Source organism: Prionailurus bengalensis, chromosome C1 (genome assembly GCF_016509475.1).
Source record: "Prionailurus bengalensis isolate Pbe53 chromosome C1, Fcat_Pben_1.1_paternal_pri, whole genome shotgun sequence".
NCBI classification, from domain to species: Eukaryota; Metazoa; Chordata; class Mammalia; order Carnivora; family Felidae; genus Prionailurus; species Prionailurus bengalensis.
The window spans coordinates 179,554,293-179,626,381 of NC_057345.1; the positions used below are offsets into that span (position 1 = coordinate 179,554,293).

At 41.7% G+C, this 72,089-nt stretch overlaps 1 protein-coding gene across 1 annotated transcript; it reads right to left on the minus strand.

Moving 5' to 3' along the window:
* Positions 1–26,559: 26,559 nt before the first annotated feature.
* Positions 26,560–40,084, minus strand: CAVIN2 (caveolae associated protein 2). Its single transcript, XM_043577354.1, has 2 exons — positions 39,246–40,084; positions 26,560–28,988 (listed from the first exon to the last, which is right to left on the minus strand). The coding sequence occupies exons 1-2, from the start codon at positions 39,726–39,728 to the stop codon at positions 28,194–28,196; spliced, it is 1,278 nt and encodes a 425-aa protein (XP_043433289.1). The 5' UTR covers positions 39,729–40,084; the 3' UTR covers positions 26,560–28,193.
* Positions 40,085–72,089: the final 32,005 nt, after the last annotated feature.

Genomic DNA, 72,089 nt, shown 5'->3' on the forward strand with positions numbered 1-72,089 from the left:
GAGATCATGACCTGAGCCGAAGTCGGTCGCCTAACCAACTGAGCCACCCAGGCACCCTGCTCCTACACATTCTTATGTTCCAGTCGCAAGGCCAGTGTTCTGACTTAATGAATCCCTTCCTGGTTTGGGTTGAATTGAAAATTTTTATTTATTTTATTTGGATTTAAAATAGCCGTTTTCAAATAACAGTCCATACCAACCTGGAAGTACATAAGACATTGCGGAAGCTACAAGGTCAAGGAAACCTTTAAGGGAATCAATTTCCTGATCCTCAGTCTCCACATTGCCTCTTTCCTAAAACGAATCTCCCGGAGAGAATGGCTGTGGTAAGCCAGTTATCCTTCTTCACTGCCCTTCACGATCACTCTCCTTTATTCTATAAAGAAAAGCATGCGTCTGACCCATCTCTAATCTTATTGTACTGCAGAGCAGTGATATTTGAGACTGCCTGGCTCCTGAGGAAGGCTTCTGTAAGAGAGAAGCAGAGCAGACTTTGATAAGAATTACAGATGCATGCTGCAGCCTATTTCCACATTATTTCAGCAACAAACTCATGTCTTCCTGTCTCAGTTTACTTCACAATGAATTTGAATTTATAGGAGATGTAAGACATAGATGTGATTTCATGTGTTCATTAAAATAAGCAAGGAAATCAGACATTTTTTGTTAGAAAGTAAGTTTGATTTGGTAGATTGGTTTGACAGTGAGGACAACCTTTGCCAATTAGTTCTATGGCAGACATTTTCTATAAATTTAAGAAGTTAAATTTTGACTCCGTAGTTTTGACAAATATATGTTTAAAGCATGTGTCAATGTAAAATATGTAGGTAAATACGTCCTCTGCAATAAACTTACAGTAAAAGTTCTAGAAGTCAACTGAGAAATATAAGAAGGGATACACTTTCTCAAAAGCTCATGGATTGAAAACAATTAGCTGATAATAAGAAGAGAATGTGTGGCAGCGCAAGGAATGAAAGTTTTCCAGACTTCTCACTAGGAAGATGATTTAGCGCTAAGTACTTTAAACATTAAGTAAACAGGTTTCTTGGAGAATGATAATTGTGTGTGTGTGTGTGTGTGTGTGTGTGTGTGTGTGTGTGTATTTCTCACAGTTGTTCAGGGGACAAATGATGGATTCATTGAGTTGTTTTATTGACACTCTTCTCCTCTTTTAGGGGAACATAGGCTATCTTCTGCAAAGTTGTCTTCCAGGTGTTGAGAAACGTCTGTCATTTCAATTTTTAAACGCTCTGAAGTCTGACCAAGAGAATAGTGTTTTAACTCTGGATATACTACTCAAAGGCCTATTTTCTCCCTATAAAAGTGTTTGCGGTAGAAAAATTGGAAAATATCAAAAAGGATAAGGAAAATACAATTAGCAATGTATTTCCACTTAGTTGTATATCCTTCTATGCATTTCTCTATGTATAGAAATTACTTTCTTTTTTTTAACATTGGAATTTGACTATTACTGTTGATAACTATTTTTAAATTTCATCAATACATCTGATCATTTCCCCGTTTCATTAAATGTTATTCTACAACATTATTTCTAATGATTGAATAGTATTCCATTGGAGGGAGGTACCATAATTAATTATACATTTCTCAGACTTGAGTAAATATATGGATCCTTTTCAAAAGAAAAATAAATTCTCATGCTCCCCTCAGGGTTGACTTAGATTATTTTTATTATGTTGTTAGTCATCTATGAAGAAATATAAAACTAGGATTAATCCTTCATGATCCTCACTTGCGAACACCTATAAACCCAACACAAATTTATATTTAAATTTAGATATAAAATCAATATAATTAAAATGCCAACAGTCATTTAAGGGGATAGTTGATGTTTAATAGTAGGATGATAAATGTTTTATATTTTCTTTCTTGACATGGTTCATTTGATTTTGAGCCTGATGGACCATCATCTGAATCATCTTGATTATCATCATCGTTATTTTTCCTTCTAATAATAAACCTATTTTAAACTAGAGATCTATTATTATCATGGGCCAATCAATTTAATGGTGCACCTCAAAATATGATATCAACAAAAGTTTAAACAAAAATTCTTTGCTACTACACTTATTCCCGTTATACACAAAGAGAGCTCCTCACAGTGTGAGTGTAATAGTGACGGCTGTTTGCCAGGTGATAACCCAGCCCTCCCACCTTTCCTCTCGGAACTGCCCCGCCATCTTTGTTCTTAGAGTACTCCATGGAGTTAGCCTTCACTGTCACTACCAATGTGACTGTAAACCGAACACACACTTGGACACTGAAATCATAGCTTAGCTGTGAGTTACAAGTTAGTCTACCAGATGGTCCAGAATATCTTCACATTGACATTTTTTAGATTACCACCAAAATAAAAACACAAGATTAAAAAAAAAAACTTCTTTCATAACTCAGACCCTCGAATATAAAGCTTTTGGAAACCTAAGTTGGCCATATTCTCTATTGCTTGATATCTGGTATACTCTTTTTCTATTTGCTGCTATAACAAATTACTACAAACTTCGTGTTTTAAAAGAACACAATTTTTTAAATCTTGTAATATTAGACATCAGAAGTCTCAAAATTATGGTGTCAGCTCAGCTATGTTCCTTTTGCAAGCTATGGAGAAGAGTCTGTTTCCCAGGCTTTTCCAGCTTCTAGAGATCACCACTTTCCTCGGTTCATGGCTCCTTCCTCTATTTTCAAAGAGCATTACTTCCAACCCCTGCATTCATTACCCCATTACCTTCTATATTATTGGCTCAATTTGCCTCCCTTTTACAAGGTATCTCATGATTACACTGGGCTCATTCAGATAGTCCAGGAGAATCTCAAGATCCTTAGTCATATCTGCAAAATCTTTCTCACCATGTGCAGTAACATATTCAGAGGTTCTGGGAATAAAGACACGGACATCTTTGGGGAAGACATTATACAGCCTACCATATCTGAATACTAAAAACTGTCATCAGAAATGATTATTCTTTCAGGATAAGCTTATAGTGTTGTAATGTGTAAACCACAGAGTATGTATTTTTTTTAAGGGCTTTCCAATGCCAAGTTACCCTCTGGAACGGTTGTACCAAATTGCACTCATGAGAACAGTGTGTAGAGTAACTGTTCCTGTTCCTGGACCACAATGGGTATTATTATTTGTTAAAAATCCTTTGCTATTTAGTAAGAAAGAAATTTGTTAACAACAAAATTAAAATTTTATTTTAAGGCGATTTGAGGTGAAATATTTTGATGACATTGGACCTTTTAAAATATATTTCCTGGTCATGTGTACAAAGGAAAAACACTTCAGGGGATAATTTTGTTAAGGATATATTGCTTTTGGGCTTAACTTTGTTGTATAGAAACCACCTAACCTGTAAGTGGTACCTTTCTGAAATTGCAGCATCGGGAAGAAAACGTAGAATGCCTTTGAGTTGAAGTTTACATCTTAGAATGTTTAGGAGAGGGAGGTAACTGTTTAGATAAATTCAAGGATGATTATGTTCAAGAGGTACTTAATTCAGGCCAGTGTGGCTCATGTAGAGAGTCGTTATGGCCTTTTATCTGGGATAGCCTGGTCCTACGTGGGTGCATGTCAGAGCTGCAGGGGGTCACTTGTTGCTGCCGCACTAGGGTGTGGTCTCCTCTGCAGGAAAGCATCTTGTGGCTCTTTTGTCGGAGAACAATTATTGCATCATAATTAGAAAAATGAGAGCGTCGCAAAAACTTTGTAAGTAGACGGACATTTGAAGGATTTTTGTAAATGGTTATAATACACAACTCCTGCTTGCTTATTGAATAAAAATTTCAAATTCGGATAAGCCAAATAAAAGAAGACAGAGACAAGTCAGGATGAAGAAGCACTATTTCCTCAAGCCTTCTTTATTCTCAGGATGGTTGAGAAGTCAGAGGCCTGGGATGTTACATAACAGAGGGCCTGGAATGGTAAGACGGAACACGTTAGATAAAATGTGCAGGGTTTTAGAGCTTGTTAGATTCAAAAAAATTTTTTTGAATGTTTATTTATTTTTCAGAGAGAGAGAGAGAGAGAGAGAGACAGAGCATGAGCAGGGGAGGGGCAGAGAGAGAGGGAAACACAGAATCCGCAGCAGGCTGCAGGCTCCGAGCTGTCATCACAGCCTGAGCAGAGCCTCAAACTCGTGAACTGTGAGATCATGACCTAAGCCGAAGTCGGACATTTAACCGACTGAGCCACCCAGGCTCCCCAGAGCTTGCTAGATTTTATTCGCTTATACAGACTCTGTTCTTTCTCCCTCCAAACTTGTTGCTGAGTTAGGAAGATGCGCACAACACAGGCACGTAACCCTAAGGAAACCATGCTAAAAATAGTGCTCTCAGAGTCTTGGGAGCCAACGATATCCTTTCTTTCTTGCCGAGGCCCACTGGAGCTTTGCTTTCCTTAAAGAAGCCAAGTGTCAGTGGTTTTCTTCCTTTGAGATCTCCAGGAGGAGGCTGTTTTTAGCTGAGAGCTGCTGCTTTGCCTATCACTGCAGTGCTGTGTAGGATGCCTGGTAGAGAAGGCAGCTGGGGAGGAGGAAGTCAGAAAGTGAATGTGTGTCAGGAGGAAGCTCTGGAATAAAAAAGGAATGTGCTAGGACTTACGCACTCAGCAAATGCAGCTTTTAGGCGTAGCGGACCAGGATGCCTTTGGCAGTAACAAGCTTTCTGGGCTCTTTCATTTGTTTGGTGTGCTAGGAAGATCTGATTTATTTGTGCCATTGCAATGATATTGTTAGGTTAAAAAATATGTTTTCTGGTGCATAGTAATTAACAACAGTAGCTGCACACTAGAATATTCCAGGACTTAAGGAATGCTAGGCATTTTATCAGCTGCAGCCAGCAGATGGTGATAGCGTACCATGAAAAAGCAAAGAAATTGGGCTTGGTGATGCTGGGAGGTTCAGGTTTGTTTTGCTTTGTTATTTAAGCTTGACCATACCCATCTATATATTCTGTGGGCACAGAGTGTTTGAGCCCGGTCTAATCTTAAACTTGTTTTATGGTGATATCATTATTTTTTACTGCTACAAATTAACTGTCGGTTTCAATCTACCCCATGTTTCAGCTGCCTTCGGGGATCATCTTGTCAGTTATGCAGCTTTCCAATTTTATGGCTGAGATCAAGAATGATTCCTTAAAGGCACATGGGAAACAATATGTCTTTAGAATGAAATGTGGAAAAGTTGATGTGAGCTTTGCTACGTGGCCAGTACTGTAGGTATGCAGGAAAAATAGGTGAGGGCAAACCACTAAGGCCCCAATTCAGTTTGAAATGCGAGTGTCTTGACATTGACTCAGGTGCTATCATTCATGCAAGTATCGACAGTGACCTGTCAATGGAGTGAAATGGAGCTAGACTGAGTTCCAATATTATCATATGGAGTTACGTTCAAACACGTGAAAACGCAAAGAGGGACTTTTGGGCAACTCAAGCTCCAGGTCCATAGGAAATTCTTTCACTAGGACGTAAGGTATCACACAAAGTCATCTTTCTTTCTCCTTTGCATCTAAGGCTTATGGAGTGCCTACCAGATGCCTGCTCTTGTTCTAGGTGCTGTAAAGTTCTTGTGAACTTTCTGGGCAAAAACTTGATTGCTGCCTCATCTTTTCTTGAAGCGTAAGGGCAAAAAGGAATAAAGATCCTCTTTATAGGGCTGGCAGAGGACCATTGATTGATGTTAAACTTGAAGGAGAAAGGGGTCATATTCCATCTTGCCCCAGTCAAAGAATTCCATCAGCAGCACACTGTCATAAATCTGTCACTGGCTTCTGCTAGCAGCTAACACACTGTCCAAGGATGTACTAAGGGACAGGGAGAAACCCTAAAAGCCAGCAAAAAAGGCCAGTCTGTTTTTCACATGTTGGGTGGACAGAGTGAGCATGGGTGTAAGATCCCTGCCAAATTATCTGAGGTCTACTGAATGTTTGTTACTGTAGCTTCCTCAGTAATGTGATACCTGCTCCTAGAATTTGTTCCCTTTTATCAGAACTGGGTAACAATGACTCTGTCATAGTATACTCCGTATGAGCCAGGCTTTGGCCCGGTGTTCTTTCAACCTTTATAACATTTATTCAAGGTAGACATTTTGATACTCTTTCTACATATAAGATAACCGAGGCTTAAAGAGGTTGATTAACGTGCCTGGTAAATAGCCAAGCCTGGAGTTTAACAAAAGTCTGTCCGTGATCTTCCCACTTTGCTCTGCACCCTCTCTATTGAAGCATTGTTTGCTCTAACACTGTTCCACTGGCTAGAACAGAGATGGGAGAGAGAGAGAGGCAGAAATCCCACGATTTGTGCTGGGAGCATCACAGATGTAAAGGAGCCAGGCAGAAGGCATAATATATTAGGCCCTGAGGGGTCCCATCACATGGTCGGCAGAGCTTTGGAATGCTGGAAAACAAAATCAGCAGGCATGGCCTGAAGGTTTAGCCCACAGAAATGGGGTGGCTTGTTCTGAGCAAAGGCTTCAGGGCAGCAGACAGACCGTGGAGTTAAAGGCAGAGAAACAAAACGCAGTTAGTACTGCCATACTGGGAAGATCTTTGCTTGAATACAGGGTGTGGAGGATGGGTAGTGATGCATTGGTCTTTTCAGCTCCTCTCTCAGGCAAGGATAACAACACAACCCGCAGAAGCATCCTGAAACTCAGACAGCCACCGGCATTTATTTATAGAGAGAAAGTGCACAAGGTGGGATAAATGCACAGAAACACTTTGAACACTAAGCGCAGTACAAATGGGTTCACTATTGATTCTTAGTGGAAATGTGCATGTCTGCCTCATGAACAAATATCACTCCTGAGACCACCTTTAACAAAATATTTAGTCTGACCTCTCCAGGCTGCATTTACAAGCTCATTTCTCTTTTCATGTTTTAGGGTTTTGCGCTGAGATGTAAGTAGGCCCTGTGCAGCCGTCCCAGAAGACGTTCACGAGAAGAGTTTCAGACAATAGAAAATAATCTTAAGTGATTGTGCTGTGGGTTTCCATTGAAAGGTGTCATATAAAGGCTGTAGAAGAATGAGAAATTACAGAAAGTTAACATAAAGGGCCACAAAGGCGTATTAGGTATAACATCAGCTCACGGGGAATGCCAGGAAGCAAAATGATGGGGCCATTTCCACCCCCGACTTGACTCCTTTTCCATATGCACATGATTGAATCTGTTGTGACCGTAGAAATAGTCAAGTGTGGAGAACTACTTAGGGAAGTTTAAGAACCCATTAGAATCATTAGATCTCTTCTGAGCTAGCCAGAATAATCAAATTTATATCCAAGTGAAATCTAGTTTAACTGCAGCTCTTCCTTACCTTTCAGAAAAATTGAAAGGAAAATCTTCTGCAAGATTCGCTCACAAATGTCTTCTAATGGTTCTTTAAAAACATTCTACTCATCTCCAGTCAAAAATGGCTTCATATTTACATTACTGAAGGCCGTTGTTCAAAATGGATTGTGACTTCATTTTAATAGTCTGAACTAAGGCTGCTCGTGGGGTGGCTGGGAATTGAGCAGTGTGCGACTACAACGTGATGTAAAAAATAAAAAACAAACAAACATCCAGCTGCATATTTATTTGATTGTTCCAAGTTCTCAGTGCATTATCTGGATTGCCTGTCCATTTTTGTCTGCATTAATGTCAGAAGTCTTGAATTGCAAGTCCCTCCAGGATAGGTCTGATGTCATCTCCATCACTTTGAGAGCCCCAGGCTCCTCATCCAAGAAGCCTTTCTTGAGTGCCCATTATGAGACGGGAGGTCTCAACTGGTACATGGCCCTCTTCCATCTAGAGATGGCAGCCAAGACATTTTCCTTCCTGCATAAATAAATGTGTGTGGACAATCAAAACTATTTTTTTTTCTTTCTGCACTCTAGTCTTTCCCCTCTCCTGATCTTGAATGTTCGATTTGGAGCTAAGGCTGACGTCCGTACAGCTAGCTCTCTGCTAAGGTGATTGCTGTTGGGTGCTGTGCGGCAGACATTGGTTGTTTCATTTTTCTTCTCCTTTCTCTCTTCCTTTTTTTTTTTTTTTTCTTTTCCTTTAATCTCTTCATAGCCAAGAGAAAAAGAATGCGTTGTTTCTATTACCACACCTCCTACAACCACCGTCACTCTTTTATGCCTCATGGCGTCCCACCAAGAGCTTACAGGCACTTTCGGTCACTAAGGTGTCTTGATCCTGTAAACCACATGATTTCTGTGGTTGCTCTAGGAGAACGAGAGCCCAGAGATATCAGTCAATAGCTTTAGTTAGATCCCAAAGATCTACCAATCTTAGGAGACTCATACGTTCAAACCTCTGTCTCCACGGAAATGTTTTTGGTATGGCTGTACAGACATCTGAAGTATTTGCCTTGTGATAAAAATCATTTATATCTGTAGAAACAATTGTATATTTAGATCCTTTGGTCACATATTTGGGACAGTGTTGCCAAAATAGGGAAGGGGTACAGCAAAAAGCCCAGAGGGCGAGGCCCTTGGCACCTCTTAAAAACTTTCTGAGTGGAGAGAGTTACTCTTTACAAGTCTTAGTATTTCAATCAGTAAAGTGGGTATAGTAATGCCTTCCCTAGCTCTACGTTTCACAAAAGAAGCACAAGTCTTTTAAAATTCCAAAGCGCTCTACAAGTATGTGGTTAGAAAGAAAAATAACATTTCTTAAGCCTTTTGGCTGTGGGACAAGCCATGCTGAGGCAACACTATTGTATAAGGAGAGACCCTCGTTTATAACACTCCTTACTTGCAACTTTTAGACACAAACGGACCATCACAGAACAAGCAACAAAGCAGTGTCTGTTTCATGGTTAAAACACTAGGTTCTGGAGACAGGGTTCCAAATTCTAGGGCTGCCATTTTGTGACCTTGTCATTTAACCTCTCTATTTTTTCATCCATAAAACAAAGCTTATAATTTCTAACTCATGAAGTTTTGGCGGAGACTGAGTGAGATACGTTACGAGAAAGCGTCTAGCACAGTATGAATATGCAACGCATTTCCTAGTTTGGAACTTGCGTACCTTTCTACCACAGAAGGTAATTTCTATTCACTTTGGGTGAAACATTATGCCCTCACTGAGGCTATTAATTCATGATATATTTTACTTTCATGATAATGCTTGAATTTCATGAGAGAAATCTAGTTTCAGCCAACAAATTTTCCTGCATTGACCCTTCCTCCATTGAGGAATTAGCACTGCCTTCAAATTTGTGGTATTGTCCGCTTTGTAGTGACGAATAGCTCTATACTTAGACCCACGATCTGCCATAAGTTCTTGGCCAAAAGAATCCATCATCATCTTGTGGCTGTGTTGCTCTTGCCTTGTCAGAAAGGGCTGAGTTCAAATCACACTGGGTCCTGGGGAATATGCTTGTCAGGGAGGTGTGAAGGTTTATTATATAAACATGTGGACTTTGGGGATGGATCATCTGAATTCAAATCGGAGTTTTGCTCGTTATTCGCTCCGTGACCTTGAGACAGTTACTGAACCTTTAAACTTTCACTTTTTTTTGTCTTTAGTGATTGATCGTAATAGCCAACATTCATTTAAACTCTTTCCATGTGCCAGATTCTATGCCGAATGGTTTACATGTACTAACTCCTTTAACCTTATGACAACCTGTGACATGGGGATTATTTCCAACACCCATTTTACAAGTGAAAAACAAAACATGGAGAAAAACCCAAAAATACATTTTCTGGGGGCCCACTGCTAGTATATGTTCCAGCTGGGCTTTAATTCCACTGACTAGTTGTTGTTCTGGAAGTGATAACACTTCATACTAGCACTGAACTCTGAACATTGCCTGACACCTTTAAAAACGAAATAAATGTCAGTTCATTCTATTAGCAAAGAGGCAGTTCCTCTGGCTGTAGCACTTGTGTCCACCTAACTTGCATTTTCCCCAGTTGAATTTCTGAAGAGGTAAAATTTTCTGTTGTGAGACTGAGCTCTGGCTCATTAAAGAGGTAAATTTGTCTTAGTGCTAATTCAGAAAACTGGTCTAATCTTAGCCTCCTGTAAACTCTGCAAAATTTTAATGAGAAGTTTTTACTCCTTTACTTCTTCTTCTCCATATTCCTCTCCTTGTTACTTATTTTATGACTACATTTCATAAATGTAGTCACTGATCCCCCACGAAATAACAAATATTAAAAATAAAATCTTATTCTTGTGGTCCAATAATAAAGCCAAAGGCTGCCATTTACTCGTCAAGTCAGGATTCGAATCCCCAAACATCACATAGCAACTGGATAGGAGCAGGAGAAAACTATGCTGATCCTCAGTATTCCCCATCTAGAGAAGGTCAGAAAACACGATTGTGGCCACAAGAATGGCCACTGAGCGCTGATAAAAATAGCAGCGACTTGGTCGTGCTGACTGACCGCGTTTGTTGCTCCCAGGCTAAAAGATGTTTGAAGAAGGGTCAATGAAAGCTAATTATAATTTGAGGGTCTTGTCTTGATGGTATGAGGCCAGGGTTAGAAGCCCTTGTAAAGCTGGAATTTCATTTTACTTTTGGGAAATTATTTCTTTATGGATATGGGTGGAGCCGAGGAATGAGGGAGGGATGCCAGAGAGAGCCTTGCAATAGCTTACAGCTGTCCTTTAACCGGAAGTCAATCTGCCATTTTCCTCTTATCCTCTGATTCTCGGTTTGTGATTTTTTTTTCACCGCAGCAAGTATTCTGCCTCCTGCCACAGAAAATGTGACTTTCCTTATCTGTAAGGTGTCTTAATTTAGTGGAAAATAGAATTGAGTCCACTGCCCACTCCTTGTTCCAGGAATGTTTTTCTCAAAATAGGAAATATATAATGTGTAGGCTGGGTGGCTAGAATTAGGTTGGATCAGTATGAAACAGGGAGATTTGTTTGCTTCAGAAAAAAATTTCCCACTGACTTGGCTGGCTGCAGAATCCAGTACAAATATCCGGACTCAGAGGTACAGAAAGCAAACCATCCTGGATGGATTATTATACTGATGACCTTCCCCGTGAATTCCCACATGCCCTTTTAACAAAGACTTCTGTGGCCAAACCGGCATTTCTAGTTAAGATTTTGAAACTATTATATGTAATACCTTCTGTTATTGATTAGGTCAATAGAGAAAGAGATAGACTTTCCTATAGAGATAGGCAAATCTTTTCCTTTCTTTCTCTCTTTTTATAATGGACTCAAATATAAAGCCGTCTGTTCTCTAGACATCCAGATGAAATTAATCACTTCAAAACGGAGTGGAGAAAATTTGGAAGGACAAAATAATACATTTGAGGGTTTTTGTGTGTGTGTGTGTGTATGTGTGGTTTCAAAAACCCATCTGAGGAAAGATTGCCAAATGTGTTGCTATCCGGCCTTTGGATTCTTATTTCCTATCTGCTTGTTGGATAATAAAGACTTAGATTTGTTTTGACTGTTTCAATACACCGCAGAGCAACAATGAAAATGCAAGTCACTCCATCTCCAGCACAATGTCCAGGAAGAAAGAAGGTAAAAATGACTCACAGCATGTTTGGAATTTCTAGTGCCCGTAATTGAAAAATGGGGGGGGGGTCACAAACCACAGCAAAAGTGTACATTTCTTACTGGGTGAAGGAAGTCCATGTTAACAGGACTCATGGAATGCAAATAAAACTTATACCTGAGGGAAGGAAACATCTTTCTATTCCTCCCAAATCTCTCAATCGAAAACTTCATCCTTCCATTAAAAAAAGAATGGTGTTTTGTGATTTATAGAGTCTTATGGCTTTTTTCTTTGAGTCGAATGTTAACATTCTGCCTTGTGCCCTCAACTTAATGGATATTCTCAAAACTTGGCAGCTTTTCTTTCATGCGGGAAGAAGGAATAATTCTGAATTAAGAGCACCAAAACCGGTTAAGGATACATTATGTCAGAGGCTGTAGATTGTTAACAAGCAAAGGAAGCACAAGTCATAGGGTCTAATACAATTAAAGGGGCTGGGTAAGATTGCCAGCTGTTCCATCCCGATGACTTCACCTGTTGATACCAGAGGTGACCCTTTCCAGTCTGAGTATAATTTGCCAGAGTCCTAGGTATTTTTCTAACCTCGGAGTGGATCACAGTCAGTGAGTGTAGTAGACACCATGGGGGCCCCACCCGTATTCCTTTACCAGGCTCTTGCACCCTTCTCACTGTTGTGAGTTTTGGCAGCTAATGATCCATAGCTGTCACCCCCACCTCCTGAGAATTGCTGTTAGCAGCTGCATCTCCCAAAGGGTTATGATCTTCCAACCAGGAGCAGCCAATAAATGACAGAGATGGGCTGCAAATGGTTGGCCCCCTTGCATCAAAGAGAGAGTGCTGATCCACTTTGTGGTGTGATCCCATAAATCAGGTCAAGACTAGCCTGTATATGGGACCTCACCCTTGCTCAGCCCTCTCATCTTTCCTCTCCTGCTCATCATACCCTCGCCTGAAGAGTTTTTCTTGAAGAGCACCCCTTCAATAAACATGCACCGGAACTACTGTCTTAGGCCTTGATTGTAGGGCATCCAGACCTACAACACGGAGTTTGCCCATATGATTTAACTTATTTTGTCATGATAAATTAGCCAATCCAATATCATTATTAACCAGAATTCCTCTGAAAACAAACTATTGTCTCCAGATTGTTGAAGCCTGTTCTATTGATCCCTTAATAAGCCTTTGCAGCAGCAGAAGAAAAATTCCTTCAGTTTGGCACTGTTTTCTGCACGACCTTTATCCATTAGCTTACACGAAAGAAGCATGGTTGGCAGACCGTCAAAGCCACAGAGGTTGGAAATTTGAACTCAGTGACTTATTCCTACTCCTTTCTTCCCATTTTGGTAGGTTCATCTAATATTAACTCTGTTTATAGTGCTCCTTCTAAAAGCATGGCTTTTCATGTTGGAATCATGTGCTGCCCCAACAGGAATAGCCATTAGGGCCTTTGTGAATGGGTGTCATCTGGGTGACACAAGAAAAGATTTTCACTTGGAATCAGGTAGTCCATCCATGTCTGAAATGACAGGCATTTTCAGAGTTCTTTGTCATTAGAAATGTGATTGTGTAAATGTCTGAAAATCTGCACTGGTTTTAAAGAAGTTGGCCTAGAACCCATTCCAGTCAAGACAAAAGCCTTGCAAATTTGGAAGGTCTCCTTGTCATTTCTACCAGCCAGTGGTACCAGGACGGGCGGATTCAACAGCTGGAGGAATGGTGACTCTAGCTCACAGGCGCAGTCCTCCGGGAAATGCCAGGTTGACCCTGCTGCTTAGAAAAACAGAGCGTACATAGAGGTGACGAAAAAAGACCCAGGAACTGAAATATTTTCAAGGAATTCTTTCTGTTGGGTGGGGCAAAGATAGGTGACTCCACAGGGGAAGTTTCAATCCTTCACAGACCCCAAACATATGTTTGCTTTGAACCAAACATAATATCTAAAAAGGCTGACCGATGTACCCAATTGAATATTATTGATTCGCAACACAATATTTTGGTCTAAAGAAATTGGCTCTTTGTTTCCATGATGTTATTGCTTATTTATAATCAATATCTTCTCATTAAATCTAAAACAGTCTTTTAAAGCAAGCAGGTGCTTGCTGTTTTCTATGTAGACATTATTTTGGTTCAACTTCCTCATGGTCACAGGGGATTTTTGCTGGATTTGGAGGATGGAAAGTCATTAGCATTTAATCTTTGGGATGCATCCCCTTGCAGGTCAGGACCGAAAAGTCAGGTAATTGGTTTTAATACAAGACGACTTATGGTTTATTTGTGAAGATCACGGACTTTCACATTTTAAGCTATTTCCCAGGGATTCCGTTCCCCGAAATCCACTGCTTTTTAAGAAAATATAAACACATTTTGTTGTTTTTGAATTTCCAAACAAAAAAGCTTGGAACTTGCTGTTCATTACAAAGAAAGTAGATGGAATTATTGTGGCCGCTAATGTCCTTATTAAAAATTCTTTCCTCACTCACCATATGATTGTCATGCCGCTTGAAATGGATAGATAGAGCTCCAAAAGTTAGGTATTTTGTATCCTGTCTGATAGAAGGAGGGAGGCAAGACTTGGTGAGTCAAAAGAAAAAGAATTACTCCAGAAAATCTGAATTCTGCCCTACTATTTTCTCCACGGCCCTCATGCATTTTATAACCATCTCTATCTAAATGAAAAACCTGTTTAATTTTTGAAAACAAGAATGGTGGCACCGATAAAATGTCTTTAAGTTTTATACCAGACACAACTTTGGAATGTAAAAATGAACTTCAAATTTTACATTTTAAGGTGCTGAGTTCTTAGAATGGTTTATTCTTTTTATATATTTGTAAGACTCACTGAAAGGAAATTCAATGGAATTTTAAATTTTAAAATTCCATAAGAATAAAATGTTGACTTTGACTAACTAAAGCATTTCTAGTAGCATTTTTCTAAGTCAGAATACGGTGGGGTAAAACATTAGTAAGAGAAAAGACACATGTTTATGGAATGACTATGTCATCTCTTGAGTTGGTTTAGTATATCGGTTTAAAATTTAATATTGTCCTTTGATTTTCTCTTCCTAATTTTTTCTTGCCCATTTCTAGAAATAAACCATGATTTCTTCAACTCTAACTAGAAATTCCACTATCAACCTCTTTTAGTAGTTTGGCCAAATAATTGATCAGATTAACTGTTAATCACCTGTGAATACGTAATTTTTTTATAGGTACAAATATGAGGCATGTATGGGAAAACATACCATTGATATATAGTAGGCCTTAAAATGGTTAAACCTCAATTACAAATGTTCATTAAAAAGACAAAGATAATCCAAGTGATTGATATTTCAGAAATAATCTGATATGCTAGCATGCATTTATCTGATTGTTTGAGCAAATTTCCTTCCATAGTTAAAATGTTTAATTTACGTTCTCTGGGTTTCTACCAACTAATGATATAGTGAAGGCATCTAAAAGTACTCAAGGTTGGAGATCAGATAATCTAGAAATAAAGCGTTTATTTGATGTAGTTAATTTACTAAGTGAATAAGCCCAAACTGGGTAATTGAGAATTACCTTCCAACAGGAAAAATACAAAAGTATGTAGCTACAAAAAATTGCAAAAATCCCCAAGTCTTTGTAGTGCTTAATGGCAATGATCTCATTGTGTATATAAAATATTTGCTAAATTACAACATGCAGAATCCCAAACCATGTGATGTGAAACCTACTATATCCGTACTGAGAAAAAGATGAAATTGTATGTTGGTAAATTACTTCCTACCTTTCCTCAGGAATTTTCCTCAAGGCCATCTTTAGGATGTAAAAGGTCCCAGGCAAATCTTTTTTGTAGGGTCTCTGTCTATATAAAAAAAAAACTTGATTTAAAAAAGTGTTATAAAATTCATGGGCCTATGTAAATGACAGTAATTTTCAATAAACCTTCAGAATAATGGATGAAGTGGAGTTATTTACACACTTGTTTTTCTGTCTAATCGTTGTCTATAAATATTCTTCATTGTAGCTATGTGCTGTATCTTGTTTTTTATTGTCGAATGAATGATTCCTGGCTAATTTCATATCTTTCACCATTTGAGAAAAAGGTAGTAAAGCTGTTATTCACAATGCCATGACTCTTCAGATCCTGTCTGAATTGAAGCAATATAGATCTTCTTGCCTTTGTACTTTCTAATATCGTTTATTTAATGCTGGTTACATCATTACTCATGATTCTATATCATTCATCATGATATGAACACTGGTTTCCCCTGACTGTCTCAAAGGTTGTTATTGTGCTTTGTTGATGATGACCACAAATTCAAGTTTTATCTGGTTATATGTAGGAAAATGTGAATGATAAGTTGTTTTTTATGGTTATGTCAAATTTAGTGTTCAAGGGATGCCTGGGTGGCTCAGCTGGTTAAGCATCTGACTCTTGGTTTCAGCTCAGGTCATGACCCCATGGCTTGTGGGTCCGAGTCGCACAGGGGGCTCTGTGCTGACAGTGCAAAGCCTGCTTGCGATTCTCTGTCTCCCTCTCTCTCTGCCCCTCCCCTGCACTCTCACTATCTCTCAAAAATAAATAATAATAAGTAAACTTAAAAAATTTAGTGTTCAAAATTTTATAGCATAAATATAGAATGAAACATCTTCCAATTATGTCTTATCTTGAACTCTTAGGAGGTGACCACAGCTTTCCTAGAGTATGATCTCTTTCAGTTTTGTCTGTATTCTTGCCTTCTGTCACTTCCACCTCGTGGAGAGGAGAAGTGAGATCCATAGGGACAAGGAGAGTGGTCCCATTTGAACAGGAAATGTCCATCCTTCATTTAGCATGCCTTAAGACCAGCCTGGCAGGGAACAACACCAACACATGATATAAGGCAAGAGAGAACATGGCTCAGGGGAATCACTGAACACAGGGGAACAAAGGTCTCCAAAGGTCTTGGAGGAGACAAGTGAGACAACCCTGGGCAAACAGCCTGACACATGATGTGGAACCTGAGGAGGAAGTGGAATGATGACTCTGGGTAAAGGACACCTGCTGCCATCTTGGTTTCTTGGTGCTACAGTCTGGAGGTGGCATCTCTGTTTGAAGAACTCTTGTATCAGGTCACGCAGGTGGCTCAGGCCTAGGGATTGGCGGTATCATCCGTATTCCAGAGCCCTGAACTTGTCTGTATCCCTTAAAACGTGAATTTCCTTAAGTTAGCGTGTCAGCACTATTCCAGAGGACGAATCTCCAGAGGACGCTCCTGCCTTCATAAAATAAATGCTCTGCCAATTTCCTTCCTGAAGGCCTTTGGGGCATCTGGTTTACCCTTTGTATGGGATAGAGGCTTAGTACTCTGAAAGGTAAAAATGGAGACTGGGGCCTACAAAGGCCCTGATCTTATCTGAGTTTTCTTGTCTGATGACCCCAGTCCTGGCTTGTCCCAAACACCAGAGGGGAACTTGGAAAGATTTTAGAAGTTACTTTAGGGCATGGGGCTCTCTGAGGAACAGGCAGAGGACAGGGCCCCTTCTTGCCTGGGTCTAAGGGCAGTATGGAATTTATTCATAGCTTCTCTGCTGTAATTCATCTCACTAGAAATTGCCTGAGACAATCTTGGGGCTTGTTCGAAAATTGCTGCCAAGTTACTATGAAAGTGCCCTCCTCCATGTCCTGGTCGGCAACCTTTAGTGATGTGCTTATAGGACATCTCTCTCGAGTGGAGATAAGGAATTCTGATTTTAAGAGCAAATCACACATTTTCCAAGTATTAGCACAAATTCACAAGGGTTCATACTATGTTTAGAGGTCCATCTTCATTTCAGAGCAGTGGGCCACGCCTTGAAGAGAAACTTTTAGCTCATGGATTCCCTCCACAGAGAAAATGCTCATGGAAATCGGGGCCATTATTATTGCTTACTGCGTTTTCAGTGAAATTGATGAAAGCAGAGCAACTTGTCACTTCAGTAGAAAAATTGAATATGTGAGTTTTGTGGGCATTTCAGGAGTTGCAAGTTATGACTAGTAATGTAAATCTCTTTTTTTAATGTCTAGTCCCATTCAAAGAACAATGAAAGGTAGTGGAAGTCTCTTTGTCTCTTTGTACTTAGAAGAAACAGATATGAACAATTGGTATTCTAAAGCCATAGATCAAACATTGTAGTTTAAGAACTTTAGCATGACAATAATTAGAAAGAAATACATCTTTTGCAGGCGAAAGAAATACAACAGTCTTTTCTTTCTTTGGTGTTGCTGTGGAGAAAAGAGCAGGTAATGGTCAGAGGGGGGAACTCTATTCCTGTCCTGAAGCATAGACGAACTCCCAACTTCAGTTTAAAATCAACTGATTTATTCTGCTTTTCTATTCCTTCTCTTCCTCTTTCTCCTCTCTCCCTCCCCCATTCTTCCTTCCCTTTCCCTTCCTTTCCCTCCTCATCTTTGTTCTTCTTTTTTTGGGCCTTTCCTTTACCTTTGAGAACATTCCGTTAAAATTCTTTTGTGTCTTAACAGATCATTTCCTCCAGAAGTGATTATTTAAATTTACTTTGGAGAGAAATTAGTTGACTCTCTTCCAAAACAGGGACTCCGGGAGAACCCATCTGCTCTAAGAAAAGAAAGCGTTTCAGGCACAACAATGGATCTTACACAAACTGTCTCTACGGTTTAAAAATCCTTGGGATAATAAATAATCTGTCTTGGCCTTAGGGATGATTCACTGCTGATCCCTTTGCTTATCTTATGTAATTACTAAAGAAAGAAAAATCTCCTATGTAGCTGAAAAAGAATAATGTAGATCCCCATTTACCACTAAGAAAGTAGTGCTGAGAGAGAGTACGTGAGAACAGCTAGGTGCAATAAGATCCTGGATACTTGAATATACAGAACAAATACAGAGATGCATATATATCTCTTATATTTTTTCCTAGAAGGATATGTAGGAAAACCACAGACCGTGGTTAGCAGCGGAGTATGATGTTGGAAGAAGTGGGAAAGGGCTAGCTTCAATTTCCGTGTAATATGGACCTTTTCACATCATTTGAATTTCCTCCCCATGTTTCATTATGTGGTAGGCAAAACCCTAAGAGAGATCCAAGACTTCCCACTTTCCTGGAATACATGTGATCTGCAGATCTGTGAGTGTGATGGTTTCCACCCTGGTGGTTTTATTTATGTTATATGATGTAACTTACTTTACGAGAGATTATCCAGGTGTTCCTGATCTAATCACAGGAGCCCTTTAAAGGCAGAGAGTTTTCTTTGGCTGGAGGAAGAAGAGAGAGAGGGAGAAGGAGAGGGGGACGGAGGAGAAGGAGGGGGAGGAGGGGGAGGAGAAGTGGAAGGAGAGGGGGAGAAGAAGAACAAAAGGATGAAGTCAGAGATTCAAAGGACATGAAGGACTGAATGTGCCATTGCTGGCTTGAAGATGGGGGACTACATGGTAAGGGATGTGGCCTCTAGGAGCTGAGAGCAGTCCCTGATTGATAGCCAGCAGATTTTCCCCAGAACCTCCAGACAGGGACTCAGTCCAGCTGATACCTTGATTTTAGCCTTGGATACACTAAGCATAGAACTCAGCCATACAGTGCTGGGTTTCTGACCTGCGGGACCGTGAGCTAATGAATGGGTGCTGTTAAATGCTGCTAATTTTGTGGTCATTTATTATATGGTGACAAAACCCCGTTAGTTTTCTGTAATATTTTTAAGAAAATGAACCATTACCTCAGAGGTTATCTGGCCCCTAGGCTTGTGGGCCATTTTTTCCCTGCTTAATTATATTTTTAATTAAATAAAGAAACTTAATAAATGCTATTAAAAACCCCAACCCTTCTATTGTAAGGATAACATGTGCTTCTGAAGTTGCACGTTAAGTTACTGTACCTAAGTCAAAACTTCTCATTGATTTTTATCGTATTTTTTATTTATTCATCCCTGCTTCATCCTAGAAAAGATATTATGTAACATTATACATTAGTAATGTGTTTTCAGGAGGAAAAATTCCCTAAATTAAACAAACAAAACCAAAACCAAAACCAATTTGGTTTTGGCCAGACAGTGGCTAAGCAAGCAGTTTATTGCGGGGCGCGCTGGGGCAGGAGGGGGAGAGCATGTCTGTTGGGTTTGTTCCCATCTATTTAGTGAGCCCAGGGCCTCTCACAGGGGTTAGCACAGTGTGTGTTCAATATTTACTTGTTAATCAAAACAAATGAATGTGCTTGCTGTCAATGTTGCATTTTAAAGACTATAGATTTTCTTCCACTCAGTTTCCCCTCTACCATTTTGTTTTGTACTTAGAGCAGAGAAATTCCCATTCCCGTGTATTCTTTCAGTCCATACCATTCACAGTTTAGCTTCCTTCCATCTCTATCCTGGACATTTACGATACATTAGCCAGCCAAGCTACCGTATCTGCATTTGCTATCTTGAGTGACCAATTCTCAAATAACAATTTCTTTAAGGCTGAAGATTTATTTTTCTCTCCAATTATTTGTTCCCTCTTGCTTTGCTACTGTAAGTTCAAATTCTTTATCTCAGTGCTTTCCCCTTTCTCAATAGAAAGTTTCTAAATGACAAAGATTCTTCTCTTATTCTTTTCTCGTATCCATGGACCCAGCACGTGGCCTGGCATATATAGATGCCCAATAAATGCATTATGTTAATAAAACAAGATGATTATTTTTTCTCCAAATTTTTATTTAAATTCTAATTAGCTAACATAAGGTGCAATATTGCCTTTCAGGAGTAGAATTCAGTGATTCATTACTTATATGAAACACCCAGTGCTCATCATCACAAGTGCCCTCCTTAGTACCCATCACCCATCTAGCCCATCCCCCACCCAGTTTCCTCCATCAACTCTCAGTTTGTTCTCTATCTTTAAGAGTCTCTTATGGTTTGTTTCCTTCTCTCTTTTTGTTTTCCTTCTCCCATATGTTCATCTATTTTGTTTCTTAAATTCCACACATGAGTGAAATCATACGGTATTTATCTTCCTCAGATATACGCTACACACACACACACACACGCACACACACACACACCATGTCTTCTTTATCCTTTCATTAGTCGATGGACATTTGGGCTTTTTCCATAGTTTGGCTATTGTTGATAGTTCTGCTACAAACATTAGGGTAAATGTACCCCTTCAAATCTGTATGTTTGTATCCTTTGGGTAAAGACCTAGTAGCTCAATTGCTGGGTTGTAGGCTGGTTCTATTTTAACTTTTTGAGGAACCTCCATACTGGTTTCCAGAATGGCTGCAGCAGTTTGTATTCCAAGCAAGAGTACAAGAGGGTTCCCCTTTCTCCACGCTCTCACCAACACCTGTTGTTTCTTGTGTTGTTAATTTTAGTCATTCTAACAAGTGTGAGGTAGTATCTCATTGTGGTTTTGATTTGTATTTCCCTGATGATGAGTGATATTGAGCATTTTTACATATTAGCTACCGGGATGTCTTCTTTGAAAAGTATTCAGGTCTTCTGCCCATTTCTTCACTTGATATTTTTGTTTTTTGGATGTTGAGTTTGATGAGTTCTTTATCGATTTTGGGTACTAAACCTTTATCAGATACAGCATTTACAAATATCTTCCATTCCATAGGCAGCCATTTAGTTTTGTTTATTGTTTCCTTTGCTTTTATCTTGATAAAGTCCCAATAGTTCACGTTTGCTTTTTGTTTCCCTGCCTCCAGAGATGTGTCTGGTAAGAAGTTGCTATGGCTGTGGTCAGAGTTGTTGCCTATGTTCTCCTCTAGGATTTTGTTGGTTTCCTGTTGGTTTAGGTCTTTCATCCATTTTGAGTTTATTCTTGTTTATGGTGTCAGAAACTGGTCCAGTTTCATTCTTCTGCATGTCGCTTTCCAGTTTTCCCAACACCATTTGTTGAAGAGACTGTCTTTTTTCCATTGGGTATTCTTTCCTGCTTTATCGAAGATTAGTTGACCACATAGCTGTGGGTCCATTTCTCAGTTCTCTGTTCTGTTCCATTGATCTATATGTCTGTTTCTGCGCCAATACCATACTGTCTTGGTGATTACAGCTTCGTAGTATAGCTTGAAGTCTGGAATTGTGACGCTTTCCTTTCATTTTCAAGATTGCTTTGGATACTTGGGGTCTTTTGTGGTTCCATACAAATTTTAGGATTTTTTTTTCTAGTTCTGGGAAAAATGCTGGTGGTATTTTGATAGGGATTGCATTAAATATGTAGACTGCTTTGGGTAGTATAGACACTTTAACAATGTTTGTTCTTCCAATCCAGGAGAATGGATTATTTTTCCATTTTTTTGTGTGTGTCCTCTTCAATTTCCTTCATAAGTTTTCAACGTTTATTTATTTTTGGGACAGAGAGAGACAGAGCATGAACGGGGGAGGGGCAGAGAGAGAGGGAGACACAGAATCGGAAACAGGCTCCAGGCTCCGAGCCATCAGCCCAGAGCCTGATGCGGGGCTCGAACTCACGGACTGCGAGATTGCGACCTGGCTGAAGTCGGTCGCTTAACCAACTGCGCCACCCAGGCGCCCCTCCTTCATAAGTTTTCTATAGTTTTCAGAGTACAGATATTTTACCCCTTTGGTTAGGTTTATTCCTAGGTATCTTATAGTTTTTGATGCAATTGTCAATGGGATCAGTTCCTTGATTTCTTTTTCTACTGCTTCATTATTGATGTATAGAAATGCAACAGATTTCTGTACGTTGATTTTATATAATTAGTTTTAAATGTTTCTTTTAGAAAAAAAAAACAACCAACCTCCCTGTGGTTATTGGATAATTCAGATCTAATGGTTTTTATTAAATTTCTGAAAATATAGCTACCTGGTAGCTGGGAAGGATCTTTTGATGTCTGACAATAAAAAGAGTGATGGTAGGAAAAAGGAGAACTGTAGGTCATAGTGAAATTACACCCAATATACAGCAGTCTCCCTTTCTCTGGTTAATTTCAGGGGCAACCCCATAAACTAAGATATTGCTCTCCTCCATCCATCCTGGAAGGGGGCTTTTTTATGTAGCAATTTGAAATTCTTGATATAAAGTCCTTAGGAAATTTTATTTTTCAAATAAGGGCACACTCACCAGAATACACTGTTTTTCTCTGCATGTCACTGAGGTTTCGGAGATAATTAGCATGCAGTGGACCTCAGGGAACACAGCTAATGCCTCTGCTTTCTTAGAGCTTCAAGTGGTTACAAGCAGGTTTCTCCTTAACAAAGGACGTCTTGCCCCTTGTGCTAAATCTGTTCCAGTTTTTACCCCCAGCCCTGAGCTCTGAAGGCTGAGTTTAGAATCCAAAAAGATCGAGCCCTGTTTTTTTTTCCCTTTAGTACCTCATTACTGGCAACAAAGTGTTGAAGAATTGGGGTGTGGGCTGGCAATTTTGCCATGATGTTTGGCATTGCAGGGTGCAAACTTGCCTTTTGTCATCTCCAGAAACTTCAGGTTATTGACAGGAGTAGGTATTCTTTAAATGGAACTTAGAAATGGGATACTCATACCCTATGCATAGTTTACCAAAAATACTAAACCCGTTAGACACCCAAGCGCTCTGCATGTAGCCCACAGGTAGCTAGCAACTCGGAGAACAAGAAGCGGTGGTTTCCCATTAGAGAACGTATAGCCATCTTTCAGTGTGATTGGCAACTGTCTCCTTGTTACATTAACTACGCAGCATCGGGGCAATCTTTCCACACTCTCACTAGGAAGCCAGAAAACAATGCTTACATGTTCTGGCGAGGCGATTTTTGTGTTTTGTATTTCCCTAAGAAGGTTTTCTTCTCGAGGCCAATCCGATCCAGTTACTACTAGCTTTCTATTCTGTGTGTGCCTCAGGACAGGGACAGGACTCGGGCACATGGAGTGCCTCTCTATGGGGCAGGAGTCAGAAACTGATGGTCTGTGTCTACACTGCATCCAGGCAGCGGACGGTCGTGACTGGCTCGCACGAGACTTAAAATGATTTGAGCTAGTTGCCAACAGTGAAGAGCCAGCAGGTTTTCGTGATAAAAGGAGAGCAGAATTTGGGCCTTTCTTGACTGCCTCTGGACATACGATGATAAGGGTGCCCCATCATGCCCACAGGTGACAAGTTTGCCTCAACTGGTGCCACCACCTCGAACCATTTTACTCATGCGTGAGCCCCATGGGCATTGGAGTTTGTGCCCACTTTCAAAGCCTTTGGAAGAAGCTGCTGCCTGCAGCATACATCTTGGTGACTGAGAGCTGGCCTGGGGGGTTTTTCCTTGAGTGCTTGCCCACAGAAATGGAGACACCAACATTTGTGTGACCTAGCTCCTGTTTTCCTCAAGAAGATGATTTTGTAGGCGTTATATTCAGAGGCTAGGTTTCTATGTCCTCAAGATTCACCTTATTTCTTGAACCTCCACACTCCCCCAACGCCCCATGCTGACCGGATATTTGCTCATTTCTTCAGCCTATGAGAGGATGTGTCCAGGCAGGGACGATGCTAGCAATTTCTCTAGCAGGGCACAGGGATATGACTGCTTTTACTTAAAGATTTTGAGGCAGACTTGTTGTGCCGTCTTTGAATAAGCTGATTCCAGTACCTATCTTTGTTGACAGCTTGCCCTTATTAAACCATGCCCAAAGTGAGCCCTGCAGCTACTGACAATGGTCGATACCAAGGAGCTTAGGAGCCCCTCTGTGGCCTCAGCAGACCTGAATAATAGTCTCTCCACGGCTCCCCGGGAACCGGGAGCTGTTTTTTCCTTAGCCTCGGAATGACAATCACCAAAATCATTTATAAAGTGCAGCTGTACCTGATGCCGTATAAGGGACGATAAATGAAGTTAATACTATACCATCTGAGAGCTTGCAAAGTGATTCATAATTAAGCACAGTTGGGTGATATCGTTAGGCATCTGTCTTGGCAGCAGCATAGATTTCAGACTGGGGTGAAGCACCGATTCTGACATTCAGAAGTTACATAAACTTGCACAAGTCTTTTAATTTTGTGAACTTCAAAGGAAAAATAAATTCTAACACGAGTGAGAACTTAGGGCTGTTACGGACTCTGGAGATCCCCCCTCTCTCCATCTTACTTGTTGGAGTAAATTAAATTGAAGAGTTTCAGCTGCAAAAAAAAAAAAAAAAAGGTACCGTCCTAATAGGATTTGCGTGATTAAATGAGAGAGTACTTGTGCTCAGCATGTGGTCAGGGCACAGCACTGCTGACCCCACAAGCACCTAGCCTGGCATTAAAGTGAGCTGGTAGAAATGTTGGCTTCCTCTCCCTGACGCTTGTGCCTTACTGCTTTGGACACTAAGAGTTGTAGCAAATAGTTGCATTGCCCAGTACGTATTTAATGAATCAACCTTACGGTGCAAAGTCTTGACAGGGATGAATGTCAAGTTGTTTTGCTAAAAGTGTGGCTTCTTAATTGGGGCAGTTTGTGTGAAGAATTAAAAATAATTGTAGTTTCGAATACTGCAGGATGATGCGGTGGTGAAAACAAAAATAAGAAGGATGCATCTTAAGGATGTAATAATGTGAGTTACTGCCTGTTCTCTTTAGGAATGAGTTCCTGGCTGCACAAGTCTTTATCTGGATGCCCTGATCTGGCAGAATACAAAGGTCACAATGCCAGTGTCTTCGGAAACTTGCTCTGCAGTGTCACAGCCTTGGTTTTTAGAAAAAGATTCGTGGTTGCTATGGAACTGTTAATAATGATTGCTACCTGTACCTCGATCCCTCAGACTCCCAGTCTCCAAAACAAAATCATTTAGACCTGGGCTGTAGGGCAGTAAACAAACTTTCAAACAAGAATTAACTGGGCTTGGGCATTCGTGTCTTAATGCAGGAAATGACTTTCACTGTAACCTTTACTTACACTAGGAGCTTGGCTATATCGAGGGAGCCCCTAGTCTCTTGATAGTGGACTCAAACGCACGAGCAGTGCCAAACCAGGAGCATTTTGGGTTATCACACAATGCATGTGAAAAGTTTTTATTTTGTGCACAACTGGCCTCAGTGTGGGTCTTCTCACGTATAAGATGAAATTCAGCCATATACTAGATGCCTAAGTGGAAAGAGGAAAATATTCCTGTTGGAATATATATGTCTGTATATTTTAAAAATAAAATCTTGTAGTAAAGTGACATCTTTGCTATATCTCTGTGAGATTTGTGATCCATGTAATAGACGCTTCTTACTCCTGAATTATATTTCTGAGATGTGGATCTCAGTGCTTATTAATGCATAACCAATCTTTGGGGAAAAACTAATCCAGTTCTTGAGCTCCAGGCACATAAAGTCAGGGATGGGTTATTGGGTGGGTGGAAAGAAGACATATCGAATTTGGGGACTTTTTAGCCTCACCGGTATGCAAATAATTCAACAATAATTCAGAATAAATAGCTTCCATTTCCTCAACTGCTGCTTTCTCTAATCCCTATAGTATGTGTTTTCCAACAATGATCTGGCCTCATTCACTGCTTTATTGCTTAGAATCGTAGTGCTTTGAATTTGGAACACAGAATAAACGTTTGTCAGTAAAATCTAAAAAGATTTAAGGGTAGCTTTTCACTGACATGCAGATAGTTTATAGGAACAAACGGCAGCAGCATTTTTGGAAAGGAAATGTAAACATCACATTAGCCCTGGATCCCCCAACTCTGACTGCAAGAAGTGACAGTAACTTCATAAAGGTTAAACAGGCACGCTTAGGTCCCGGAGTGAAATGAAGTCTTCTACCCAGTCCACGGTTCTGCCGAAGACAAAGGTTTATCTGTGTGAATAAACTGAATGCACAGTTCAACACAGTCATGTTTTCAGGGCTACTTAAGGTATTATAAGATCTGGTACCAAACAATAAAAATGCAGATGGAACTATCAAATTTATCAAGCTGCTGCAATAAATTCAGATGCTCTCCAGAGCTGGCAAGGTGATGTCAAGAAAGTTAAACTTGAAGAACGAGACCTGGATTTCTAAATGAGATCAGGGGGACAAGAAAGCAGAGTTAATAGGGGACATCAAGACCGAGACAATCGACATCACAGCTACGTTTGGAGGAGAGTTTACAAATCAATTCTTTCTGCTTGTTCTAAAATTGCTCTGCCGAAAAAACTGACATCGTTACACACTTTTCATGCTTTGGTTTATTTAGTCTTCTTTAACACAGCCATCGTTAGTTCAACAATCTAATGTCTGAGGTACATTACGGCAAATAGGGACACAGCTGTATAGGTTAGGCTATCAATACCTTGAGCCTGTTTTTCCTTTTAGGAAACAAAGCATTGTTTGTTAATACCGTCTTGGGTTACTTATATTTGTCAGGTTACTTATAGTGAGTGGTACACACTAAAGGTAGGGAATTTGCTCCCCGGCACAATTGCCTCTACACTATAATTTAGTTGTGTTCTCAAAACATTAGCATTCTGTAATCAAAAATAGAGAAAGCAATGTTTTAGTATAACGTTAGACCGGAGTAAAAATTATCCCGGCCGAATAAGGGTGCACATACACATAAACACTAGCATGCTTTTGGAAGAATCCTATTAATACTCTGCGAAATTAATATATAAATAAAATATGACCTAGAATGAAATTACCATCATATACAAAAGGAAAAACAATCCTTCCCTTCTCAAACCTGTTGCTTTTAACATCTTACACACCTACATTACATCATTTGGAGTATAAAGGTCATTTTAAATTTGGAAAGCATGAAAGAGTCGTCTGATCGAACTTCCTACAAAAGCCAGTACATATTAATTTCAGAGATTTACGTTCGTTCTGGTGTTAAAGACACGGCATCCTTTTAAAGCTCCTTGGTGAAAGATCTGTAATGTCTTTTATTTATTAAGCAAAATGCAGCTTTAACACAGTAAACTATATTTTTATATTATTTGAAAATATTAGGAGATAAAAATATTGTGAAGATATAACGTGTTGTTCAAGGATATACGAAACTCTTTAGAATTGTTATTTAAGGAAAAGAATACTTGAGTTAATACAGTAAATATTTTACTTCTAAGCACATGGCTTTTCTAGGCCTTCATTCTCTTTGGCATTCCTTCTTTCCCGTTTCTCTTATTTTCCAACTTCTCCCTCTTAGTTGTCTTTTTCTGATAGTCCTGACTTTCCCAGATCTTACTTGATTAGCTGAATATTACAGTCTTTCAATGTTTTCTTCATTTGAAGTTAAAACATTGGTTTCTATTAAGTGAATAAGCGACCAGACTGTCTCTTCTACCTTTTTAAAAAAGTGTGTGTTTTTTTCTTATAATATAAAGTAGGTATGTCCTTAGCTTAAATACATATGTATATTATATATCGCACACTTGACATACAATAATTAGCTTCACAGAGTTCAGTGGAAATTCAATATAGCGCTGGTGCACTATTCGGCAAGCCTATGGAATGACAAGAAATGAATCCCATCTCATGACTAGTATCTCAAGTAGCCTCTGGTTTTTCTAACTAAGCCAAATTGGTCAGCGTTTTGCAGCTGCCCCTTCTCTTCTTCCATGCAATCTTGGAGAAATTCTACAAAAACAGAACCGAAGAACACGTTGGAAGCGACGCTCCTGACAGGTCGCCTTCACAGTAGATCTTGGTCCATCTGTGCGCTGCTCCTGTGGAGTGGGTGAGGGCTGCTTGGGCAACAACACGGTAGCGAGTGGGTAGTGCGGACACGTGCAGGGCTTTGTTTCCAGACTCTGGTTACCCGCCGGAACGGAAGCACAGGCTGGGCCCGGCAGGCTGCGCGTTTAGGCGGTCTGGTCCACCTGGAGCACGGCAGGCTGGCCCGGGCTTGCATCCGACTGCTCTGCATCCTCAGAGGTCAGCAGGTAGCCTCCCTCGTAGCGAACCTTCTGCGCTTGTTCCAGGGCCACCGACTCCTCCTCTTCATCTTCCACAATTGTCAAGTCGATGTTGCTATCCCTGCCCGAGTTACTCCCTCTGGAGGCCTCCCTCTCTGCATCCTCCTCCTTGCTCTTGCCTTCCACCAGGGCACCGGGGAGGGACGCTTCAGAAAGACCCTCTGCAAACGAGCTCTCCTCGTGGTCATCTGGCATCTGCTCGCTGCTAGGCGTGTCTTCTGACTTGGTCTCGTTTTCTGCAGGGCCTTCTCCCTCTCGGACTTTCTTCCGACCAAAAGTGAGGGGAGAAACCTTGAAGGGGGAGCTTTTCCCTGAGGATATTTTCTGGTGATTGGAAGTGAGAGATTTCTTAATCTTCTCTCTCCTCTCTACAGACACGATCTTTGTCCCCAGCTTGTTCATTTTTTTCTCGATGTTCTGGCGAGAAAACGCTTTCTTGAGGCTATCTACTTTCCGGAGGCTGGATCTTTTTATTTTCTCTGCCCTGCTTTCTTCCATCTTTTCCTCTGCACTGTCTTCCAGGGTCTCCTCATCGTGGGGCAATTCATCATCTGATGAGAGGTCCACCGTGTGCAAGGTTTCCTCCAGGGACTTGTTTTCATCAGCAAGCTCCTCCTTCTCTTCCGCTGGGCTGGAACCTGGCTCTTTCACAAACACACTGGCAGGGATCTCATTTTCTTCCTGAAAAGATGGACAATGTAGATAGATTTCATGTTAATAACAGATGTTACAAACGGTCCTGAGCTGCTGTCATTTGCAGTGTGTATCTTTCTGGCACATGGGGATGACAGAAACCACACGTTTGTGGCTTCAGTTTTCTAGAATATGAAGAGTGAATTCTAAACTGGTCAAGTCATTCCCCCGAGGCTGGATAAGGGCAGGGGATGCTTATTGGGAATATTATGAGGGCAGATGACAAGGGCTCTATCAGTGACGGGCAGGGGAGGAAGTGGGTTGTGGCTCTGACAGACCAGGAAGTTGCCTAGATAAAGGAGCTAAAGTAAGTTACTGTGAACCCAAGAGGCCTCTGTCTCCCATCTTCCTTCAAGGTCAGGTGGCTCTGCTCCTGCCAAAATCCCACTGGAGGTGGAGTTAGAAGATAAAAGATGGGGGCAAGGGAGAGAACTGGGAAGTCCTCAAGAGTCAGACACCATGTAAAGCCTTGATCAGGTTTCCTCCCCCGCTAGGAATCAGAAGGAAAAGTGTGGCCAACCTTGGTATCTATTCAGAAGTGCACACTAATTTTTCTGATGACATGATTTTAGAGTAAGAGAAGGCAGGGCCAGCCTCACTGGGGGCCCACCCATGAAGCCCTGTGGTTCAGGATATCCTATGTGGGCATTAATAAGGACAGGACGCATACCATGGCCATTCTTAGAGGAGCGAGGGAGGTCTCTGAAGCAGCTTATCAAGGCTCTCTTGTTAAACAGGGCTTCCTTGGACAAGAATACTTACTTAGATCCCCCACCTAGAGCTAAGAGTGAGGACAGAAGCTCAGGAATCTGTCCCTTTCCCTGCACTATTCCCAGCATACCTCTTCCCTCAGTTTCTGGACACAGAGGCAAAGGTCTGACCTTCTCTGTGTCTCAGGGAGCAGAGCCTGAGAACTTGCCTCCAGAGTTCAAGGGCAATGGTGTTCCACTTCTTCTAAGCGGGTGGATTTGCTTTCAGGTAGCTTGGGTCACACAGCACAGGAATCCCTTTCTTTTTAATTTTAATTTTTAATTTTTTTTTACTGTGTATTTATTTTTGAGAGAGAGAAAGAGAGACAGAATGTGAGCAGGGGAGGGGCAGAGACAGAGGGAGACACAGAATCCGAAGCCGGCTCCAGGCTCCGAGCTGTCAGAACAGAGCCCCACGCGGGGCTCGAACTCATGAGCTGTGAGATCGTGACCTGAGCCAAAGTTGGACATTTAACCGACTGAGCCACCCAGGGGCCCAAGGGATCCCTTTCTTTTTTAAAATTTTTCTTTGAATATTGGAAAATGAGAGCTGGCCAGCAAGGTGTCTTCACATTTTCATGGAAAGAACCAGCACAGTGGAAAGAACGTGTAACAGAAGCCTGAGTCTCAGTCTTTACTGTACTGCTGAATGCCTGTGTGGCTTTCAGCAGATTATTTGATCTCCTTGGGTCTCAGTTTCTCCCAAATATGAACAAGAGGACTTGACCTCGATTAGCAACTTTCAAACCGCACTCCCAGGGACACTCGGGGTTCTGCAGGAATGCCAAGGTGGGCCAGGCTTCAGAGCCCCACTTCCTCCTTAGCTTCAACCTTACCAGATTATACGGTGGACTGCCCAGTAAATTCCCAGTTTGAAACATAACTGGATTTTGTGCATTTAACAAGTCTATCTGGGATCTAGACTTCAGGTGAGGTTCATGTTAACAGTAAGAATTTCCCTTCTTTTAATTGATCGAAAAGTCAATGACATTGGGGTTAGGGTCAAACACATATTCTAAGAGTGTACCTGCATATTTTTTAACTTTTTGCCTACAGAAACTAAATGAGCAAAGTTTTGATACAGAGAAACCTAGAAGTCCCTCTCCTTATTAACCACTGAACGGAATAGTTACGCTATTCTGGAAAAAACACAGCCCCGTGTCTCCCTCTTTTGCACATACACTCTTACCACAGTCCATTCCATAAATTGGTTAGAAACAAAGGATAAAATCTTGGATAGAGGTTAATAGAAAATCTGGTTATATAGAACCTTCGTTAGAGTAAAGAAATCACGGATTCTGTTTCCCAAAGCCCTCTCCACAACCACCCATTTTTAATGTCATAAAGACGGTCAGGAACACAGTACGACGGACCAAGTAAAAAAAATCGGAAAGACACATGGCATTCCCACGAGTCATTTATGACCTCGACTTTTCCAGAGAGCAACTTTCCCGTGTTTCAAGTCTCAACTTGCCTCTATCTTGCCGGCACGTACTCCCCATGAGGGTGGCAATTTGGGTCTCTTGTTCACTGTTGTGCCCCCGTCACAATAGTTCCTGGCAGCTCAACAGCTATTTATTGAATGAACACATGGTGGATAAGGTGGCTTTCTAAGAAAGCCTTGAGAGAGTGGCCGGAATAGAAATTGCCCCTCCGCTGGGTAGGCCTGAGGACTACAAAAGAACGGGTTTCGCTCTTCTAAGGAAGTTCGGTGACTGCTGCTGCCACTGGGAAATGAGAACCGAGGCCTAAGGGACGCTGCGGTTTCCATTTCTAAGGAAGGAGGTTATTCTCAGTGGATGAGCATTACTGACAGGGAGGCCGACTACAGCAACAGCTAAGGCCCTGATGCTTGGTCCAGAAGCAAAATTACTCCTGGGGTTTGACAAAAGGCTTGGGAGGGTTTGACAGGAGCCGCCTGCAGGAAAGGAAGAAACTAAGAACTCAGTGAAAAGTTAAGTCCTCAGTGAAGGAAGCAGAAATTCAGGGGAAACTACAAAAATAAGCCTTGGTTCCCAGAGAAGAGGTACAACTCGTACGCCTTAATCTCTCCGGGTAATCAGAGGAATACCCTGCTAACGTCCCTTTCTTCAACCTTAACAAAAAGGTAGACATATTGACCGTGCTTCCAAAAGAATTCAGCAATCCTGCGTTTTTTTTCTTAAATGTAAATTCTGTTATTACAAAAGCGCAGCCACTGTTGAGCGGGAGACTCCTGTCCCTCTCTCTTGGCACATGTCCGTCAAGGACAGGTTTGAGGAGAGCGCGCTGTCAGGGGAGGCAGCGGCCTTGTGTGGTAGATACCACACGCGTGAGGGCAGCTGAGGGACGGTGGGAAACCACCGAACTCTTCTATCCAACGCCTGGGACGTTTACACGAGGGCTCTCAACGCCGGCTATGAAAATAAACCCAGTGGGAACAGACACAATCCAGACGAGCTGGCTGTGTCTTTACAAAAGTGGGAAGGAGTGAGATATCTCTTTTTTTGGCTAACCGCTTTATGCTTCTGCTGTCATTTTAATTGCTCGAGCAGTTCGTTGTGTTCTGTCTACTGGACAGCGTCTATTTTGTGGCTGCTCATGGCATCCAGTCTGAGGGCAAGCCCCTTCCTGTCACACAGGAATGGTGGATGTCCAAGCACACGGAGGCCTTACCTTTCCTCTCTGTTTTTTTTTTTTTTAGAAGCAACAAAATACTGACGCCCCTCAAAAATCTCTATTTTTGTTTCAACTGAACGTACGCGTCGTGTCGGGCTACAACGTAAGCGCTTTGCTGGCGGATATTCAACGGGCATGTCATGGCGGTACGTCCTCTACACCAACACGGTCCACAGGCACCCAATCTGACCTGTGCACGTGCCCTGCTCAGTCCTCTCACACAGGCCTCATGGAAACACTTGAGACTTCACCTGTCTACGGGGAAAGGGACACTTCCGCCCGCTTCAGCCTCCTGTCATAATGGTTCTGATCTGCTTTCTCTTACAGATTCCAATCTTGACAGCTCTTTCAAGGGGGAGGATCAACTCTACGTCCTCCATTCTATCACCGCTTACCTGGGCTAGTGACTCATAGATCTGCTTAGGGCCTGTGACTCCCTAACAGGGCACCAAGAATCCCTCGTGGGCTGGCGCTGATTTCTGGGGCCCTTCTACCCGGCAGAGGCCCCCCAGAAGCAGCTGACAGTTTGCTCTACAGATTTATTTTCCAAAAGGTACTCGGCTGCCACTGACACAGCTGCTCTGGGTTCTGACCTTTCACAGGAACCCTTAGGAGTTTTTCAAAGGAAGGGAGAATTAAACGGCACACTTCAAACCTATATGAATGATGTGCTTGCAGCACTAAAGAGAAAAGGAAGGAAAGAACTCTCCAGAAGTGGCATTTTTCCTTACACTTCAGCTTGTTTGCTATTTCTATTGATTCTCGTGAACTGGCTGTCCCAGTCGCGCACGTAGATACCAACACAGAGAAGCCTGCCAACACGCTGAGCACTTCTTGTGTTGGAGTTCGCGGAAGCAAATCTTTGCACATATATAGATGCATACGCTTTAAAGGAGATTCTATGACTCGCGTTAGAAAAGGAAGCCGACCGTAAAAGCTTGACTAAGGGGAGAGAAGCCAGCAGTGTGTTCTTGGGTCCACAGACTTATCATCCCTGTCGTTAGACGAAAAGAGCGAAGCCTGTCATAGACCCAGAGGGATGTGGTGGCATCCTGGAGGGATATGAGGACCATAAATTTGTGTCCACGGGATGCCTTATCCAATAATCTCTAAATACTAGTTATTAAAATGGAACTATGCCCACCTGACATTCTGATTTATAGGTCTCTTTTACACATTGATGGTTTTCTCCAATTTGTGTTTCTGAGGTATAGATTGCCAAGTGGATAAAGCCATTGATTAGAACTGCACCCCTAAGGCAGCTGTCGGTAGAATCAGCAAGTCATAAGAATAAAATGCATTAGTTATAATCCCTGAGCAGTCTTTCACATTGTGGAGGATTTAAAAGTTTCATTATTTTTCAGTGTTATCAAGGGTTCAATTCTTTTTTAAGATCACACCGGTTAGGTATTCTTTGCTACCCACAAAAAAAAAAAAAAAAAAAAAAAAAAAAAAGCAAAAAAACACAAAACAAAACAAATCATTCTGAATTATTTAAAAGCTGACGCAGAAAACCCAGTAAGCATGAACTTTGCCATAGTGGGAATACAGTGTTTGTTTTTACTCATTTTACAGTTCAACTCCGTAATTTCTATTATTAATAAAATGAAACCTTGCTAGTCACTTTCTCTGGGCGTCTGTTTCTTTGATATCAAATGAAGTTAAGCGAAATGGTTATTAAGGTACTTTCCAGCTCCAAGATATTCGATTTTGTGACATTAATGTAAGCCCCACGAACAATAACTAAAAAAACTGTAGACGCGATCTCCTAAAGTACTAACACCAAACATGCTTTGTTTCGTACAAGGATTCAAACCACAGGACCTGAGCTGCACCGGACAATGCTTTTCACTCAATTCCAACAGACACAGATGTGCAACACAAGGGAAGGGGCCACATTTACCTGGGACTGCATCTGACAAACCGTCCAGTTTTTTAACAAATGAGACAAAGCAATGATTCTTTTGAAGAAACGGTAATCAGTTATTCACTTAACAGGCCTGAGGCTGCGCTGACATTCAATAAGTGTAAATAATAACAATGAGAGCAAGTATTTGGTCTCAGAAACTAAAAGGGCACGGGATGAGGAGCGCATCAAAACCAATATCCCACTATGGGAACATTAATCAATGGGACATAAACATGGCGAGTTGTCATATTAAGGTGTCTTGGATTTCCTATATTGCCATTTCTTCTACGTCTGTAATAATTTAACAGTTTTCAGAGCAGTGGTTTTGGATAGAGAAAGTACAGTCTTTAAAAAAAAATCAACTTGAAAATAGTCTGAAGATGTTATACTTTTAGCACTGTTCTAAAATTCTGATCTCATTGAAGGAAGCCAAATGATGAATATTTGAACACATTTTTTTTTAATTTTTTTTTCAACGTTTATTTATTTTTGGGACAGAGAGAGACAGAGCATGAACGGGGGAGGGGCAGAGAGAGAGGGAGACACAGAATCGGAAACAGGCTCCAGGCTCTGAGCCATCAGCCCAGAGCCCGACGCGGGGCTCGAACTCACGGACCGCGAGATCGTGACCTGGCTGGGATGCTTAACCGACTGCGCCACCCAGGCACCCCTATTTGAACACATTTATAGGCCTGCTTCTCTACGAATGTATCCACGGCAAATACCCAACCTCTACTCTTTTCACCCAATTTCACAATTTTATGTGGACGAAAGTGTAAGCTGTCCAGGAGGAGTCTCATTTTGTTCCCTGGATTTGAAGCCATTCCCACACTGCTTTTTCGGGATAATCATTACTAGAACCTTAAGGCATAAGTGGGCGCCACACCCTCAGGGCCAGTTAGCTGTGAAATGCTAGGCTCATGAATCAACAGAGAAAATTTCCTTTTAATGGTAAATGCACTGATTTTCTGCGTAAACTCTAGGTTTAGTTAAAGATAGCCATGCTTACGGGCAAAGCATGAGTCTTGTTGGTTTTTAGCATTTGCTTTTTGATCACCAACCCCTTTCAGTCTTATTTCATTTACACTGGATCCTGTCACAGTATTTTGAGTTCAAACATTGATCTTAGGCTATCCTAAAAACTATATATAAAAGAAAAGCTGCTAAGTTTAACAAGGATTTTACAATTTGCTTCATCACTCAAAGGGAGGTGACTATTCTCGAGTTTTAGGTGCCAGTGGCTATAATTTGAAGTAACTGCTAAAGGCAGGAGGGGGCTTTAAAGCCACAACGACCTTGTAAGTTCAGCACGCATGGAAATACATAAATAACACATTTTAAATAGGACAAATTAAGGACAAAAGTTGGAATTAAAAAAAAATGCGAACGTTGAAGCGTCTAGTAGACAAACCAACCGAGCAACCAACAACCAAAAAGCACCTGCAGATTCTGGAGGACACGACAGGACCTTACAAACTGGAAACCTCATCTTCTAAACATGACAGTGCTACATCTGCCCAGGTGACAGATTTGCTTTCCTCACTTCCTCGTCTTAAAATTTCTCACATAGGGGCGCCCGGGGGGCTCAGTTGGTTCAGCGTCTGACTTCGGCTCAGGTCACGATCTCACGGTTCGTGGGTTCGAGCCCCGCATTTGGGGTCTCTGCTGTCAGCAGAGAGCCTGCTTCAGATCCTCTGTCCCCCTCTCTCTCTCTGTGCCCCTTCCCTATTTGCACTCTCGCTGTCTCTAAAAAATAAATACACATTAAAAACATAAAATTTTCACACCCGTTTTTTTGTCTTGAATTAGAAAACCCATGAATTGAGAAGAGAAAAGTCTGGCCAGAGGATTCAAGGGGATTGAAAACCACAAATGACCTACGGAGTGGCAACTCGTGTGTCCTCTGCCTTCTCACTCTCTCACCCACCCGCCCTCAGCCACACAGTAAAGCCTGCCGCTAGAAGGGGCTATTTTGGGCAGAGTCCTTTGCTCTCCTGGTGTATCGGGGATATAACATTGATTTCGACATGGTAGTTGCCATACGACGCATGGCAGGGAATGGAAGAGAGTGTGTGTGCGCGAGCGCGGGTATGTAGCTTTTAATGAGTCCCATCTAAAAAGCATAGGCCTGGCTGTTGTCAGATCTCGAGTAGGGTGGGGTCAGTTTTCACTCAGCAGCCATGTTTCTAAATAAGCTAAAGTATAACCTTCCCTGTGTAAATGCATGTCAGATCCACCCAGGAATAGCTTCCCTTCCTTGAGTTCTTACACCACGTAACTCACTAACCGTTTTAAAGAGGTTATTGCATTTATTCCTCACCCTGTGAGAGATACAAAGGGAAAAGCATCCATGTTTAAGAGCATGGAATCAATTATACGTGAGTTCAAATCCCCGCCTCACTGCTTGACGTTACTAAATAACTTCAAACAAGATATAGATACCTTCGAATTGCAGCCTCCTCATCTGTAAGTTGAGGGCAAATGCGAGAATGCACAGAAGGATACTTAGAGCATGCAGGGCTTACTAAAAGAGCTGACAAATGTTTTGCTCCTGTTCATATCCTCAGTGTACAGATGAGAAAACAGAAGCTTGGAGAAGCTGCAAAATGGGCACAAGATCACATAGTTGGCAAGCGGTGAAACTCGCATTTGAACCAGTGTCTGTGTGACAAAATAGATCTTCTCAACCCCTCGACTGGAGCACTCTCCAGCACAAGTTAGTATTCCATCCACTGGCATGACCGCTACCCTGCGAGCCCCTACTTTAAGAGAAAGAACAACTCTCCACGAAGAGACTGCACCCACATTTGTTTTTGCAAAATAACCACCTTACGATGTCTTGAGAGTTGAGATTTCTAATATCCTTCAGGCTACGAAAGGATCTTACATGGCTTAAGAAAGCTCCAGTTCCTTGCCTTTAGGTCCTTGCTTCCTAACCTGCTCTTTAAAAAAAAAAAAAAAAAAAAAAGGGTCCTTGGGGGCGGCTTGTTAAGAGGCGCAGAATGGAGCCTGAATATGTTGCTTTGGATTCTCTTAGCTTCCACCTTGGTCTTGCGCACCCCTGTTTCACCTTTTGCTCACTCTATGGAGAATTCCGACCACTTCTGGCTGCAATTTCGCACCTGTCAATCCAATGTGACAAAAGAGGAGACCGGGGTATGGCTCAACAGCAGCCTGAGTCTTTTAAGTTCCCCACCTGTTTTTTTTTAAATGTCAGATTTACAATTCTCTTGAGTTTTTACTCACCTGTCTCTTCCGTCCCTGCCTCCAACAACTACAGAACATCCGCGGCAAAATGAAACATAAACCGATCCCGACAAATTATGATCTTCCTCTACTGGATACTTCTTCCTCCCTTAACTAAGGATAGAGGACAAGAGATAATCTCCCTGATTCATACTGGAGGGAGGAAAATTTCCTTTGATGACTCAGATTTAAACATGTCTGCACATGTTTGGTTTTGTTTGGAGATCAGTATTTAATTTAGAAATGCCTTGAGAGCTGAGATTTCTAATATCTTTTAGGCTAATAAAGTAAAGGATCTTATATGGCTTAAGAAAGGCGCAGTCACCGTATCTCTTTTCAGTTCATCTGGTGCATGAAAAGCTATTCCATTTGCATTAAAGGCTAAAAAATGTCTGGGCTGCAAAAGCCTGCAAGGTATAGGAGGACATCAGCTGCCTGAAGCTTTACATCAAGTGCAATTTGGGGAGGACAAAAAAACAGCCAGATGAGTCTTTCCTTTTAAGGAGGGAAAGAGGCTTAGGTTCTAACTTGGCGGAGCAGATTCATTTAGAAAAAAGAAGGCTCCCTCAGCTTAAATTCCAATTTCTAAATCTCCCTTGGGAGATGAAGGCTCTTCTTGTGTGCCTTTCACAATCAAACAGTTGGTTATAGCCTCTCCCCTCCATGGCTTTGAAATCCTCTCCTATTCACATGGTCACAAGGAGACAGCCCTGGGGCAGGCATGGCAATTGCTTCCTGGGCTCTGTGTTGGCTGCGTTCCATTGGGCGGAAGGACTTCCAGCCTGGGGCAGGGCTACCCTTGGATTCACAAATGCCCACCACTTGGCGGAACAACAGCCCCACGCAACCTCCCTGTCCCCAGATACCCTCTTGCTACATTAACTGCATCATTGATGCATTAAAAAAATTAAGTGGCCTTTTTATTCTAAGGCAACCATCGGAAAGAGAAAACATTCGAGACTAGCCTTTGCAACTAAAACTGATAACACTGCTTTTATTTTACAGTTGTGGCTTCTCTGAGCAATAAGAAGCATACCTCGTGTATCTGTAAAGAGTTATGCTCTGTATTTTTAGTGCATTATTTGCCAGAAAATAACAAAGATTGCTTTGGTGACAAGAATCTTAAAGGAAGAGACTAGTTCAATTCTAATGCAATCAGTCTTCAGTACTTGGTTAGCTTCTCAAACATTGGTAGCCTTTAGACAAAGAGAGAAGCAGTTGTGAATTTGACTTCTTGATTAAACAAAAAATCAGATGATTATCTCATTTCCACAAAGAGTTAATCAACAGGCACTGAATTAATATGCCCTGTCCAGCTAACAGCTGCAGTCAGAGCCCCAAGTTCATAATGCAAGGAGACGCATGAATTTGACTCGGGTGCACGCACCTGCTCACCGTCCCAACCTGTATGGAGTGCGTCCAGGTGCTCCCTAACAAATGACCCTGGCGTACTGACCTCTGGGGCAACTGCTTTGGGTTTAGGCTGCCGTGACCCGAAAAATTCCCACCCCCCGGGTGCGGAGGTCACACTCCTGCTGAAGGCGGATGGGGACAACGCCTGGTGTGTGTGGGATCCCTGACAGGCAGGACAGATGTAGAAGTGGCTGTGAGAGCCAGGCTGACTGAGACCACGAAGGCTGAGGAATCCCAGCTGGGCGGGAGGAGGAGGAGGGGGGCACTGACCTGGAAGATGAGCACTTTGAAATGGTTGCGCCTGAGGAGCTGGGCGTGGTTGTTCTCCAGCCGCTTCACCTGCGCGCTCTGCCTGTCCATGCGCTCCTTGACCGCGCGAGTGTGGGCGCTGACCTTGCGGGACTTCTCCAGCAGCTTGCTCACCGTGTTGCTGGTGGAGGCCTGGTATTTGGAGAGCTTGGTGAGGTCGTTCTGGATGCCCTTCACGGAGCCCTCTAGGCTGATCTGCCGCTGCTCCATATTGTGCTGGTTCTCCTGCACGGCATCCAGCATGTTCACCAGCTTGTCCAGGAGCGTGAGCACCGTGACGGCGTTCACCTGCGAGTTGTCCCGGATGGCCTCCTCCGTGCTCCCCAGGTTCAGGCTGGGGCTCGGCGTGGAAGAGGGCGCGAGGCTGGGGCTGGCTGGCTTCTCCTGCCACATGGCAGACCCCGGGTGCTGAAACTTCTCAGCTTGGGCGGCGTCCTCCCCCATGGCTGGACAGGTGGGAACGTTCTTCTCCGGCAAGAAGGACGGCAGCGAGCGGGCAGAAAGAGGCCTGCTGGCTTGAGCTCAGAGCACCGCTCTCCAGGACTGGCAGAGGTTCAGACAGGCAACAACTGGCTACACTGATCAGGGGAACTGCATTCCAGCTGCTCTTAAAAGCCCTACTCCACCCAGTGGGAGGCGAAGGTTACAGAACTGAGAACCACTCAGGGTTCAGAAGCAGGCGCACACTTCCTAACCGCGTTCTCCTCGGCACGGGGCACTTTCCTGCAGGTTTAGCTTTTCTTTCCTACTCTTCTATCCCTTTATGAAAGAAGTTCAAGGCCATGTTTCAATCATGACTTCATCTAGAGGCGGAGAAAAACATGCTAATTTGGCTCAGCTCCACAGCCTCCAATTGGCTAGAGCCAGTAAACTTTTCTCTGGCTGCTTTGCTACAGATGAAACACTGCTTCGTGTGCGTGCGTGTGTGTGTGTGTGTGTGTGTGCGCGCGCGCGTGTGTGTTCCTGCATACAAGTTATTGTAACGGAAAGTATTGTTTGCACTTGCCCTAGAAGGACTGGTGGGCTGCAGAAGGAATGGTGTCCAACGGGGAGGGGCCAAGTTTAAAAGGTACTTGCAGACAAGCTTGCACTGTTAATTTTTAATTTTCAGGTGGACGGAAGTAACCCTGATAAGGGCAAGGAAGGTAGCCCAATTCTTATGACTCTTGCGGTTGGGGGTGCAAAATAAGTTGCAAGTGCCTGAACTTAAGGAATATTAAAATATGTCATGCTGTTACGGACGGTTATCATGTAGTAGAAGGTGAATTTTTGAATGACTAGGTTTTTTTTTTAATTTTTTTAACGTTTTTATTTATTTTTGGGACAGAGAGAGACAGAGCATGAATGGGGGAGGGGCAGAGAGAGATGGAGACACAGAATCGGAAGCAGGCTCCAGGCTCTGAGCCATCAGCCGAGAGCCCGACTCGGGGCTCGAACTCACAGACTGTGAGATCATGACCTGAGCCGAAGTCGGACGCTTCACCGACTGAGCCACCCAGGCGCCCCTTGAATGACTAGTTTTTAAAACACAGAGTTTCTTTGGAGAAGTAAAATTGCAAAAGGAAAAACAAACAAACAAGCCAAAGTATGGTCTCTTTAAGAACCTACCATGCCAATTTGGTTTAGCTAATTCTGGATCTGCACTGAGAGATTTTCTCAAATACCTATCTGTGCAAGTCACTTATTGACACGTGCCCAGAAGTGCAACGTCGGGCAGCTTGAGTTGGAGTTTCTGAAGTGCTTCTAATGTTTGACATTTCCAAATTCCTGTTCAGTCAAGTGGCACACCTGTTCTGAAACATGGCCCTCCTCAGCTGAGCCCTTGGGACGTGGGGCTTATTTCCTAAAACGACTTTACATGCTTGAATTGGTTTTAAATGTATCCAGCCTTTGAAAGTGCTTTCAGCAGGAAGTTTGTAATAGGCCTTCTATGAACAGTTTTGAGAGGAACAAATGCCAGCTCATACTGGGTCAGGGATTGATAATGGAAAAGTGCTGTTCTTTGGTGGCAAAATCTACAGGTCAGCCAATCAATCGGCAGGTCATTTGTCATCACATTTATTGAATTTTTGAGTCCCCGCTATCTGCTTAGTTCTAGGTTTGATGAACTATCCAGGGGACATTAGTAAAGCATTCTCTAAGACTACATCCGCTAGTTAGGGAGATGAAGATATTTACAGAGACCCCAATTTCCTCAGATAACCGGTACCCCAAATCCACTTTTAAAATTGGGACAATAAGAGGCACCTGCGTGGCTCAGTCGGTTAAGCGTCCGACTTTGGCTCAGGTCAAGATTTCAAGGGCCATGAGTTCGAGCCTCTCATCGGGCTCTGTGATGACAGCTCGGAGCCTGGAGCCTGCTTCCGATTCTGTGTCTCCCTCTCTCTCTGCTCCTCCCCCTTTCATGCCCTGTCCCTCTCTGTCTCGGAAATAAATAAACATTAAAAAATTTTTTGTTAAAAGTTGACTTTGAGAAGCATGATTTTCTAACAAAATTATACAGTATCATGATACAATGTCCTTTCCCATTTGACTTCTGTGGACAAATATAAAAAGGGTCATTATTGCAAAAATATTTGAGGGCTTCATCAGTTTTCCGAGAGCCTCTCTTAAATTTTGACATTCAAAACATTCCCTTTTGAAGCACTTATTGTTTCATCATCTGCATGGATTTTTTTTTTCTTCTTCTTTAAATGTGAACTATTTCCAGCTGCAGATTCTCGTTTGTCAGAGGAGTTGTCCATGATTCAGGGGTTTCTTTAACATTACCCTCATCAACTTCGTGATTTCTTACGTATTTTGAAAGATTTTCAGTTTCACATTATAATCACTTTGCCCTGATTTTGCATTGATTTGCATTGATTTTGCACTGCATTGTTAGACATGGTGTCATCAGTTAGATGAGTGGAGACACTAGGCACATGAAGTTGAGGTGGGGAGAGGAGAGAGGCTCCTTGTTAGATAGGAAGAAAGGTTTGCATGTGGGCTTATTTTTTTAAAAGTAATTTTGCATAACACAAGTAACATAACAGTTGTCTATTGCTATGTAACAAACCAGCCTGAAATTCAGTGGCTGAAAACGACAATTGACTTTTATGTCCTCGTGATTCTGTGATTGATGTGGCAGGGCACAGTTAGAATGGGTCATCTGGTTAGACATGCTCGTTCACCTGTAATGGATCCTAGGATGGTCTCAGTCACATGTCTGACTCCTTAGCTGGGTTGACTAGAATGCTGGGATTTCTCTCTCCTCCATCTTTCAGCCTCCAGGGACTCGCCTCTAGTCTCTCTAATAGGGAAGCCAAACTTGTTTACACAGTGCCTCAGGATTCCCAGGGAGTGGAAGCAAAATCTTCAGGACCTCTTAAGGCTAGGTTGTGGAACTCTTCCCTTGTCATTTCTACCACATTCTATTGGTCCAAGTAGGTAGGTCACAGACCAAGCTCAGATTCAAGGAGATAGGAAATAGACTCCCCCTCTCTATGAGAGGAGCAGCAGAGGCCCAGGATAAAGGGTAAGCCTCATGGGACAGATTGTTGTAGCCATCTTTGGAAACAATCCACCTCAACAAGAATACATTCTTCTTTCAAAATTCTATTATGAGTAAAGCTGAGGGCCCTTTCCATCACCATTTTCATCCCATTAGCTTTCCCCTCTTATCAGAAGTAATCATCTTTATGGATTTGGAGTGTATCTTTTGGAAATTATATTTATATGTGATCACAAGTGAATAGTTTTATGTTGTGATGTAATTTGCTTTCTCGTACAACTTTATAAGCAATGGGGACTATGAGGAGCTGTGTAATGGGGACCTGTCCTGTGCAAAATGGCATGGAAGTACATAATGACTTTGACACAAATTCTTTTTTTTTTTTTTTTTAATTTTTTTTTTTCAACGTTTATTTATTTTTGGGACAGAGAGAGACAGAGCATGAACGGGGGAGGGGCAGAGAGAGAGGGAGACACAGAATCAGAAACAGGCTCCAGGCTCTGAGCCATCAGCCCAGAGCCCGACGCGGGGCTCGAACTCACGGACCGCGAGATCGTGACCTGGCTGAAGTCGGACGCTTAACCGACTGCGCCACCCAGGCGCCCCAGACTTTGACACAAATTCTAAGGGCATCAAAAGTTTGTACAAGGGAAAAGCAAAGGCATTAAAAGAAAGCACTGGTGATAGGTTAGAATTTGAGGTAATCCTGAGTAGCCACACTCACCGTTTAGTTGACCTAAATTAAGTCCTATTTCTGTCTGGGAGAAAATAGTGACATTTAGCAATCAACTCTTGGAAGACATTTTTGAAAAATTAAGTCTACTCATTACATACTAATGTGTTCCTTAGAAATTAGGTATGAGAGGTTAGCCTTGATAAAATGGAGGGTCGCATGGATGGCTCAGTCAGTTAACCGTCAGACTCTTGATTTCTCCTCAGGTCGTGATCTCATGGTTCCATTGGTGAGATTGAGCCCCTGTTGGGCTCAGCTCTGACAGTGCAGAGCCTGCTTGGGATTCTCTCTCTCCGCCCCTCCCCGACATGAGTGCACACGCTCTCACTCTCAAAATAAATAAATAAATAAACTTAAAAAAATAGACTTGATACAATGGCATATAGAAGTCTCCTAGAGGTATCTGAACATGTGAAAGGGACCTGTTTAAGAAGAATTGGTGTGACAGTAAATTAGATAGGTAGACAAATATGGGGTATGGACATTAGGTTTGGTGCTGGAATGGGGTACTGTGAGTCACAACAGGGTATGATTAGGGATCTAAATCCTCCAACTGACTCAGTAAGGTTTGGTTAATCTTTTAGCATAATCTCTGTGCCAGAGGCAGCTCAATGGCCTTCTTGGTTGGCCTTTTCCATTTCAACTCATATGGCCTTTTCCATTTAAACTCTTAAGGCCAAGAATCCTTCATTCTTGGTCTTACTACTGTGACAACCATAAGAGTCCGAGAATGATGATCCCACAGAAAAGAAAGCCCTTCTCCTCAATGGCTAAAGAATCAGAGAAGCTAAGCTGGCCACTCCATATATCTTCTCCTTTGAACTCCATAGTGGTATTCAAAGCCTTTCAAAGGCTGAGTTGCCTCTTGAGCAGGAGGTCGTATGCTTCTATTAACATGATGAAAAGAAAGAACCTGATGACATGTTGGTTTTTTTCTCAAGGAAAGAAGAGGAGAGAAGGAAAAGAAAAGAAAAGGAAGGTGTCTTCTAGGAGGAAGAGGAATATTTTCACCTTTTTATTCTTCTTGATGAAAACTCTTTCTACCACCTACCGTATACTTGCGACGTCTCCTTTATGCGGGTAGCTCCTGGCTAAGAAGCCAGGAATTCTCCATTGATCTTTTATATTTATGAATGTCTTTTGAGCAGCTATACTGACAGTCTTTTGTTCTGGACTATATTTTCAAGAATGAAGAGTGAATAACCTTGGAAAACAGAGATAGTAGCAGAGGATGGAGAAGGAGCAGAGGGTAAGATTATTTAATGTCCAGTATAATAAAGCAAGGGGTGGGCAGATTCTTGGGCAAAGGTCAGGCAGATTGTAGCTTTTTTTTTTTTAAGTTTATTTATTTTTGGGGGGGGGGTAGGAAGAGACAGCGTGCGAGAGGGGGAGGGGCAGAGAGAGACACACACAGAATCCAAAGCAGGCTCCAGGCTCCGAGCTGTCAGCACAGAGCCTGATGTGGGCCTCGAACTCATGAGCAGTGAGATCATGACCTGAGCTGAAGTTGGATGCTCAACTGACTGAGCCAGCCGGGTGCCCCAGATTGTAGCTTTTTATGAAAGATTGGAGTTTCCTAAACTTGGGGTTCTTCACATGGGCTACCAATCCATGACATGTGCAGGGTCTACCGATGTGCCTCTCTGCATCACCCCCGTGTGACTTGAGGAGGGGAGGGAAAGGGAACTGATGCGAACATGACATTTATTTGCGTCCTGGGCCCTGAATAATAAAGTCTTTGTCTCTGAGCCAGGAGTCACGTACCTTCTGCCATGAGACTGTGGCAGGTTAACTTTTTTGTTTGTGAAGGTGAATGATCATTTGACCATATCCGGCTTCCCTCTGCACTGCATCTTGTAGTGGGTGCAGATAAAAGCAAAGGTGTAGTTTGTAGAAGGCCTACAGGTCCTTTTATCCTTTGCTGAGGCAATGGAGAGGAATTAAATGTTCGCTTTCACTGGAAATATTAATGATGAAAAGCATAATTTTACATAACCCTAATCTCTCCCAACCAAAGTCCCCGTATAACCTATCAGTGATGTCGCTGTGAAATACAGCAACATATAAGGGAATCCTGTATAAATGAGTGATGAAGCCTAAATAATATATAACGTTGACATAAAAGGTAGATTCTACTTCACTCCCCTGAGCTGCCATTTAGGGAATGCCGCAAGTTTTGGAAATCCTGGAGGTTTTGCATTCTCAAGGCCTTCTCTGCCTCTTGGACTCCCATTTCCCAATGTGCCATTTCTGTATGACTCCATACCTGCCCGGTCATGAAACCTCAGCCCTTCCCTCAGCATCACAGAACTTGCTTATGCAAAGCATTCACGAGTGTAGTGAATGTTAATGCAACTTCAGGGTCCCTGTCAGGAGGATTCTGACATCTTATTGCTTCTTCTCTTCCCAGTTTTATGTCTTCCCGTCTTCTCCTTACCTCCACATTCTATTTCATGAAGGGAAATTTTACTCAAACACTGGTTCTTGGGTTTTACCCTTTACCTCAAAGAGGTATATTGTTATTATCGTAAAAAAGTTTCCTACCGGGGCGCCTGGGTGGCGCAGTCGGTTAAGCGTCCGACTTCAGCCAGGTCACGATCTCGCGGTCCGTGAGGTCGAGCCCCGTGTCGGGCTCTGGGCTGATGGCTCAGAGCCTGGAGCCTGTTTCCGATTCTGTGTCTCCCTCTCTCTCTGCCCCTCCCCCGTTCATGCTCTCTCTCTCTCTCTCTCTCTGTCCCAAAAATAAATAAACGTTGAAAAAAAAAAATTTTTAAAAAAAGTTTCCTACCTTCCTAAGAAGAATTCTGGTGCCAGTTAAGATAACCAAACTTTTCTTCCCATCTTGTTTTGTTGTCAAGATCAGAGGCAGGGGGATGCCTTAGCACATTGTTTATTCATCATTCATTCATCCAATCGGCAAATATTACTGAGTAGCAGGTAGGTACGAGGAATATAACAGCAAACAAGGGACAAGTCTCTGTTTATATGGTGCTTATGCTCTGAGGGGGGAGTGGAGACAGGTGATAAAAATACAGGGTAATGTCAGACAGTGGTAAGTACTATGATGAAAAATAAAACAGAATAAGGGACCAGAGGGTGACAAGGGCACTACCTTAGACAGCATGGTCAAGAAAGTCTTTGTTACAGGGTCATTCGAGCAGAGATACGTTGCGGGAATCCAGGTGAGAGGAGAGAGCCTTCTTCTGTGTGATGTGCCATTACATCAGTGGATGTAAGCAGAAGTGATATGGGCCATTTCCAAATGCTGCCCTTCGGAGGATTGGATGTGTGCTTCACTGATCCTTACCCCTCTTCCCCACCCCCCCCACCCCCCCCCGTACTTTACTTAGGAGGTGACAAAATTGACTTGGGGGCAGAAATGGAAATGAATGTATTGAGGATGGAAGATGGCTTCTCTTCTTTCTCTTTCTTGCTCTCGCATAGCTCTCCCCTTCCCTCTCTCCTTCTCTCTCTCTCTGCCCCTGCGCAGCTGATGAGCTTGCAAACAGAATAACGGTCAAGAGCGTGGACCCTCAGACCACACTTCCCAGGCTCAAATTCCACCAAGGTTCTGTGACTTTGGCCAAATCACGTTTCCTTCCTAGGCCTCAAGTTTTTATTATAAAATGCAAATAATAATAATTCTTATCTTAATTGTTGTAGGTTCTTATAAGGATTAAATAAGTTCACATTTGCGAACTGCTTGGACCAGTGCCTGTAATATGGTAAGCAACGTATGTGTGAAATATATGCATCGAATAAGTAAAAACTCTTAATGTAACAGTCTAGTTTCGCCTTGTGGCTTCGAAGATGTGATTTCATTTTTGTTTCCAAAAATATGTTCATGTTTTGTGTTGCAAATGCCATATTCAAAATTCAAAATATTCCAAATTAATACTTGCTCTGGGCCCCTTTCTGACTTGCTCATTCACAGAGCGCTTTGTGGTACGTCCAAAGGAAGTACGTGCGGGTGCCCCAGCCTTCCCCACAGAACAATGGACTGACTACTTCAAGTGAGTTGCTACACGCTCAGCACAGACTCAGACAACACAAGAAAATATATATCAAGGTTTTTTATCATGGAGAAGTTCAGCGTTTGGGGAAAAGCAAGATTTCCGCACAAGAAGCGAGTGGAAGACAATACAAGGCGAATGCCTGATGCAGCAGTGAAGTTGTCCCTTCTCAATCTCAGGAAACCCCTTAACCTCACAAAACCTTAGCGTTTGCTTTTCTCATTACAGAGCCCTAAAGCAAACAGGAACTGAGGCAAAGAGATTTAAATTAGAAGAGCAACTTAGTAATAATAATGCTTGTAGTACAGAGCTTTTCATGTATGTTGTCTCAAGGTACTGTAAGACCTTGAAAAACAATGCTTAAAGGAAGTGGGCAGGGATTCCACTATTTTTTTCTGACCTCACTGATATTTGGGGAGGCCCAGTGCTAGGGACAGAACTGTGAGGTGGACAGATTTATGTGACACTCTTCCTTCCTCAACTAGATAGAGCACCTCCTCCTCCTCCATTTCCCTCTCTTCCTTCCTGCTGCAGTTAGTGGAATCTTAATTTTCACCCCCACCCCCACCCCCGCCTCCCCGCCTGTGAAGGGAATCCTGGAGGTTCTGGTCCTCACCTGTTTCAGAGTTTCATAGGGCTTATTTTCCAGTGAGTTGAAGTCGATCTTGTGAATTTGTTTCTTGAAGCATTATGACGAAGAGACATTAAGAAGTCATACAATTTTGTTCTCTGTTCAGCAAACAAACAAAAACCGAGGACAACAACAAAAACTTCTCACCCTGCCGTAAAAGGAAGTTATATTAATTTGAGAGCTGTAAAGAAGGAAATTCCAAAACCATTTTGGTAACCAAGTCTGGTATTTGTCAGGAAACTCTTTTTCATAGATAATGTAAATCCCTGTCGTAGAAATATAAAACCATTTCCTCTCATTCCGTTCTATTTTTTGAGTTAATGAACGTCAACATAATGGATTTCTACAAATTACCTATTAATCATAGTTTTGTAATTTCTACACGTTCACGTTAAAATTTAGGCGCCCGGATTAAATTGAGGCTATTTCTATATAGCACCCATTGGTAAAAATGCTTTTTCTCAAAAATAGTTTGGCAATGCAACATGTCTTAGCACTAAAATATTTTTACAGATGAAAGGTGGTAGAAATAAGTACTTGCCTGGTGGTTCAACCCTCGGAAAGTGCTCGAACTATCTTGAATAATCTCTGAATGCTAAAAATGTGTGATTCCAAATTCCTATCTCTTTGGGCTCACATTTGTTGGCCTCAAAGAAGTGTTGTTTTAGTTGAAGCTATGACTCTGTTCCAACTGAAAAGAATAAATACCGAGTGAGTCCCAAATCCAGGTAACAAAGGTAGGTGACAAGAGCAGAGACAGGAAGGGTTTGGCTGGTTGCTCCCATGAGCGTGACTGCTTTATTGAAACATATTTGGCAGTATCTCTTTCTAAAACATTTTAGGCTGTTGCATAGACAACAGCCATAATATCAGGCCTGATTAATGGCAAACCTGATGGAATGTATTACAATGCAAAAGGGACTTTGTGTCTTCAGGCCTGACTTTCCTCATTTGTAAAACTTGTCTACTTGATTTCTGAGGCCTTTTCTAGTGATAACACTTTGCAATTTAACGAACGCTTTAACATTTTTGCAGAGTAATTTTACCAGCATTGTCTCAGATTCTCAGCTTTAAAAACAATACAGACAAACAAACAAACTCATGGATCTGGGACATCCACAAGTGGGGGGCCTGTACCCTCCAACTGGTGGACATTGTTACCCCTTCCTTCTCCTGGGATGGGAAGGGGCCGGGGTCAGGACTGAGGTCTCACTTTGTGGCCTGGAGCCCAGGCCCTGGTTCGGCTACCCCCAGCCCTTGGCCCTTGGGATGAGCTACATTTGGGGTCCGGGAGCCTCCCTCCTTGCCCGCGAGTCTTCCTGGGTCGAGTACAGACCTCTGAGCTCTCCCAGCACTCCCAACTGCCTTCCCTGCCCAGTTTATACCTCAAGCTTAGCATGCAATGGAATTTGAACAGAGGGAGGGGAGGGCCATGGCTGTCCCTCATAGCCCAAGATACCATAGGCCCTCTTCTCCCTCTGTTCCTTGTATTTAATAAAAGCCAGTTAAGTAAAACAACAACAACAAAGAAGATACAAAAATAAAATATGATTAGAAATCAGAAACAACCCAGCATCCTTTAGTCACTGGATCTCACCTCTGCTCACAGCCAAGATTGTCTGACCAAATGTAGCATTTGAGTGGATTAAGTCAAAAGAACCGAACTTGATTTTCGGCTCGGACACTACGTTGAGCCCTCAACCTTGTGGGACTGAGTTTCCTCGTGTGTAACGTGAAGGGTTTGACTGGATGATCTAATTCAATTCAGCAGACATTTATTAATGGTTTCCTACATTTGAGAGCTTTCAATAAGGCATGAGGAGGAAGTTGGGAAAAGTCCAAAGATAGAGACATGGAGAAGCTCTCAACAGGAAGAAAGACAGAGCTAAGCACTGTAACAGAAAAACAAAAAAGGAAAAATCACAAAGCTTTAGGAGCACAGAGGAGGCACGATGGGCTTTTGGGTTTTCGAGTGTTATGAAAGCTGATGTTCACCTGTGGCGGAAGACCCTTTCAATGAAAGTTGTACTTGGTCTGCATTTTGGACACTGTAACTAGCGTATAGAGTTCACTGCAGCTGCTACCGGAACCACAATCTACGATGGTGATTAGGTATGTCCATCTTGCGCTGCTAATTGCACTCCTCTGCAGGGTGTAAGAGAAATGAAAACGTGGGAAGATGGAGTTTTTCCAGTTCATGGACTGACCTTTAAAAGAATCAGGGCAGAGAGAGGGTAATGAAGCCAGTAGAGGGAACTGGTGTAAATCTCCCTGACATAAGATTGAGCTAATTTAGTTTAAATGGAAGGAAGCCCCATCGAAATTAGAGAAAAATGTAATCTGAATTACAGGATTTTTTTAAAAAAAGACATGCAATTATATTATTGTCGAGTACGTGTGGTAAGTTGGACTAATTGCTAGAAAAGCGTTTCTAAGTGAAAGCGCTATTAGATTCTTCTTTTTAATGAATACGTAAATTTGGATTTGTCAGGACTGTATACATATAATTCGTGTGTTAACATGTTTAAAATAAAATGACTCATCAAGCTTTTTAAATTTTATTCATGCTGCTCATTTGTTTAATGACCTCCCTCCACCCCCGCCGCCCCTGCCACCCGCCCTGCCTTTTCATGTAAATGGGTCAGAGGTAAACTTGAGTCCAATATACTTTTGGCTTTTAAAAGTTTATGAATTAGTAGAGTCTGAACAAATGCTGTCTCACTTTGGTTTCTGTTTACTAGACACTGTGCAATTTTATTACAATCAGATCTGAAACTGTTATCTCTAAAAAGTTGTTGCTAAAAGAGATATCACAGAGGGAGGCCAGCTGGCTGCTTCAAGCTGTCATATGCCATGGCATAGCGAAGGGCGTGACTGACGAGCTTCTGGAAACTCTTCTTGGGCACAAAAACATTGACAGACATTGGGAAGATGGAAGTAAAACAAAGTAGTAAGGCAAGTTCCTCGCAGAGTCTGCTCAAGCTTGGCTATTGGTCAGGAAAGAAGGAGGTCCTATGCAGGCAAGGGCTAAGGTGCTGAGATGGAAAGTTTGAACAGCATCCTGAAGGAGGATGTCTGGATGAAGGATCCGCCGGAGCGAAGAGCGACTGGGCAGTGTTCTCCAAGAGCATCTGAAGATGTGGGCCACTCCGTAAACAGCTGGGGGCACCTTCGGAAACTTATCATGGTGCCATTAAAAAGGTAGGAATTGCCATGAGCTGAACTTCCACCCTGACACCAGAGTCATGCGGTCTACAACATTCAGGTCTCCAGTTTCTAGGTCCTGAGACTTATTTTTATCCACTCTTAGGTGATAAGTTTTGGGGGAAATTGACTCATGCCCTTCAAAGGCATGAGACAGTGATTTGGAAGGCATGTGTATTCATGAATGAGGAGAGAGCTACCCCACATAACAAACAGTGGTCATTCCCTTCATCCTGGCTCCCTGTCCTGGAGGTAGTACCTCCTCAGGTACAAAATCACGTAACGAACATGCGGAAGGTCAGGATGTGCCGCCACAGAGCAGAGGAAGACAGGCATCCCCCAAAAACGTTTTATTCAGGTGAGAATAACTGTAGGTACTGCCTTTTCACATTTTGAGCATGTCTCAGTCTATTGTCCAAGGTCAGCGATCATGAGGCTGTTTTCACAAATCTTCAGTAAGATGGAGACAAAAGAGGGAGTGAAACTGACATACCCAAACCCAAATGCATTTAACTTAAAGGAGTATACTGTATTCTGTGATTATGTCCTGGTTGTTTTTAATGGAAAGTATTTTGATTTTAGGGAATTATAATCCTATGTAAAATTTTTTTTTTAATTTGGCAGAATGAAAATATTGGCAACTCTCTGACAGTTCCCTATTTTTCCTTTCCTGGAGGCTGACTTATGGTTCCATGAAATCCCAAAGTTTGAGACTCACTGGTTTAGAAAGCTGAAATAAGACCTGTGTACCGGTGGCTTTTAGACTTTTGATCAAGATGCACAGAGAGAAACACATGCTTACATGCAACTCACACGCACATGAATATGTATATACAAATATTTACAATAGAAATAAAAGTTTCACAAAACAATAATTAACTTCACCTCATGCAATACACTCTGGTCTATTCTATCCTGTTTAAAATGTCAGTTGATACGCAACAATTCAATTTTACAGCCCACAATTTGAAAAACACTGCTCTAGACTCGGAGCCCTTTTGTCCGGGACATAGCGAATAAACACTGACAGGTGTTTCCTTTTTGGATCTCCTTTTCTAGATTCCACTCAGATCACATCCCTCCTGTTGCACATTTGTTGCCCAGGAAAGGTGACAATCCAACTGATTAAATAAGAGTTTTCTTCATGTTAGTTATATCCTTGTTCTTAGGATGGTCTCTTGCCACTTTGCTGAGATTGAGAAATAGCCTCTCTTTCTTTTGGATTTAGAGGTCACATTGGTCTTTTTTTTTTCATAACACAGAAGTCCCCTGGTCTTATGAGCCCCACATTTACAAAATACATCTTACACTAGGTTATTCTGCAGACTAACGATTCACATCTGTTGTCGCTGACTCTATTCATCTCAACTGCACAGTACAGCATTTTTGTTGCTACTCAAATTCAAGATGTGGGGAGTGCAGGAAGGGGTACCTTGCTCCAGCCCTCAAACACTGACCAAGGAATGTAGGAGAGTCCAGAGGAAAGGAGAAAGGGCAACTCGGACTCACTACAGAAATGAATGATTAAGAATAAGTTAAAATTTCCAGATATAGTTGGTTCGGCTATGTCTGTCTGCCAGATACGTTTTGTGGTTATTAGCTTGGTTTGGGTCGTAGGTTGGTGCTGGTGCGGCAGTGTTATGCGACGGATCACGTGTGGCTGTGATGCCAGACTGGCTGGGATCAGACCCGTCCTCTGCCGTTCACCGTAGGAACTATCGATGTTCCATTTCAGGATGAGGGGACAGAGCCCCGGAGAGGTTAAGTGACCTTGGACAAATTTCTTAGCCCTCTGAGACTCAGCTATGAAATGAGAAACGCTGAGGATATCTACTTTGTAATGTCGCTATGAGGATTGAATGAGTTTATACATGCAACGTGCTTAGCCTGGCATGTGGTAAACAATAAATTTTAGTCATTATTGCCAATTGCCATACAGCTAGTGACTCGCAGGCTGGATTCTCTCTTGCCGGTTGTGTAATACTGGGAAGATTACTTAATGGTTCTGGGCCTCAGTTTCTTCATTAAAAAATTGTCACGATGATGATACTACTGCTACGACTAATTACTATCGTATTGTTCAATGCTTCACAGATTCAATGACATCACATATATAACTACCTGCCAGATAGCCAAAATTATCCGTGTGTCCCCATTTTGTATGTGTCCACTGGGTACAGTCTCTCTAATGTATTAATTGAGATTTGTTGGTTCATCATCAAAGGTCTCGGGTAAATCACAATTTAATACCCTGTTATCCTTTTTCCCTAGAGGGAACAACGTTCTTCCCGCCCCCCCACCCCAAAGAATCAAACAAACACGAAACTTTAAATAAAGTTGAATTCGCTCCAATGACTGTCCTCTTGAATTTCATTATGCACGAAGTATACTGTGTCCTATAAAGCAAATTTCTGCCTGGCAAAGGTTGAGGAAGAGCCAAATTTAAAAGGCCACTAGTTGGCATAGTACTGTTTCTTTGTGAGCTTCTTACAGCTCACCTCCCCCCTTAGATCTAAAGCTCCGAGAGTGGGGACCTTGTCTATACCATTCACTGTCCGTATTACTTTTCTATTTAAATTGAGAAGCTTAAGATAACACACATTTATTATGTATCACTTTCTGGGGGTCCAGAGTCCATGCATGGACTAGCTGGGTCCTCTGCTCGGGGCTTGACCGGGCGGAAATCAAGGTGTTGGCCAAGCTGCAAGTTCATCTGGGATTCACGGTCCTCTTTCAGGCTTATTCAGGTTTCTTGCAGAATTTAGTTTCTTAGGGTCCTAGGACCTAAGTCCCCACTGCCTCCCCCCCCTTTTTTTCTGACTATCATCTGGTGAGGTGTTCTCAGCTTCCAGCGGCTGCCCAGGGTTCCAGTCATGAGACTTTCCCACAACATGGCAATTTATTTCTTCGAGGAAGAAAGTCCTTTTCTTTCTATTTCTATCTTAGCAGAAGAATATTTTTCTCAGCAGGAGACTCTCTGAACTCTAGACCTTCTTTTAAAAGCTCGCCTGATTAGATCAGGCCCACCTAGGACAATGTTTTGATTAACTCAGAGTCAACTGATCAGGGGACTCTAATTACATCCCCCAAATCTCTTCACCTTTGCCATATAATGTAAGTTAATCAGAGGAGTGAGATCTCATCATATTCCCATGGGCTGCCCATACTCAAGGGCAGGGGATTATACAGGGCAGGTACGCCAGGGATGGAGATACTAGAGGCCAGTTTATAATTCTGCCTACCACACTGTTATAGTCTCAAGGCTTAGAGGAGCATGTAATACTTAGTAGATATTTAATACATAGTTGTGGATGAATAAATGAATAAATGCCAGTAGAAGAAGTAAGTCAGTGAGAAGGTAAAATAAACTATTGGCTTTATGTTTAGTATCTTATATTGAGTTCAAAACAATCATGTGATTTGATTTTCCATTTAATTCACTTTCCTCACTGAGGGGCTTGGGACTATTGCACAATGTAAGGGGAAAGCAAATGGTGTTTATTGTATTCTATTATGTTAGCAAAGTGTCTGTAGTATAATCTTGATGAATTATTCTGCCCAGCAGTCCTATATAGATGAAATCATCAAACCTAACGATGCTAAAATGACTTGGACATTGAAGCCCAGCATGTCATGGGCAAATCAGGAATAACTGAGATTAGAACTTGGACTTTTGCTGTCTGCTGTCCCACGTTTAATACCGCACTGCTTCCCCAAAATCAGAGAAGAAGAAAGTATTTTCATTTCTAGGAGGAACGATTTAAAATCATGTTCAGAAAAATGTTGTTCTGGCTGCATCCAAGATATTATTTTGTGGAATGACCATTTTAAAGAAATGCCAGCAGTCCTGTTATACGAGACAGAAAGCGCAAAGATGAGGCAGGCGTAGAATAGCGTATTAGGCCGCTCCGACTGCCATAACAAAACACCAGACTGGGCGGCTTAAACAACAGACATTTATTTCCTCGCAGTTCTGGCCGCTGGAAGCCTGTGATCAAGGTGCCAGCAAATTCTGTTTCTCCCTGATTTGCAGACTGCCACCCTCTTGCTATGCCTTCACGTGGCCCTTCCTCAGAACACGCGCTTGGGGAGAGAGGGCCAGGAACTCCCTCTCTTCCACTTCTCATAGAGACACCAATCCAGCTGAATGAAGGCCCAGCCCTTAAGACCCCATTCAACCTAATTCCCTCCCTACCAGCCCCATCTCCACATACTGTCACACAGTGCGTGGGGAGCAATTAGGACTTCAACATATGAATTTTGGGAGGGGGCAGAATCCTGTTCATAACAGGTAGCCTAGGAAGTTATGGAGGAAAAGGGGGCCAGCTCAGAATGAGTAGGATCTCAGGTTTCAGATTTGGATCACCTGCCTTTGAATTCCGACTCTACCTCTTGCTTGCATCAGGGGCAAATGCAATTTTTGTGGGGCCTGGAAATTATACATACAATTTTTGAAAATGTTATTTATTTTTGAGAGAGTACAAATGGGGGAGGGGCAGAGCGAGGGGGACAGAGGATCTGAAGCGGGTTCTGCACTGACAGCGGTGAGCCCCTATGTGGGGCTCGATGCGGGGCTCGAACTCACGAACCCGCAAGGTCATGACCTGAGCCGAAGTCAGACACTCAACCAACTGAGCCACCCAGGCTCCCTTGTCTCTTCAAGACAGAAAATGCAAAATTAGGTACAGAGTCTTGGAAGGAGACTATGAGAATAAGGGGTTCTGAAGCTTCAACGTCATTACTTTCGCGGCAAATTCACTTCTGCTTGCCATATGGCTGAGCAAATTACTAAAGTTCTCTGAGCCTCGCTTTCCTCAAATGTAAAATGGAGATAATTATTACATTTAAATCAGAGGGATGTTGACGGGATTAAACTGTAACTAATAAGCTTTCCTTGTCAACTACTGTAACCTTGATCGTTATTGTCACCGTCATCATCGTGATTCAGCCACTTCATTTTACAGATGAGGAGATAGACAAAAACCGTTTCGGGACTTGCCCTGCATCACACAACCAGTTAGCCGGGAGGCAGGGCAGAGTAATTTCTCTTGACTCCCAGTCTGTGCCCTTCCCTCAACTCTATAGAGATGGTCTTTTGTACTGCTAAAGAGTATATTGGCATAGTCATAATCTTCACCTCCAATATCTACTCTGTGGCTACTACAGAACAAAAGAGGTCTAAATAGCAGATACTAATTTGGTTGAATTTAAGCCTTATTTTCACTTGTATGTACATCTAATGGGAGTAAAGTTCAGTGAAGTCGTACGCTACGTTCATTAAGTCCGATTTTTTTTTTTCTTTTATCGGACGCTGTTTCCATCTCCATGTGGGATGAAATAATGACTTAGAAACAAAGATGTTTCTGTGTAATCTCATCGGGGAGTGATTCCTAAGTTCCCACATGCGCAGATTTTGTCAGGGACATTCGATTTTCCTGGGAAAGGTCTGAGAAGTCAGTCCCGAGGGCTGTGACCTGCCCCTTGGAAACATGTACGGGAAGACAGGCGCGGGCTCTGCCCCATTCCTCTCACAGCCCCACATACGTGAGAATCTTCCCACGTTATCCTGACTCTGCCAGCACTCTGGGCGTCCGAGCTGGTTTTGACACTTTTAAAACCCAGATAATGTTGACTCCAATGTACCTGACTTCCCCCTCCCATTAACCCTCCACAGTAACCCTCCACGTATATTCTGGCTTGCTCCTCAGGGCTGGGCAGGCGAAGAATGATTGTTATTCACTCCAAAGATGTTGGTCCTTAAAGTTAGTGCATTTTAGTACTAATTAGTACTTAAAATTAGTACATAGGCAATATCTGACTCACAGCTCTAAATCTTTGGCCTCTGTGTCTGACTGGAAAATATATATATATATATGTATATATATATATATATATATATACATATATATATATATATACTACAATCCTGCAGTAAATATTTTTCTCACTTCTCTCATTTTCGAACATGGCACAATTGTAGAATTTTTTGTAAAACCATCAAAACCAGCTATGTGAGAATTTAATAGAATCGACGAATGCTTAGGACATGGATTAGCATGGATTTTCTGGCCCTGGTACTGGCTGCAGTAAGCATAGGGGTTATTTAACCTGTCGTTCTTATTTATGTACAAGTAATAAAACAAGGTTTTGGAAGTTCCTAGGGGAAAGATGTCACGTATTCACAAGGAGGTTATAGATATCTAATGACTCTTAGTATTATTATTAATACATCTATTAGAAGTAACGTTGTTGGTGTTGACTGGCAAACCGATGCTAATTTGTTCTCGAAGGGTCTTCATAAAGACACCCGGCCCATCTACCTGATCTGCTGTTCATTAAACAGCTAAGAGTATACAGTAAACAAGGACAGCTAGGAGAAATACAGGGACACGCAGCACATCTGCTAAGGAAACTCTCCCCTCTTCCTCCTTCAAGGTAGGCAACGGAGAGGCTGCTGGGCATTGTGCCTTGTTCACTTACCACCTGCAGGCCCTCTGCTCCACTGCAGTCTGGCAGCCGCACCTGCATCCTTCAAAGTCAGTCTCACATCCCTGCCTGCACTTGGTCCTCGGCATCCTGGGTCCTTGTTTCCAGCCAAATTCTTTTTTGACCCCACCCTATTTAGCAGAGATTCTCACTCACCTCAGGGCTCAACTTATTGGCTCTGTTCTTTGTTTTAGCACCTTGTAATATCTGATGTAAAAAATGTTTATTTTTGAGAGAGAGAGAGAGAGAGAGAGAGAGACAGCACGAGGAGGGGAAGGGCAGAGAGAGAGGGAGACACAGAATTGGAAGCAGGCTCCAGGCTCTGAGCTGTCAGCACAGAGCCCCATGTGGGACTTGAACTCACAAACCTGGAGATCATGACCTGAGCCAAAGTCAGACGCTTAACTGACTGAACCACCCAGGCGCCCCATCATCTTGCAACCTCTTGAGTCAAAAGAGTTATTAACATGTTAAATTCTTGTAGACATAAGAGATCACCTGATCATGAGCACTGCCAGTCTTTTCTTTATAAACTCTTTTTTTGTATAATATAGAAAGACGTGAAGAATGGTTTCTTGGTCACTAAAACATGAAAACAATCTTTATTCTTAAAATTAAAAAAATATTTATTTTTGAGACAGAGAGAGATCATGCGCAATCGCATGCGAGCGGGAGTGGGGGCGGGGGGGGGGTGGGAGGTGGGTAAGGTGTGCAGAAAGAGAGGAGACAAGATCGTAAGCTGGCTCTGTGCTGACAGCAGAGAGCCCAATGCAGGGCTCGAACTCACAAACTGTGAGTTCATGACCTGAGCTGAAGTCAGGGGCTTAACTGACTGAGCCATCCAGGCACCCCATGAAAACAATTTTTAAAAATATCTACATGGATTCAGATATTATCTTCTACCAAGGCTGCTCCTCATGTGATGCCTATCATCACATTAGTCCAAATGCTGATATTTGCCAGCATGAGAGTATTTACTTCTGAGTATTTATGAGCAGAGTACGGGGTCCAGGAAGAGTATGTTCTCACACTTGAACTTAGAATGGTCATTCTCACTCATATCACTTATTCAACAAATATGTGCCAGGCACTGTTCCAGGTGCTTGGGATAAATCAGTCAACAAGGCAGACTAAAAACAAACAAACAAACAAACAAACAACACGGGGCTTATTTTCCATTTAGCACATTGACATAAAAATGCAGGTGGATTTCTGTGCCTGCCTGCATCCTACAGATACCTCTGCAGTTTGCCTTTGGGATACAGCAGTTTGTGTCAGATATGAAATTGCGCGCCTCCCAAAAAAGTGCCAGTCACGCCACAGGGTGACTTTTTAAACAGAACGGGCTTTGGCAGGCTCCTCTTGAAATGCGTGTGCAAGATAGCTTTCCACGCTCTTCCAGAAACCCAGTGTGACAAACCTTTCACCTTGAGCAGGGTTGTGCCATTGGTTGTGAGATGCTACAATCCCGACTCGCGTTTGTATAAGCAACGTGTCGTCAGCTTAGCCGGGGCCGCCGTGCAGAGTTTTCCTTTCTTTTTCTGTTGAGACTACAGAGTTCAAAGCAGCTAAATAAAACATAGGTCTCTGTAACATTTCCCAAATTTGTAACTACCATTTTACTATTTTCAGTGGTAAGAACAAGTTTAGGAGGAGGCTTTACAAAAAGCATAGAGAATTGAATTTGTTCAGTAGGAAATTTGAAAAGTAAATCACTACGCTTGGATTAAAGGAAGACCATTGACACACACAGGACATTGATCAGCATGGACACACACAGCAGTGTGTATGTGTGCCTGTGTGTGTGTGTATATATGTGTGTGTGTGTGTGTGTGTGTGTCTTAGGGAACAGAACAAATGTGAGTCAACAGTTGGAAAAAATGTAAGGTATCTTCTGGCTCCAGAATGAGTAATTTGTCAGATGCTTCATAAATGTACAAAGATGCTCCCGGGACTGGATTTTAAAATCTCTTGAATTAGCTGAAGCAGTTGTAAAATCACACAGAAACAGTTTACAATTGTCTGCAAATCAAAGGAGGCTCCTCTATGTTGTTTGTTCTAGCAGGCATGGGGAATGTGTTGAACCTGTGAAATGTGCTTTTGATAACCCATTAACAAAATCTGCCTTCGGTGACAACCTCCTACCTCCCAAACTCCCCTTTTCCCTTCTTACCCCTGTATTAGCTATTGTCAAAATGCTCAGAGCCAGGAGCATCTGGGAGGTGGTTTTCGATATGGGCTGTGATGGCTCATCGAGTGCACCTGGGCTGTGTTCCTGGTTAGACCCCTACCCATCCCTAGTCCTGACATCGGAACTGATTTCTGTCAGCTCTAATGTGCCTGAAAAATTTCTTTCAAGGCAGTTTCCTCTTCTAACACATCCCAGGGGAATTTCCCCTAGGGGGTGTGAGGCAACATTAGATTGTGACTGTGGTAAGATATTCCCATGTTGGAAGAGTTTTGTATGACAAGCAGCCCATTACATCTGTTGTTTTCCTTATATAGGGTATATTTCACACTGAATGATACTGGAACACAACCCAGGACTCTGTCTTAACTCCCCTGCAGTCTTGTGCTTCCTCCTCCTCAATGACAGCAGATCCCGAAACACTCGGTGACATATGGCAGCCTATCTGTGAAGTGTGCCGAACGGAGTACATTTGCTTTCTGACTCTGGAGTACTGTGTTGCGTTTTGGGCATCATATTTTTTAAAGGGGTACTGACACTGGAACTCAGCCACCAGAAATATTTCTTGGAACATGGTAGGAGAAAAAAATAATTACGTTCACGTGTGCGTCACCAGTCACTGCGCTGAAGAGGGCTCCTAGAATGGTGAGGTCAGCAAAGCGCTATGAGGAACTGTTTAGAGAACTGGAGGTGTTCGGCCTAGAGGGAACCACTATTTATCTATTTACTTCATGGGGGAGGGGGGTAGTGGCCGTGATTCAGATGCCTGAAAGGCAAATTATTTTTTCTTTTCACGTGTAGGTCCAGTCGGCAGAACGAGAGTCGGTACGTGGGATTCATGAGTAAATGGATTTTTATTCTATATAAGGAAGACCATTCTACTTTTTAGAGTTATGCAATGGTGGAATATATACGTGCACACAAAGGCTACAGAAGCTTGTAGAGAGTTTCTGCGCTGAGAGCGGTTAGGTCAGACCTATGAAGATTCCTTTTCTATGGCATTCCGAACTAGAAGCTTCTTGTTCAGTTTTCATTTTGACAGAGGATTGATAAAGGCTTGAAAGGTCTCTCTTTTTTTCTTCCTATATCCCTTAATAGGATAAGATAATTGAGCCAACTAAGCTATTCCATGGCTTTAATAAAGTTGGTTTTATATCCCCCCTCCCCCCCTTTTTTGAGTTATTTTCTTTTTTTGGAGTACATAATCCTATATTAAGGAAAACTTATCACATCAGCTAAGTATCCGTGGGTCCTCATTCTAGCTTGAATAACCTTCTAAGATTTTTAAGTGAGCTTTGGTGTCTTGATACTCCCCTACGTGGAGCTGACCTGTGGATTTTGCCCACTCAGTATCCACTCCCATTTTCTCTGATTGTCCACCTTCCCACTGCATGCAGCTTTGGTGTTTCCCTCAATCACAGATCCTTTGCTTTTCCAGGCAAAGGGGCGGGGACTGACCCGCAGTTGGCCAATCAGACTCTGTCCTGGGAATTTGAGTGTTGAGTACAATGGTACAAGGATTGAGAACAGTTGGAGCTGATTGTTTCACTACAGGGCACCGTGAAGGAAAAGTCCTTTAGTTCCTGTTTCCTAGATCCACATGCAGATGGCAATTTGATCTCACAAGTTGTGTATGTTTGTTATGTAGCCATATTGCTTGATTGTGAAATGAGGAATTTAAATCAAGATTTGGAGTATGACCTTGCGTGTTTTCAATGAGAAGGGAAAATGATTTATACGCAGTGTGTACAATTAAGCATTTCTGGGGAGAGATTTCTGTGGGCTCATTTAACTAGAGGCCTTAGGGTGTGAGAATTCCTGCTTCCTGAAGTGCTGGAAAGTTAAGGTCAAATGCTGGATGTGTTTCAAGTTCTGAGACAATACCAGCCGATTTCAAAGCTGGTGTTTGTGTGTGCGTGCATATGTGTGTGTACAGAACTGGGGAGGAAAGGCAGCTTCTAAAACTTTGCTTTGAAAGATGCCAAAACACTGAGCCACATATTTGTATGGGAAAGATCTGTGTGTTTGGATGAAACCTGTCTCTTTCATAAACACAAGGCACAGAGAGGACTCACTCCTCTTGCCCTGCTTTTGAACTTTTGTTCACATTAAGCAATTTCCCTCACCTTGCCTGTTGAACTTCCTTTTGTAGTGAAATTCACAAGTACAGTGAGCTGGCAAGCAAATGATGGAAAGAACGGGCGTGCTGGACTAGATTGCATTTTTCCTGAACACTCTGAAATATCAGGATGTATGGAACATGAGTCATCACTTTCTGTTGGAAACTTTTATGACCTTTACTGAGTAGGTCAAATTCCTCCCAAGCTGTGCTTCTTCACACCCCAGTGCATGACAGTAAAAGGGCAAATCCGAGGGAGGCAAAAGCATATTCATATTTTTTCTTGCAATCTGTTACACATTATTGTTTTTTGACACACTTTGCTTCACATGACGGTACTAATGGTGGAAACTAAGGTCAAGAGTGATGAGACACTTGCCTGGCCTGCCTTGCATGACTGTTCAAACTCAGGTGGGGTAAACCCAGACTCCTGCTAGAATTAGGACGGTAGAGAAGGGGAAGAAAGTCTTGCTGAGGATTTGCAAAAACACGTGTGATAGGAGAGGCCCCCGGAGGGAAGAAGGCCGCAGTCTAAATTGTAAATCCCAGTCATTTAGCGAACTTGGACTTGATTGGACAAACCAGAACAAAACAGGCAAAGCTACTGCAAAAGTGCTCTGGCCTAGGGCCATTCTATAGAGAGCCACACAATTCTCCAACTCTGGCAGCCTGAGGGCATCGTGGTTTGACCAGTGATGTCAACAGAGAAGAATCTGAACTCTCGAGAGAAGTTTATGTTGCATACACTATGCTCTTAAGAATCTAGAAATTGGGGTGTGGGGGAAGAGAGCCAGCTGGGAAGATTCACTGAGAAATTAAGTTTGAATAAAAGAATTTGGCCATGGAAGAACCCAAAAGTGTTAGTCCTCTTGTTTCAATTCTACAGGAATACTTCATCTTTTAAAACATTTTTTAACGTTTATTTATTTTGAGAAAGAGAGAGAGTGTGTGTGTGTGTGTGTGTGTGTGTGAGCACAAGCAGAAGGGTGGCAGAGAGAGAAATAGAGATAGATAGAGATAGAGAATCCTAAGCAGGATCTGCTCTGTCATCGCAGAGTCCGATGCGGGGCTCAAACTCACAAACCATGAGATCATGACCTGAGCCAAAAAGGACGCTCAACCAACTGAGCCACCCAGGTGCCCCAAAATACTTCCTCTTGTAAAAAGTCATTTAGAAATGCAGAGAACTATACAGAGAATTTTTCTTTATTTTTTTTATTAAATTTTTTTTTCATTGTTTTAATTTATTTTTGAAGGAGAGAAAGAGAGAGAGAGAGACAGAGCATGCACGGGGGAGGAGCAGAATTCCAAGCAGGCTCCAGACTCTGAGCTGTCAGCACAGAGCCTGATGCGGGGCTCGAACTCACAAACCGTGAGATCATGACCTGAGCCAAAGTCGGACGCTTAACCAACTGAGCCACCCAGGTGCCCCAAGAATTTTTCTTATTTAAAACTTACACCTTTAAGGCTTTTAATCATTTTTTATTTTAACACATTTTAATGCTAATCTTCCCAAAATGAATTACACACTTCTTTGCCTTCTTTAAAGATTCAGTTAAGATAATGTAATGTTTTCATTTTTTCTGTTTACTGTCAGATGCTTGGCTGTCACTTTTCATGCTTGCCATTCTGCTTCTAATAGACTTTCTCCAAATGTTTCATTTGCTGCTTTTAAATGGCAATGGCTACAAAGTCAACATGGATAAGCTTGGAAGTCTTGACGACACATGCACTCGAGTCAAGTGCATCAGTTTTAGTGAGATGAGTTTGGTGACATGCATTTTAGCTTCTTGAGCCCGTTAAAGACATTTCTCAGGGGACCTTTTTTCGTCCATCTTTGTTGCTCAGTTGTGTCTTAGACATTTGAAGTCACCAGATGAGTGAACTCAGGTAAACAAGGAGTCATAGGACTGACCGTTCTTCAAAGGTTAGAAAAACAATCAAATATATCTATTGCCCAATTGGGAGTTGGAGTGAGCTGCAGAGTAGGTGGCAAAGCCATTTAAAGTCAACGGCATAATCGCTATTCCCATGCTGACTTGGTCTGAGTGAATACAGAGAAGTCTTTCACAGAGAAGGTGGTGTTTCAGCATCAAGAAGGACAGCGGACAGCTCCTAAAGATTCTACCTACTGGGGGGCAGGCTGGAAGCGAGGTGTTTGGATGTAATCGGCAAAATGGGCGAGAGCCTTCTGCTATGGTGGCTGAGGGGCACTGTGACCATGACAGGGAGGTGGCAATCTGGCGTTTTTAGTTGAGCCTTATATAAAACTGTGAGTGATCTGTTCTTTGGAGGTGTGTTTATCAGGAACTCAGATGCCCTGTAAGACTTTGAGTATTTTGAAGCTGGAAAGAAGTGTCTCCTGCCCCCCAACACCCTTGCCAATGTAATTTTAGAATAAGGAAACTAGGTTGAGGAGATCAGGTCTGTGCCTCAGGATGGGCTAACACAAGAGCCCAGAGCCAGAGATACTATTTCTTCCGTGATAATTATCTTAAATGCAAAATGTTGTGAATGCAATCAAAGCTTTTTCCACTAGAAACAAACCTATTCTAGTTTCTGGATATAAAAATCCTGGTGTTGAGGTTAGGTGATTTTTCACATTCAAGCAAAACATGGCAATTGATCACCTATGGTGTGATGGCAAGATGATTCAGAAAAGTTGTTTTTATCTATTTTTATCTATCAGTAGATGGCAGGAGATTCCATCAAATCAAGATGAAAAAAAGGAAGCAAATGATAGAATTCAGTTATTGTTCCTTGTATTACCTGGGAAGATTGGTATCCAGGGTAGTGAGGGTGCTGTGACGCTGGTACCTGGGGAGAGAGTATTTTCAAATATGGATTTGAGTTCAATGATTAGTTTCCTGATTAATATGGCATGATTACAGTTGGTTTAAAACAATAGTCAAATGTTGGAACTAAATTTACTCTCTTTTGAAGAGACACCTGGAGAAATGATTCATCACTCATGTTGCTAAGATTAATTGGGCATTATAATTGTGTTAAGTGGATTCACACATCATGTAAGAAATCTAGGAGCTTTTCCTATTTTCTTTTACTTTTTTTTTCCCCTTGAAGCAGAGATGAGAGAAAATAGAACTAGCTAGCTTCAGTGTGGGTTAGGGAAATCCAGCATCATAACTGGCTTTATCCAAGATTATGCAGATAGAGCACTACAGTTAGTACTAACTGAAGGATGTTTTCCACATGTTTTAATAGACTCCTCTGGTCCCATGAGCTAACGTTTTTTTCTATCCAAACAGAGGTCATTTTCATCAAGATTAAATTTGATTTTACTTATTAGTTTTTCTGAAGTGCAGAATTCTCTTAGAAGCAGTGGTCCCAAGTTTCCCTTATCTGAAGACTACAGAAAGGTGAGAAGCCTGTGGAGTGTTGAAGAATTGAGATTCTCAGTCTTCAAGTGTCTTGCTACCTTTGTATCCACTTGTCACCACTTAACAATAATACGACTCCTCTATGATACAAGCATTTGAATGGGCTACTTTATTTCTTTTTAACTCTTTCATCATTTGAATCTTATTTCTTGGAGAGTTTTTAATAAAACCTCAATCCATTTATTGATTTTTTTTTCTTTCCTAGACAACAATTTAACTGAAAACAATTCATAGGCTAGGGAAGCAGACTGCAAGAGCATTTCATGGGAATCATGTCTACCATCAATCTTGGTTAAGGCTGAGCTGGAAATCGTCATAGGCGTGGTCCTAGGGCTCTCTAGGTGGGGATGTGTGCTACAGAGAGCATTCAGTCTTGGAAAACAAAAGTGGAGCTGGATTTGCTTTCAAGTCGACCTTATTACTTTTTCTTGTAAATTTCTCCACTGGGAAAAACCTTCTCCTCAAAAACATATTCTGTCCTCCTTGAAAAAAAAAAAAAATCCAAATTGTGACCAGTTCCAAACCATCCTGTCAAAGACTATAAAAAACAATCTTTCCAGTCTCTGTGGTAGGTTGCCCCAAAGTCCCACATTTGTCAATCAATCAGTGTTATTGAACTTGACATTGTGCTGTTGCACTGTTGAAAGCGCTCTAGGTGTGGGAAAGTAGGCATGGGGTACAGAGTAGCCTGAACACCCTTTTTAGTGATTTTGTAGTTTATTATAAGCTCTAAATCTAATACCCTTTTCTATTGTTCTGTAACACCCTTTTCATACTCCAAAGTGATGATAAATTACATGATCACCTTATTCCCTGGTTGTCTGCTTCTCCTTATTTCCCCTTCAAAAGAGTTCTCCTGTTTTGTGTGTACCATTATGTACTGAGCTCAACTATTAATGATGCATGATACGTTCTTATCATATCCTCCTCTCTGTGAATCTTGTTTATAACAAAGAATGTTATAAATTCTTTCATATTAATAGGTTATAAATGATGAAAAAAATTAAGTACTATCTTCATAAATGTATGATCATTTTAATAGAAAAAATTTAAAACCAAAGATATGCATCTTTAATCCGATAATTGTGAAGATCTGTGAAAAGTCTGAGACTTTACCCTACTTGCAAACTAACATGTTAGCCTGTCAGTTTCATGGATGCTGGCAGAAGATACGAAACACTAGGGTCAGTGACAAAGGGCTGTTTATTACTCACAGCAATATTACTAGCCAGATATGGGTCATAATTCTCACAGAATGGTGGGAAGGGGGTCAGGTGACACCGGCACATACAGTGGGTTGTGTTACAGGAGGGGAATCCAGAACGCAGTGAACCCAAATCTTTTATAATGGGCAGTAGGTGTGTCTTCTGTTTCCTCTGGATGGAGACACTGTATATTCCAAGGCTTTTCACTAAGCAAACATAGTTAAGAAGATAGGCAAGAATAAAGACATGCTAAAACACGAGAGACCCATGGAGATTTGTCTCTCAACAATAACTGCAGATCAATAGGACTGGGAGACATCATTTCAGGAAATTGTTTCTGGCAAATTTTTAGTCTTACTAGAGGCAATCATGTACTTTATTTATGCTAGGATCTGTCTTCAGTCTTCCAAATCATCCCAGAGAGCTAGTCTTCTCCCTTTAAGTATATTTCTATCAATAAAGGTATACATAAGATCTTATTTTTTCCTCATAGTAAGTACAGAAAATTCAGGAAAGTATAAAGAAAAATATAAAAATTATTTACAATCTAATCACTAATGGGTAATCTCTATTAAAATACTGGCCATTTAAATGCCTTAATATGTGTTTATTTTTTATGTAAAATTGAGCTCATTTTATTACAGTGTAATATCTTGCTAGTTTGGCTCATTCATATATTGAAAACATCACTTCAAGTTACGAAATATTCCTTTAAATTATAAATTTAAAAACAGTTGCATAGTATTTTATCATAGATATTCTAAAACTAGAATTCTAAATTCTAAAACTATTCCTTTGTTTTCAGAAAATTTGTTACAAAGTACTATTACACCAAACAATCTGGCATATAAGTGTCTTTTAATGCCTTTAGCTAGATTCTTATTGGGAGGATTACTGGGCTAAAATGTTTAATTGTTTTCAAAGTCCTTGATCTCTCTTGCCGAATTTCTTTCAAGAAAAGATTACATCAATTTATACACATGGCACAGTCTTTGAGATCGCTTTCTCCCCACATAGTCCTTACAATTGAGTTTTTTAATTTTTAAAATCCTTTAATAAGACAACTGGAAAACATGTTTTACTAAGTATTTCTGATTATTAGTGAGAAGGAGATATTTCCTTTTGTGCCAATTGGTCACTTGTATTTATTCTTTTATGAATTATTTATTCATGTTCTTTGCTCATTGTCTTAGTAATATTTGATTATTTTTCTTACTAAAGAAAAGCTTTCTCAGTAGTCTCCATGTAACATTTTGTATACAAGAATTTTGTCAGATATATTATTATTTTTTCCAATATATTATTCTTAGGATGCTAATGGTAGTTTTAAACATTTGAAGATTAAAAGTAATTTATTAAAATGATGAACTACTATCCATGTTTGTTTCTGTTGCTATGAATTTCTTGCCTACTCAGGCGTTAAGTATTTATTATATTTTTGGGGGGTATTTTATATATTTTTAACATTCTTACATTTAATTTTTAAAATGTGTATTTCTAAATATAGATGGTCTCCAATCTACAATGGTTCAAGTTACAATTTTTGACTGTAGTGGCACAAAAGTCATATGCATTTAACAGAAACCATACATAGGATTTTGAATTTTGATCTTTACTTGGACTAGTGCTATGCGGTAAGGTACTGTCTTGTGATGCTGGGCGAGTGGCAGTGAGCTTCAGCTCCCAGTCAACCACATGGTCATGAGGGTCACCAACGGATGCATTTATAATCATTCTGTATCCATACGACAATTCTATTTTTCACTTCAGCACGGTGTTCAATAAATTACATGAGATGTTCAACAAATTACGTGAGATATCCGACACTTTGTTATAAAAATAGGCTTTGTGTTAGATGATTTTGCCTAACTATAGGCAAATGGAGGTGTTATGAGCACACTTAAGATGGGTGAGGCTAAGCTGTCATATTCAGGAGGTTGGGTGTATTAAGCGCATTTTTTTTTCACCTAGGATGCGTTTATTGGAATATAACCCCTTTGTGCATTGGGAAATATGTGTACATTTTGATATGGGACATAGGCAGAGATATTTCCTCTCCCTGTGTAGCCAGTTTGTCCAAGAGAGAGTGAGCCCTTTCTCGCACAATTATTTGTGGTTCTTTCTTGATGATGTACGAATGTACTTTACAGAGTCTATAAAATTAAGTGTTTGAGGTGTATCCTTTCCTTCCTTCGCGATTGCATTATTGAATGACAACCATACCTTGGATACAGGCTGCATCTTATCGATCTTATATCCCTTAAGGACTGGCATAAGATATATGAGAAGTATTTTATTTCATCTATTGATAAGAAGAAATTAAATGACACGACAACTGCTATAACTCCAACATATGCTCCAGCAGTTCAACAAAAAAATATTTTCCAACATTGAGGAAAATACTTAAATGATGAAGGTGAAATATATCATGTTTTGTTCACCAATCTTGCGTTTTTAACTTTTTGAGTCTCTGAGAGGTGAAAACTTAAGCTACATTTTTCGGGTGTGAAGTAACCTGCTTTAATATTCAGTTCCTACTCATTTGGAGAAAATTTGCTTCTTGAGTGGCACAATGCTCTTTTTTTTTTTTTTTTTTCTTTTGCGACAGTGGTGAAGGTAAGGAGGATTTCCTTGAGAAACAGGCAGTGGTTGTTGGTGGGTGGAATAGAGACACTGGGGAAGATTAAAAATTTCTCCTTTTTTTTTTTTTCTTTCAGAGCCAGATAATAATAGGCAAGGCCTGGTTTCATGCAAAATCGATGGGGGTGAGTTATTTTGACAGAAATTTGCCATCCTTTCCATGCTCCTGATTATAAATATTTTAGGCCAGTACATTGCTGGTAATTTATTAGGCAAGATGGAATACTAAAAACAATGCAAGAGTCTAGAGCTGAAAATACTTGGACTGGCAAAATAGAAGGTCTGTATAATTGTTGGGTGCTTTCTAGGGTTTTACTACCAGAGGTTAGTGTAAGAGAAGAACGTAGTTATGAGGTAGACGTGGACATTTTCATTTCTTGTAAAATTGTCTCCCTCTGTCTTTTCCTACACGGGTTATGCTTCTTCCCCACAAGAAAAAGAAGTTACAAGTCTGGCTTGTAGTGTTATTTTGGTTTCTTCTTTATTTCCTTTCACATTGAAACAATGCATTCACATCTCTAAATTCAGATGCTGTTCAGGAGTATCGGTGTAAAAATTACATTCTTCACGGAATACAGCAATACTAGGGTCCATGAAACTCACTCTCAATAAACTCGAGTTATTAGTTATTTTCCCATGCGAGTGGGTCACCAGCTACCGAAGCCTGTGTTGGAGAAACACAACTGCTTCAGAGATGCTCGGGATATAAGAGGAGCCGTGCTCCGACCTTGACGGAGCTTAAGTGAGCCTCAGGCAGATCAATACACATCACAGACAGACTTGTGGGGAGGCAGAATCCAGTTAAGCACAGATTCTAGACCCAGTTGCCCACATCCCATCCTCTCTCTGCCACTCGGCTTGAAATTGTTATGTAAACCACTTAACTTCTCTTCTGGTTTTCTCATTTGTAAGCTGATAATAATTTTACCCATGAGTGTTGTTATGAGCATTAAATGGGCTAACCTGCCTAAGGCACTTCGAACAGGACCGACACAGATGAAGAACTTGATATAAATGTTTGTTAAGTAAATAAAATAAACTTCTTGGGAAAGATAAGAAGTCAGGGGAGGGAGAGCCAGGCTGCATGGAATCCCCAGGGGCTTGTTTGTCTGAAATGGAGGATTCTGGGGGGGGGGGGGGGGGGGGGGGGGAGGGGAGAAAACGGGTCTTGAGAAGATTCTGTGGCCCACAGAGTTTGCATTCATTCACTGCACAGAGTGAGATGAAGACCATAATTATCGAAGTGAAGTGACTGATTTCCACACGTAGAATGTGAGTGAGAAGGACGACAAGAAGCTGGGAAGCAGCAAGAGTGAGACCTTGGCAGCCCATCTCTGCTGTTCCTTTTAACTCCCCAATCTCTCGTGTGTTTTGGAATCACCTTAGATGCCCCAGGAAAGTGGCTGAGCTGTCTATGCACTCATTTAATGAAGTCAAAGAGAAGTCCAAGTCGTAAATAATTAAGTAAGTCTTGGGCCGGAAGGTCACGGTCAGGAGTAACAGGACGTGCATTCAGGGATGTTGGGGGACCACTAATGTTTAGACGATGCAAACTAAGTGTGGCTAAGGCAGCATACACATTATCTTGAGGTACTGAGCGCGAGGAAAGATAGTAACAGACGGACCTGCTATAATGATAAGTGTGTAGAGATTTTGAGCGAGTGAAAACACAAAATATACTTTTAATGTAACCTGAGATGTTTTCAAAAATAATAGGTAATATGGGATTGGGACAGAAGCAGGGCGAAGAGGAGAGGTGAGAACACCAAGAGCTATTTTAATGTTGGGGTGGCTTTGCTGTCTGCAGCCAACATCCAGAGATGAACTGTCTGTGGTCTATCACCCAAAAGGAACCATCGATGGAAATACTGTTTTCAATGAGAACTTCTGCTGGTAGAGAAAGTATGGTTTTAAATTAAGTTTGGAAATCTCCTCAAAGCTGCTTCTTCAAAGACAAATGACTTTCTTACAATATGTCTAGTTAAATAAAATACTGGATGTGAAAGGCTTTGCAAAACAGTAGCGTGCTATATAAATGGAAGGTGTTCTCATCATGTGCTGTGTGTTAGAAAACACGCAGGAAAAAGAGATTATTTTTTGTGAACTTGGGCTGCCTGACAGCACTGTGATGTGGAGTCGTAATTGATGAACAACTATGCCCAGAGAGGGTTGATTAATGCATGGTTGCTAACCTGGAAGAGTATCTCTAGTGTAACACCACAGGGTTTTTGCGTTGTTTTCTTTCCTTGGCTCTTTCTTGTTTACTGTTTTCCAGTGAGTTAAAGACGCACTTACCAAATCTGCTGACAAGACTGGTATGGGGGAGAGAATGGATATACATCAATCTTAGGGAATATACTGCTACAGGAATAAGCCAAGCTTCAGATAGGCTACGAACTTGCCCAAGACCACTCAAATAATGGGAGACTTGGGTATGAGTAACCTACCCTGCAGCTAGACTAATAACTTACCCAGTTGAGCGGCAGAGCTATTTGAAACTAGGCAATATGAATCTAGAGAACGTATGCCTAAACCACTTTGCTCTATTGCTCATTCATTTGTTTGACAAACGCAAAGTACTGACACTTACACCAGGGGTTGATCTGAGCATCATGCAAATATCACTCACTCAATCCTCATAGCAACCTTTTGAGGTAGATACTATTTTGATTTTCATTTTTATAGCTCAGAAACTGAG

Coding starts and splice junctions, on each gene's coding strand:
- CAVIN2 (XM_043577354.1), bottom strand. CDS start 39,728: ATGGGGGAGGACGCCGCCCAAGCTGAGAAGTTTCAGCACCCGGGGTCT. Junction 28,989..39,245: donor TCAAAGTGCTCATCTTCCAG/GTCAGTGCCCCC, acceptor CCATCTTTTCAG/GAAGAAAATGAGATCCCTGC.